Source organism: Lotus japonicus, chromosome 4 (genome assembly GCF_012489685.1).
Source record: "Lotus japonicus ecotype B-129 chromosome 4, LjGifu_v1.2".
In the NCBI taxonomy this organism is placed as follows: Eukaryota; Viridiplantae; Streptophyta; class Magnoliopsida; order Fabales; family Fabaceae; genus Lotus; species Lotus japonicus.
The window spans coordinates 31141453-31213541 of NC_080044.1; the positions used below are offsets into that span (position 1 = coordinate 31141453).

At 38.3% G+C, this 72089-nt stretch overlaps 4 protein-coding genes and 1 long non-coding RNA gene across 5 annotated transcripts; 2 read left to right on the forward strand and 3 right to left on the reverse strand.

Moving 5' to 3' along the window:
* The first annotated feature begins 6057 nt into the window (after nt 1-6057).
* On the forward strand, nt 6058-9591 carry LOC130712609 (F-box/kelch-repeat protein At3g23880-like). Its single transcript, XM_057562435.1, has 3 exons — nt 6058-6147; nt 7288-7536; nt 8485-9591. Exons 1-3 carry the CDS (start codon nt 6058-6060, stop codon nt 9589-9591), a joined length of 1446 nt encoding a protein of 481 aa, XP_057418418.1.
* A 5754-nt stretch (nt 9592-15345) lies between these two features.
* Nucleotides 15346-17819, reverse strand: LOC130712125 (probable xyloglucan endotransglucosylase/hydrolase protein 33). Its single transcript, XM_057561964.1, has 4 exons — nt 17559-17819; nt 17363-17463; nt 16197-16405; nt 15346-16095 (listed from the first exon to the last, which is right to left on the reverse strand). The coding sequence occupies exons 1-4, from the start codon at nt 17782-17784 to the stop codon at nt 15702-15704; spliced, it is 930 nt and encodes a 309-aa protein (XP_057417947.1). The 5' UTR covers nt 17785-17819; the 3' UTR covers nt 15346-15701.
* An 18649-nt stretch (nt 17820-36468) lies between these two features.
* Nucleotides 36469-41875, forward strand: LOC130713725 (uncharacterized). The gene is made up of 3 exons (XR_009011003.1): nt 36469-36803; nt 37114-37394; nt 41287-41875. It is a non-coding gene; the product is annotated as an uncharacterized LOC130713725 (long non-coding RNA).
* On the reverse strand, nt 38635-41379 carry LOC130713724 (probable serine/threonine-protein kinase PBL1). Its single transcript, XM_057563521.1, has 6 exons — nt 41238-41379; nt 41041-41139; nt 40501-40719; nt 39602-39717; nt 39246-39506; nt 38635-39161 (listed from the first exon to the last, which is right to left on the reverse strand). The coding sequence occupies exons 1-6, from the start codon at nt 41356-41358 to the stop codon at nt 38952-38954; spliced, it is 1026 nt and encodes a 341-aa protein (XP_057419504.1). The 5' UTR covers nt 41359-41379; the 3' UTR covers nt 38635-38951.
* A 27457-nt stretch (nt 41876-69332) lies between the features above and the next one.
* On the reverse strand, nt 69333-70896 carry LOC130712610 (pentatricopeptide repeat-containing protein At5g18390, mitochondrial-like). The gene is made up of 2 exons (XM_057562436.1): nt 70672-70896; nt 69333-70553 (listed from the first exon to the last, which is right to left on the reverse strand). The coding sequence occupies exons 1-2, from the start codon at nt 70894-70896 to the stop codon at nt 69336-69338; spliced, it is 1443 nt and encodes a 480-aa protein (XP_057418419.1). The 3' UTR covers nt 69333-69335.
* Between the last annotated feature and the right edge of the window lie 1193 nt (nt 70897-72089).

Genomic DNA, 72089 nt, shown 5'->3' on the forward strand with positions numbered 1-72089 from the left:
CAATGTGAAAAGAAAAGAAATAAATATGAGGATTAAATATATTTTTAATTCCCTTAAATATTTAGAAATTGAAAAATATTTAGAATTTAGAATCTTTGGAATTTTTTTTTAATTTTAATTATTTGAAAATTATCATTTTTCATAGAGGGCTAACTAGCATTTTTCATGACCAATATTCTCCATTTGTATTTGATGAAAAAAGTGTGACAATGAGTACAGGTGGTGAAAAAAAAAATATTCAAGTGACTTTTCGCAAAAGTCAACGTTGGTGAATGCAAATCTCAAATCTCATATCTCATCTTTTCGCACTTATAAATGCAAATCTCAAAATCATGTATGGTTCTCTATGGTGCGGGATATGTTAAGTCAGAAAACACTCTATAAATGAAAGCACATTACGGTTCGCACCTGTAAGTGCAAACTTCAATATGGCAAAATATGTTAAGTCGGAAAACACTATAAATGAAACACTTTCATGTTCGCAGAACCTAGTGCGAAGCTAAGTACAGTTGGTGAAAAAAAAACTCATAAGTTTTGTCGCAGGACATAGTGCAACAATGAGTACAGGAGGTAAAAAAAAAAAGAAAAATATTCAAGTCATTTTTCGCACTTATAAATGAAATCAATAAACTTGCATCGCTCTCTGTGGTGCGAAATACGTGAAATCTCAAGACATTAATCACTCTAAGATCCGCACTTTCATGTGCGAACCTTTGTGCGAGTATTAGTACCGTTGGTGAAAACTGATATGTTGTTTCGCAGGACGTAATGCGAAGTCCTGAGGGCCAGAAAGCACTCTAATCTTCGCAGGATTTAGTACAACAATGTGTACAAGTGGTGAAAAAAAGAAAAATATTCAAGTCACTTTTCGCACTTATAAATAAAAATATTCAAGTTTCGCCGTCCATGGTGCGAATTACTAAAAGCCAGAAAAAACATTAACGTTCGCACCTGTGAGTGCAAACTTCAGCATGAAAACTAATATCTAGTTTCGTTGTACATAGTGCGAATTACTTAAAGCCAGGAGAATTGGGTGGGACTGAAAAATGAAAAATGAACACAACAATAAAGGATATTTTCAATGGAGCCAAATTCTCTGATTTTTTTTTTTACTTTTAACTCATTTCCACATCATAATTTTTTTTTTCATTTTACAATAAAAAATAATAATTAACATGAAAATCATTATTTAAGAAAAATATCCAAAATAAAACCGGAGAATTGGGTACCCTTGAAAAATTAAATATAATATTTTTGACACATGATTCTCTCATGCGAATGGGGTCACTGGAAAAATAGCCAAGCTTAACTCTGCAGATACACATACCCTAATCCGGAGAATTTGTAATGAGATGTATTTAGCTATAATCTCTCTATCTCATCTTTTCGCATTTACTTCGCATTTATAAATGCAAATCTCAAAATCATGTATGGCTCTCTATGGTTCGAGATATGTTAAGTCAGAAAACACTCTATAAACAACTATGTTGCTTTGTTTATTACACCCCATGCATTATAAAACACTCATAAGTGTTTTCGCAAGGCGTAGTGCGACAATGAGTACAGGAGGTAAAAAAAAGAAAAATATTCAAGTCACTTTTCGCACTTATAAATGAAATCAATAAACATGTATCGCTCTCTGTGGTGCGAAATACGTGAAATCTCAAGACATGTATCACTCTAAGCTCCGCACTTGAATGTGTGAACCTTTGTGCGAGTATTAGTACCGTTGGTGAAAACTTATATGTTGTTTCGCAGGACGTAATGCGAAGTCCTGAGAGCCAGAAAGCAGTCTAATGTTCGCAGGATATAGTGCGACAATGTGTACAGTTGGTGAAAAAAAAAAGAAAAATATTCAAGTTCTGTCGTTCATTGTGCGAATTATTAAAAGCTAGAAATAACATTAACGTTCGCACCTGTGAGTGCAAAATTCAACATGAAAACTAATATCTAGTTTCGTTGTCCATAGTGCGAATTACATAAAGCCATGAGAATTGGGGTCACTGAAAAATGATCTCCTTTTGGAATATGGATATATCCAAACCCCACATCATTGATGAGCTCCACTTAATTTGGGGTCAAAGAGGTCCTGTTTTAGAGGTTATTGTTTCCAGGATGAGACATATAACTAGTCAGGTTGAGAACAAAATTCGTAGTGGTTTTGCAAACCTCACTTGCAAATGCAAAGGATCTGGGGAATGGGTTGGAGCTACCTCTCATGGCCTTTTCACTTTCTCCCCTAGTGTTCGTCCTTTGCCTTTGGATATGCACATTCAGGGTATAGATATTGCAAATTTTGAGGCTAGGATGCCTAGGCAGTGACAAAACCAACTTACACTGCAATTATTCAACATGCGAAGAATGAGAAACATACTCTAGTTTTTGTACCTACAAGTAGGGGTGTCAAAGTGGGCAGGCCGCCCCGTCTCGCCTTGCCCAGCACTCAGCCTGCTTTACAGCGGGGCAAGGCAGGCCTGACCAGCATTAGATGTGGGATGGAAAAGTTCAGCCCGCTCCGCATATGGTGGTTTGCGGGCGCGACTCACACAAAATAAAATTAAAACTATTTTATTTGTAAAATTATCTTCTATCCTTTAAATCAAGAGTATGAAGTTGTTGTTATGTGATAGAGCTAGAAATTTTGTTGTTATCTTCTTGTTATCTTAAGATGATTTTAAAATTTGTTATCTTGTCTTGAGATTGGAATTTAAAATTGAATATCTTATCTTGATTTTGAATTCGAGTTTTGGTTGTTTTGTTTTTGGAGCTAACCCTTAATGTTTGCTACTTGTCTATGTGGACGCTTAACGCTTGATGAGTCGTTAAGTGGTGAAGTTCGAATTTTCTTGACGACAAGTAATTGATGGCGAGACTTGCGGTTAGGAGACAAGAAGCTTGGAGGACTTGCAAAAGTGGAACATTATTTGATAGACTTAGTTTTATTTACCGTTGGATTTTGTTTACGCTAGCAGTTTTATTTAGTTATTCAGTTTTACTATTATTATTATTATTATTATTGCGATAATGGACGATTTATTTGAATAATAGTACTCAACCAAGTTTTGAAAATCAAATGATAAGTTGAATCAAGTTTTTGGAAAAGCGGATTAAAATGGATTAATCAAATTGATTTTGAACTTAAAAGGGTAATTGAATCGTTTTGAAAATGTTATCAAAAACCTCATTTGAGTTCAAGTAAAAACTCGGGTTGTTCTGTTTAAGGAAAGAAGGGTTTTCAATGACGCATTGTGCCCGACCAGCTTACCTGGGAACTTCTCGGGTCATTGCTTGGGTGATGATGGGCCTTTTGGGTTTCAAAATTTATCACCTCTTTTGAAAAGTAAAAAACAAACCGAGTTAGTCCCTATATTTGTTTGGGTTACTAATTTGATCCCTGATTTAGAAATTGGGGCGTTGCACTTGAGATCTCTTTATATAGCCTTGGACCCCTCTCATTTTTCACTATTCTAAGCAATGTCGGACTTCTCCAAGATACATTCCTTGATATTTTTTCTCCTTCATTAGCAATGTGGGATTTACATTGCAATCGACCCCAACAATCTCCAGCTTGAATGTAATGGTCTTCAGTCTTCATTTTCTACACCAACAATCATTGTCTTCACCGACAAACATAATTCTCATTGTCTACATACCGACAAATTAAATTATCGTACTCCACCATAAAGACTACACGACACTCGGAACTAAACCATCCCAAGAATTTTCTTCACTTGGAACTAAACCATTCCAAGAATTTCCACATGTCGAAACCTTGCTAAAAATTTATGGTGCAACTTCCATGTTGGCTTTCTCTGGAAGTTCATCAGCCATCGACATAACCACATACCTTGCATCAACGCCAACCAATGCCCGCACGCTATCACCACACACCTTGCATCTATATTAACCAATGCTCGTGTGCTACCTGGACAATTTCATGCTCGGAACACCTTATGTAATCATGATTGCATCAACTCATCCATCACAGTATCATCGCAGTTGCAAACCATACTTCTTCAGCACCTTCGCAATACCACATGAAGTGATATCCATCGAACCGGAAGCTTTGATACCACTGTTAGGAAATAACACAGCTGAATAAGTAAAATAAACCAGGAGCACAATCAACAACACAATAATATAACGTGGAAACTCCAAAACCGGAGAAAAACCACGGCCGTTGTCAAAACCGACAACTAGAGAATAAACACTGTAAAAATTGTAACCACCCCATGACCACAGTACACCCACACTCTTCAAAATGAATATTTGAACTACATCTCACAATACTCGAAAACAGGAGCATAAGAGAAAAAGAAAACACAAATATAAACCTAACGTGTTTTCAGGTGCTACTGCTTGGTGTTTTGGTGTGTTGAAACAAGGAGCTTGAGATCCCTTTATATAGCCTTAGACCCCTCATTCTTCACTATTCTAAGCAATGTGAGACTTCTCCAAGATATATTCCTTGATCATTTTTCTCCTTCATTAGCAATGTGAGACTTACATTGCAATCAACCCCAACACTCTTATCTCTTTACATGCCGCTTTTTGTTTTTCCAGTGGTTCTTGATGGTGGTCTCTTACCTCCAAGGTAGCCTCTCTGCAATTTTCGCTCACTTGTTCCCAACTTCCCTGTGAGCCTCAATAAGTACTTTTTCTTCATCTTCGTTCCATAAGCCCTTATGCATTTGTACAAAACAATGTTTCAATATGTGTGTATAAATGTATGAAATCAAATATACTAGATATAATACCCGTGCGTTGCACATATTTATTTACAATGTTTTTAACATTATATACAAAATTATTATACTTTAAAGGAATATTAAAAATAATTTTTAATTATAAGTATTATAAAATTAAAAATAATTATCTTGAAACAATTTAGAGTTTTCTTTGTGTACAAAAATACATCCTCAAATTTAAAAAATTATTTCCATAATTATCATTGAATTAGCTTTAATAATTTAACCATTCATTTACTTTTTTTATATGAAAAATAATTATTTAAGTTTGAAATATCTTATATTAAATAATAATTTTTTAATATCATCAAATAAGTTATAATAATAATATAATTTGTGTGCTTTATCAAAAAAAAAGTAATTTTAAATTTTAAATTTTAAAATTATAATAAATTATAACTTTAATATCTCTTTCAAAATTGTAATTATTTTCCTCCTTCTCAAGTCATTTTCACTAATGTATAATAGATCAAAAAATATATAAGTTTTTTTTTTCAAATAATACACAAATACCTTATTGTAAAATTTTAAATTTTAAAATTATTTTGTCTAAATTATTTATTAATAATTTATATTTTATTATTTATTAATTTTAATTCTTGATGTTTGTTCATATATGAATACATTACCTAGTTTCATTTTATGAGTGTCTAATTTGTTTATATAGGTAAATTTGATTTTTTATCATGAAGGATAGTGAGTAAGTAATATGAAAAATGAAAAGTCATGAGTTTAATTTTTTTTTCAAGGAGATAAATAAGAGTTTTCATTTCTTCTATTTTATTTAATGTTATGGTTCAAGTCTCCTTCATACATAATGTCTCATGTAACTATATAAATTTAATATGCACCAGCAAAAAATTGTGTAACATTGCACAACCACCTTTTGACTCCCCAATATAGGTTATCTCCAGGTAAAATATTTTTATGTTTATTTTTATTACTAATTATAAAAACAATGATATGAATAACATTTAGGGCTCGTTTTGTATAATGTATAATATAAGGCCTGATAGTATAAGGTCTGATAGTATTAGACCTGATAAAATTTTAATACTATACAACGTTTGTCATACACAGTATAAGTTATCATTTCGTTTAAATTAATATAAACCTATGTTTCGTGAAATATTGAATAATGATAGGTATTATAAAAATGAAGATGGTGTTAGTGGGTGATAGGATGGAAGTGGCTGGCGAGTTGGCTGCCACAATGGCGGTGGCGGTGATGGAGGGTGGTGGTTGTAGAGGTGGCAATGGTGATGTTGAGTGGTGACGATGGTGGAGGGAGGTGGTTGTGGTGGTAGCGATGACGATGGAGGTAGAGGGTGGTGGAGGCGGTGATCATGGTGTTGGTGGAGCTATTGTGGTGATGCTAGTGTCGTGGAGCAGTGGTGGAGTTAGAAGGTGATGGTGCTAGAGGTGGATGTGATGGAGGTAGAGGGAGGTGGTTGTGGCGGTAGTGGTGGTGGTGGGGCGTGGCGGTAGTAGTGGTGATGGTGCTATATTGAATATTTTAATTTCACTCAAGTTATTTATCATCTTTAAAATATAATATTAATTTTTACTTATTTAATTTTCTATATTTTTATTAAGTTAAATAGAATAAAACAAATAATTTGTAATTTATAATATAAAATTATTTATTTTATTTCAAAGTAGTAATTATTTGTGTGCGGGAACAGTGTACATATGAGTCAAGTGTGATACCTGATAAGTAAATAGGTTAAGTAAAAGACATATAAGGCTAAATGTGGAATTTTAATAAAATAATAAGGATAAAAATGAGAATATATTTAATAAGCTATAAGCTTTAAGCTTTAAGCTACCTGAGATAGCTTATAGCTTAAAGCTTAAAGCTACTGAAATAAGTTCTTTCACCAAACACTTTTATAGAGCTTTTAAACTAGTCAAATAAGCTTAAAACTAGTCAAATAAGTTATAAGCTAGTTGAAATGTCATACCAAACATAGCCTATGTCGTCAAAGTTTGGCTAACTTCTCCAAAATCAATCAAAGCAATAATCCTTTCCTAGCCAGCGTCTTTCTATATGAGCATGGGCAAACATCTCTTTGAGACCTTGCTTCTTGGACATATCCATTAATTTATATTTGTTTTAAGTTTTCAAATTACAGTTTTTCTTTTTTAACTTTGTAAAACATCTCATTCAAAAAATTTGTATATATCATTTTTTATTTCTTTTAAAAATTATTTTATATAAGAAAATTAAATCAAAACTTAAAGTGGTAAGAGCTTAGGGACATGTGAATTGGGTGGGGAGATTCAGGGATCAATATCTGTATGGTGCAATTTATTTTTTCGATGTATTAAAAAAATTCTCGCAAATAAAATTTTCGATATATATATATATATATATATATATATATATATATATATATATATATATATATTCCCAGAAATTCCTGATTAATATAATTAATAATCATATTTATTTAATCACTAAAAACGAATCTATACATCAAGCACCAAAATCAAAATATTTATACATCAATTTTTATTCAATTCATTTAAATTCTAGAATATAATTTCTCCTTCTCACCGTAAGTGGGGTCGGCCGAAAAAGGTTATTGGTCGTGGTAGGAATAAGAAAGTCCTTGGATTCACTAGACATCGTTGGAAGAAGAAAGTGTTTGAGGATATAATTACTGAGGATCTGCAGTTGCCGGTGTTTTCGGATGCCACACCTAGTTTTGAGGAGAGGAGGGGTGCGCTTATTATGGGTTGTGATGATTCTGTGCGCACGCGAGCTACTAATGTCTGGAGATTGGTAAATCCTGTGCCTTGGTTTTTTCAGGCACGGACGAGGAGGCTATTGAGGCATGTGTAACACATCTTAAGGCGTCTCATCCCGAGAGATATGGTGGGGGGTAGGGTTTTATCTCTGCTGGTCGGGTTTTGGTTTCGCAGTGAGGGCTCGTTTTTTCTAATAATTTGGTTGTTGTTGGCTTGTCGTAGTTGCTTTCGTTTTTCGTTGTCGTTTTGTTCGTTTGCTTTCGTCTTTTCTTCGTGCTTTCATTGTATTGCCCATTGTCAAGAGGGCTTGTTTCCTGACTTTGATTAGTATATCATCTCTTTTGCTTTCAAAAAAAAAAATTATAATGTATAACTAATTTGTAGATATTATAAAGATTTTCATACTCTCAACCAATCAAATTTTGATCGTTGATTGTATAAAGATTTTTAATACTATGAAGTATCAAACAATGAAATCTCAAATTATTTTATAAATATTATTATCAACACATGCATGATATATGCATTGTATATATTATTCTGTTAATATTTTATCAGTTTTTTAAAAGCAAAAGTTATATAATCGTTTATGTTATTAGGGTTTATTATTATTTTTTTGTTGTTGAAATAATTAGGGTTTATTATTGAACCTTCAGGTATGTAACAAAAAAATATATTATTGAACCTTCAGGACAGTTTCAAAAAAAAAGAACCTTCAGGTTAAGCTTGTGGAGAAAAGACTCTGGTACCGATTGGGATCTGTTGGGATTGAGGCTCTATCGGGTTGCTGTTTGTTTTCTGGTAGCAGCAGCGTTGAATCCCCTTTTGGAATTGCTCTTGGTTTTGTTCCTGTCCTGTTTCTTGGTCCCGTTTTCTTTTCTCTCTGGTTGTGCTTGGCCTTCCAAAAAAAAATTGAACCTTAAAAAAATTGAACCTTCTCGTTTTCGCTGTGCTCATGATGAACCTCCTTATTCCACTTAAGCTCCCGCAATACCTCCCTCAAGAACTTATTGTGGAAGTCCTATCATGGCTTTCGGTGAAAGACCTCATACGATTTAGGTGCGTTTGCAAGTCTTGGAACTACCTCATCATCTCTGATGCTACCTTCATCAAGTTGCACCTTCGAAGATCGGCATCACGGAATCCTCACCTCTTGTTACAGAACCGCAATGGCAAGGTCGTACCCTTCTCGATAAGTCGTTTAGTGGAGAATTCATTGACCACACTTCCTGATGATCCTCTCTACGCGTTGGAGAATGATCGGTTGATCTGCCAGAGCAAGGTTGTCGGTTCATGCAACAGACTGATATGCTTTCATGGTTATTCAATAAGTCCTGAAGAGTACTGGCTTTGTTTCCGGAACCCGGCCACCAGGTTAATAACCGAAAAACTAGGATCTTTTCATCCAAAGGGCTCCATTATCAATACCAACTTTGGTTATGATAACTCAACCAATACTTTCAAAGTTGTGGTCTTTGAGAAGGATTATTCAAAAGAAAGGAGACTTCAGACGAGAGTTTTCACCTTAGGTTGTAATCTTTGGAGGGACGCTCAAAATTTACCTACGGGAGTTCTGTACTGTAGGGATCAGAAACCAAATGACGAAGTGAATTTGAGGGGCACTCTTAACTGGTTGGCACATCAAAGTAAGGCTATTGCCGTTGAGCAATTTGTAATTCTCTCATTTGATCTCGGTAGTGAGATGTTCACCCAATTTCCGCTGCCTCTGGGTTTTGATGAAACATACCCGCCATTTATTGGGACTTTGAACGACTATATGTGCTTATCTCATGTTTGGAAGAAAACCCATTATGTTATATGGCAGATGAAGGAGTTTGGGGTTGAAAAGTCTTGGACTCAACGGTTCAAGATTAGATTTGAGGATCCTTTTAGCGATGGCTTCAAATATCAATTGTTTCCATTGTGCTTTTACAAGGGTGACACACTCATATTGTCAAGCTTTGAGCACAATCAAGAAGCAATACTTTGTAATAGTAGAGATAATAGAACTGAGATAATTAAAATGACAAATGTTTGGTGGTCGTTTGCCGGTTACGTTGAAAGCTTGATTTCACCTTATGGAAAGTAGTTAAGTTCTTATACAACAATTTACTCATCTTAGTTTATGTTAAATTTTGTTTTTTTTTCGAAATCATTGTCATTTCATATACAAGAATCAAATGATGACATATCCTTAAACTGTGTTATTATTTCTTAAGATGGTTTAATGATATTGTTGAATGATTATTTATCAGGTTGTTCGCTGTTAGTGGTTGGACAACCTTTAATTTGAATTGAATGAATTTGCTTTGATTTTATACTTATGGTAAAATTCTAAACGTTTTAAAGGGGCATATAAGCTGATGTTTTGGCTTCTATGCCCCGTTCTATTTAATATATTATTCAATTTATTTCAACAACAAAAAAGAATCATAAAGGGAGGTGTAAGACCCAGGATTTTAGAATTAAATAAATAATTAATTTCCAACTCACGCATAGGATTTTGTGTAAGCGCGAGGGGAACTTGACTTGTGTTTGATGTTTGGATTAGTATTATGAAGAAGAAAATTCAGGAAATGACTAAGAATGGTACTATAGTCGCTATAGTTTATAGCACGAGTTTTATTCACTTCCGCCTTAGGGCGAAAACGTTAGTTAAAGGCTAATCTGCTCTTAAAGCACTATAGAAGCATAATTCAAAAATATTCAGAGGAATATAAGAACTTCTCTTATTCCCTTCCATGACGAGTGTTTCGATAAGAAACCCTGGACTGTACGAACGATCGATTTCGATTCTCGGAAGTTTGCCGAAACCGAGTTCCTGGTAACTCAAGAACCTTAAAACGAACTGTAGATGAAGACTTTTTCTATTCGGAGCTTCAAATGAAGATTCCACACGCGTACACCCATTTCTTTCGATGTTTCCAATCTTTCTTCAGAAGGAAGTTTCTGCATCCGACATTCGCTGCAAAAAGTAGTTTTTCGGGTTGAATTATTTCATACCGCTTTTTGGATCGTTCCATTTATTCCAAAACCTTGATTCAAGTTCTCGAAATTTGACATCGGAAACCCGCTTAGAATTCACGGAGGATTGCACAGGAAAAATCAGAATCGGAAAATATTCGTTTTGCCGCGATTTCACCAATCTATAAATAGTTGAATTTCAAAATTTCTTCATCCTCTGCACCCATTTGGCCGTCGCTTTGAGGGAGAAGGAGAGGAGGAGAGGAAAATTCCATTTCTTGCCCGATCGTCGTGCTGTTCGTTGCTACGCGTAGACCTCGAGGTACTGATGCTATTCCTTACCTCTGATCGTAAATTCTGTCGCTTTTCTCTATGTCTTTATGTGCTCAAAGTTTTGAGCTTTTTGTAAAAGTATCCAAATAACTTGATTTCTCTGTCTAAACTTATTCCCTACGTGCCCAAGAGCATGAATATCCAGTTGCTTTTCGCTGAATCTCGCCGAATCGTCGCAGAGGTCCAATTTTCTGAAAATACCCATTTTTGGGTAAAAGCTTCTTTTTTTGGATCAAAAACTCTCGACTGAGCTTAGCGTCAGTAGGATTAGTCGTCACAATCGTCGTTGGTATCGACCTCATCCAATTTATTTTTCAAAATTCTGATTTTGAGTTTCCGAGCTAAAAATCTTGACCAAAATACCCCTGTTCTAGTTTTCGATCCGATAATTTTTCTGAGAGTTTCCCTGGCCTAGATATCGCCTAAGAATACCTAGGAATTAAATTAGATCGAAGAAAAAGTTCGGAAACCCTATTTTTGAGAGTGGCCGAAACCTGTTTGTTAGGGTACCGTGTCCAAAAATAATTTTTGGGTCTGTATGACCTAAGCCATTGCGTAGCTCTTTCAATTATCGAAATTTTGGCGTTGGTTTCGTGTCATTCCGAGTTCTGTAGCTCGAGTTATGCGCATTTTAGCGAAAACATGTCTTATTGTCCATTCGTGCCTAAATGTCGAACTCTACAGCTTCGAAAGCTTCTTTTCGGGTTTTGATAGTTTTATTAGTTGTATTGTTTCATAGCGACTAAGCAATGATACTTTGCTTAAGGTTTGGAACGAGTTGAGCTGAGGAAAGAGACTTTGGAGCAATTGGTGAGGTTTCACAACTGAGGAGGACGCCCAGGGAACTTGCTGAGTTCGGGAGCTTTATTTTGGATTGGACTGAGATGTTGAGGTTGGATGGAGAAATTGGCTAAGGTAAGGGTAACTCAGTTTTAGAGTGTCCTTGAGTCTTGCATGTATTTATCGCACTGCCTGCGTTTGAGATGAAGATGTTTATATTGATTGACATTTGATTATGACTGTTGTGCTGAACTGGGAAAATGTTTTCTGGAGGCTTCGGCCGAGGGAACTTATTGAGACGTGTGTCTCCGTTTTCTGAGAGGCTTCGGCCGTTTACTGGTTTCTGTCATTGAACTGAGTTGGTATGCAATTGAATTGAGTTATGTTCGTTGATAATAGGAATAACATGTGGTTACTCCGAATAAATCATTGGTTTGGGCATTGTTGTTGATTGACTTGGCATATAGGGCTTGGTCTTTAAGTGGCGATGAGGTGGGGTGTGGTCCCACGTGATTGTCCCGTCTTTCGAGACGTTATAAAGTGGCGATGAGGTGGGGTGTGGTCCCGCGTGATTGTCCCGTCTTTCGAGACGTTATAAAGTGGCGATGAGGTGGGGTGTGGTCCCGCGTGATTGTCCCGTCTTTCGAGACGTTATACAGTGACGATGAGGTGGGGTGTGGTCCCGCGCGATTGTCCCGTCTTTCGAGACGTTATACAGTGGCAATGAGGTGGTGTGTGGTCCCGCGTGATTGTCCCGTCCTTCGAGACGTTATACAGTGGCGATGAGGTGGGGTGTGGTCCCGCGTGATTGTTCCGTCCTTCGAGGCGTTACTTAGTGACAGTGGAGTGGATATTTTCACAGGACTGTCCCGTCTTGCGAGACGTTATTGTTTGATTGATATTGTTGAGGATTATTGATATCTGATTTGTTGTTATATTTTTGAGGATTATTGATATCTGATTTGTTGTTATATTGTTGAGGATTATTGATATCTGATTTGACGTTATATTGTCAAGGTTGTTGACATCTGATTAGATGTTATAGATTGAGGTTGCTGTTATTTGATTTGATGTTATATTGTTGAGATTATTGTCATAAGATTTGATTCTATACTGTGGAGGTTGTGGATATCTGAGTTGTTATATGCTGTTGAGTTGATGTCTGAATAAATGTTACATGTTGTTAAGTTGTTGATATCTGAGTTAATATATAGGTTGTTAAGTTGCTGATATCTGAGTAGAAATATTGTTGAGGTTGTTGATAGTTGATTTAAATCTATATTGTTGAATATATGTCGTCATCTATCTTGAATTAGGTTGCTAGCGTATGTGCCATGTTATGCACTTATATCTGAATAACATGTTTTTCTCTTTCATATGTGGTAATGACATGGAGTTAACCCTTTCTATTTGCTACTTGTTGTTTGGGCGCTTAACGCTATTAGGCGATGGAGAATCTTCGATGGAGCTTGACCTTCGTACGAGTCGGAGAGGAGAACTTGAAGAACTGTAGAAGACTTGCAGAATATAGTCGGGTGTAGAGTTAGAGCCTTGAGTTAGAGAGCTAACCATTATTGGTTTAAGCTTGCATAACGGGTTTAGAAATTTATATTTGAGGTTTCGGGTACTCGCCTTGTTCAAGGCTTGATGTAAATCCCTTTGTAGTTGGGAGTATACATGACATGTTTTGGAAATACATTTGAAAAGAAAAAATATATACTCGTGTTTATAAATCATTTAGAAAATATTGCATATTTAATTTAATAGGTTACTAAGTGACACCCGAAAATCGGGGCGTTACAGGAGGGAATAGAATGTCGATTTAACTGATAATGACTGTAACACCCCGACTTTCAGGGTCATAGCATTCTAGCATTTCGTTGTAAGGTAAAATGCAACAGAATTTTCAGGTTTAGTTCAACAAAAACAAAAACTATGATAGCTAAATGAAACTAAGGAGAGGAAAATCTGGAAAATCATAAAAATGGAGATTAACTTGGGAAATTACGCAGGATTACGGTGGTCGTGATCATCGTCGAAAGAGTCATGGAAATCGTCGACTTCTTCGACCTGCAACTCCTCGAGATCGAGCTCGCGAATCTGCTCGATTTGGTACCGCTCCCTCTCGAGGATTCTTCTGTCGTCCTCTTCCATTTTCCAGTGCTAGTGCTAGGGTATGGTTGTGTCCGAAGCGAGAGGAACGAATGAATGAAAAATGTAGCAACGAACCAAACGTATCATAGAGCCTTTGTGTTTCGATTTATATAGTTATATTCTATGTTTTCATGTCGATTGCAATATGCTATCAGAACTGCTATTTGGCACGACTGGCCACCAACAAACAGAATATCAATATGCTACCAGTGGCTTCACTACATTTTGCACTAATCAATTATTTGGTGTTGATCCAGTAGGATAGCTCAAATGTTTAAAAAATTGTTGGTTATTTCAAGAGGGTGAGTTAAAGAATATAATTTTATTTGTATTGGATTGTTTACGCGAATCTGTGATATGTACTCTACAATATACATATTTTTTGGTTCATTTAACATGGGTGAGATAGAAAGGGCGAGGCTAAGGGCGTTCGAGACGTCATGATTCGTCATAGAGAGGAAATTAAACATGATGATTATATATTTTGGAAAAACTAATTATTATTTTGCAGTTGAGACAAGTAAAAGACAGGTAACAGGTCATACTAAGCGAGGCTATGAGTGAAGACTAGTGGCAATCTGCTTTAGAAATGCGAGCATGACTTTAGGTGAGCATGACTTGATGGGCGAGCTTCATGGAGAGTCGTGAAGGGTAGCATGCAACAATGGAGATTCGAGATATTTAAGACACTTTGCCTTCATGCTTCAGACACAGTGTCTTGTGAACTTGTGGGCTAGTTAGATACTTCTCAGATATAGGACCGCCTAGGATGTCCTCAAGAGAGGCGATTTCCCTCAAGATGACCTGCTTATGGACATGGTGAGGTGAGTGGGGAATCCCTCACGGGTGAGTCACTTAGCTTGGTCAAGCCCTTAGACACGATTTCATCATTCGGCAGACGATTTCTTCAGGTGTGGGCGGTTCAACGTCACTGATGTTTATTAGTCACCCTTGTTGGCGAGCTGTATGTTTATTCCGCCATTGTTGGCACTTATGTTTATTAGTCGCCCTTTTCTGCGAGTCGTATGTTTATTGCGCCGTTGTTGGCACTTATGTTTATTAATCGCCCCTATAGTGGGTTGTATTTTTAGTACGCCATGTTGGCGACCTATATGCTTTATAGAGTATAAGCTCTCTTGTGAAAGTCGAGATTAGAGCGGTGCTGTCCGAAAGTGGCAAGAGATGCTTAGTCTTTTTTTTTAAGGTTAAGAGCTGCTTAGTCATGACAAGAGAAATGACTGGATTATTCAAACAAACATCTATGCCAATGGAAGTGTCAGCACAAAATGAGAAGAGAAATTATCCCTGGTTGGCTCGTTCGACCCAACACAGCAGCATCATTATTACAACATCTTATGGAACAGTTATCACACAGTCAAAGACAAATTGAGGTTTCCTTTTCAGCTTTTAAAGATAGCAAAATGGAATGACTCTTGTTAATTAATAAAAGATACAAATTTATTTAATTTGGTTGGTTCTTAGTGGATAATATTCCAGTGAGGAATTCATACACAGAAACACATACCCTTTAATTTACCCCTCAAAGCCAAAGTCAGTGTATGACACAATTTACTAAGTAATCACATCATAGATTGCAACCATAGACTGGGCAAGAAGGAAACTGAGCTGAATATTACTCATTATTATTGCTCATTATTATTATTAAAATTTATACAGAAGCACAATGAAACTATAGTATATTTTCACTGTCATTTTTCTGTTCAAATAATTTCTAACTCTCTCATGCAACTTTTAAGCCAAAGAACTTACAGCAATATCATTACTCCTGAAGCAGGTTAAAAAAATTATAATTTTATTGGAAAAATTAGGGGAAAAGAATTCCTGGAAATTATTTATCATCAAGGGATAAAATGTGATGAAATTTATAAAATGTATTTACTATATATGTCATTGATAATTTGTAAATAATTTCAGGAATTTTTCTTTTCGTAATTTTTCTCAATTTGTTTAGTGACATTCTGGTGGTAAGACTTTGAATCTAGGCTTGTCATTGCAGTAGGAGTAAAACATGAGTTTCCTTCTTGCCCAGTCCATGGCTGCTATCTGCTGTTGTGATAGCTTAGTAAACTCTGCTCCATTTGGGTCTAGGCCAGAAGGATTGGCCTTAGAACATAAAGAAACTGATGTCGCCGGATCAGATATACAACCACTTTGTTCCATTTCTGCAAATGAAACAACAAATGGTGCATTCTTATAATTCACTGGGTACTTTCCACCTTTAGTAGCCCATTCTGAAGCATCCCATATTGTGGCATAAACTGACATTGGCTTTGATGGGTAAATAGAAGGGTAAGTGCTGCTGTGTATGAATTCCCTCACTGGAATATTATCCACTAAGAACCTACAAAATTCAAATAAGCAGTTTCTTCTATTATTAATCAAAGTAATTCCATTTTACTGTCTTTATACATAGACTGAAAATGGAACCATGACTTTTCTTACACTGTATGATAGCTGTTCCATAAGATGCTATAATAATGATGCTGTTGTGTTGGGTCGAACCAGGGATAAAATTTCTCTTCTCTTCCTGTGCCGACACTTCCATTGGCATAGATGTTTGTTTGAATAACCCAATCATTTCTCTTGTCATGACCAAGCAGTTCAATATCTATCTCATCATGGTGGTGAGGAAATTTATCTGCATTTGACAACTGATATTTTCTCTAATTAATTAAAATCTTTAGAAAAGTACTCAAAGATAGTTTGTATTCAAATGATTTCTAAGCAAAAGGAACAGTGAATCACTACCATATTCTTTAGTCTTCACACTATTAAACAATCTTGTTAATAAAACAAGATTTTGTGGGTTATTGTTAACAAGTCTCACATTGACAATAGATATGACTATATAAGTCCTTATATAGGGTAGAGTAACATTAATCTCTAGGCTAGATTTTGAGTTAAAGTGAGGTCTAACCCCAATTGTAATACATATATATGAAGGGATGGGATCCATTAACACCAAGATGTCAAAACAATTTATGGCACCAAATCCTTTGTTTCTTCCAATTTGTAGATATAGGCTGGAGGAAAGAACTATATAGTACTGTAGTATTCTCCTAGGTGTTTAGCAGTTTTTGAAGGGAGGAATTCTCATTTGTAAAAAGTTTTCTGTTAATAACAAGCATAAATTTTACATGACTTTCGAATTGACACAAAACTTTCAAACTAGCATTACTTCTTTATTTTTTGGATTATTGTATCATCAAAGCACAAGAAATTGTTAATATGTACTCATACACAGACATGGGTCCTCAGTAAAAAACTTTAAGCATTTTGTAGTAGAATTTTTGGGTTAGAATTTTATGAAATTTTGTAGAACTCAACAGAGCATTACAGTTTTGTTACTGGTTGGGTCCAAGAATCAAATTTTAAGGTAAATGTAATTTTGTCTTCTAGTAACAAAAGTATGATGCCCAAAAAATATTTGCAGGGGTCATGATGAAAGCAGAAAACTTCTATCAAATAAGAAGTAAAATTTGAACAAGCAAAAATTAGACTCAGACATACTATTTTGCCACGCGCCACAAAGTGTTGTTGGAAGTTAAAATCTGTGGCAAAGTAATATGTTTGAAGAATGTCTGAGAGAAAAGAAATAGGTAGCTTACATAAAAGGCAACTACAACTCCAGATGACAAACCAGCTGGTAATTTGATTGCAGCACTGAAGAATCCGTAGGAGTATCTACTTTGCGAGACCAAGCCAGAGCCTGAGTAACAAACAAACAATAGATATTTATAGATAACTGAATAATTTCTAAGGTTTTATTTTCATCGTTAATTGAAGAGAGTCATATAAAGTAACCTGAGATTTTATCAAGAGCCAGAGTAGCCATGGACCCATTACTGAGAAATTGAACATTTGAGGCTCCAAAACCCTTAGAAAAAGCACGATCAATTGAGACTTGAGGAAAAGAATCGGTCAAGCGTGTGACACTTGGAGGTGTGTAAGGCCTAATGCGTGAAGAAAACACATTTGTAAAGCAAAGTATTAGTAGACAACATGAGACCTTATGTTGCCAAATTGCCATGGTTACTTGGACGTGTGAGTAGAAAAATGTCAGATTAATTGGGTATATATAAGGGTTGGTTTAACGGGTTCATATTTCATAATCAGAAACCCAAATGGTGGCGTAGTAGTTAGCTTACTTCGTCTCTTAATCATCAGGTTGAGGGTTTGATTCTCACTCATAGGTGCATATTTCGTAATGAAGCGCATATTGTGGCTAGCTGTTTATGGCTTAGTACAAGCACCAGCGGTGAGGGATTGGTCATTATTGTTCGTTGTAGATAAAAAAAAATTTCATAATCAGTGCTTAGTTGTTTACTAGCTGGCTTGTTTGCCTAACTAACTTTCTCTCTCTGCTTTTCGTAGTTTCTTTTTTGGTAGGGTGTCTTGGATCTTAATGGCAATGTTCCAAAGAGTCATGTGGGCATGATTTCTTGTTTTGGCAGGGCTTGTGCTAGTGGGGTTGTCCTAGAAAGTTAGGGGCATGGAATCAGAGAGATTTTGAGTTATTGTTTGATGGGCAGTCTCAGTCTCTTATCTCCCCTGCGTGGCTGGTACATCAGTTACATGTCTCCTTCATTCTAATAATAGCTGTGATCCCATTGGGAGCAACTCACTCATTTACAAACGCGTAAATTGGCATCAAATTTCGTTTTCACAATATTTGGGTGATCATGGCAAATAGGTTTGACAACTTTTTAATTGGTATTAGTATTAGAATTTAAGTTACAAAATCATCATAAAACCTTAATTAAGATAGTTAAGATAAAGATGAGCGAGTTCATTTAACTTTATATACTACTGTGCATTTGCTTATTATTATTATTTTTTTGTTGGATGCTTATTTTTTTAATCACAAGTTACTCTAATACTTTTCCTACAAGTGAAACTCCATTTTTTTTCGTCTTCTTACTTGGACTAGTACTCTTCATTTGAGTTTTGGCGGCCTTACAACTTGCTTTTTTACACTAGGCTTGTATGTCAGCAGAACATCTGAGATCAACGGACTTATACTCCTTTGTCTGAGTCTTAGTGGCCTTACAACTTGTTTTTTTTTTCCAGACTGCACTTAAGAAGAACCCTCAGATGCCACTGTACTTGTGTTCTTGATCATCTTAATTTGAGTAAGCTAAAAGTCCTATATGACTTGCGTCTTAATCCTTCTTACTTTTTTAGATTTATTTTGGACTTATATTTGGGAATTCTTTTACTGACACTTATTACTCTCATGCTATACTTAATGGTTTTAAGGCTAATTAAGTACTTACTCCAATTTACAACACACTTTAAAATGTGGATGCTATTAGGAGGAAATAAAACGAAGTTTAAGGGAGAGAGTAAAGTGTAAATATGCCATATATTGTGTCAAAAAAATTGGTTCGTTGATAGGTAAAGCAGAGGTATATAGATTAATCAAGAGAATCAATGAGGGATTCATAAGATTTGATTAAGTATATAATTAATATAATAAGCCTAATTATGGATGCATGGTGGTAGACAAGGAAATGTCCAAGTATCTTTCTGCGTGAAAGTGATCAAATCTGACAGAAGTGAGTTAGCTGGCATGCAGAGGAATCTGATGCGGTTGAAAAACTAGAGAGGACATATTAGATGATCATGCAAGTTGGTTTTGTAACTTTGTTTTGGTATCTAGTTGCAAAAGAAAGGCTGCATTCATCATGGCATTAAGGAAAAGGACGTGACGGTGGGGATCATGGGGTGTGGTCACAAGCATATTTATGGCTGGGAATTTCTTTCCCTTACAGCAACTAAATGGCTTACTCAATCTTAGTTGAAAGAAAACAAGGTAGAGATAGAGATAGTAGTAATTGTCAAATAAGCAAGTAGGGGGCCATGTTGGGCGTACATGGAAAAGGCCAAAAGGGATATAAACCCAAGTTGAGTGGCTTTCCATCACCTGGTATTCCTCTATTGGAATTTATGCTTTGTTTGATTTAGGAGAGAAAGAGAGTTAGAAGAGAAAGGATAAATAGAAAAATGAATGAGAAATATAATAGATTTTGTAGATTGTTTGATAGACAATCTCTCCTCGTTTAGTTGAATAGAAAATGATGATAGAAAAGTTTTTTTTTTTATTTGATGCGTATTTCTCATCGATTTGAGAGTTTACCAAAAAGTGATGGACCTCACTTCTTAGCACTCTCCTTCTCATCTCTCTTTGAACCAAATGAGGGTGAGTTCTAATCTCCACCTATCTATATGTAAATTCTCTCAATCCAAGGCTATCTCAAACAAACAACGTTGAGTGATATTATGTTCGAGCATACATTTGAGCATCTATTTGTTATTCAGTTAGGTTTTTCATTAAGCGTGTTTTAGTTTCAATTCTTATTTCATTGTGTTGTTTGGGGTCCAAAAAGTATGTTATCCCTCTAAACAAGTTAATAAATAGTGATAAATTTTTACTTCATTATTTCCGTTACGCATTGTTTTTTTTTTGATAAACCATAAGAATTATATTGATAAAAGTACAAGGGGTACTTTGATTCCAATACAAAGGAGGGGGAGAGAGAAAGAGAAAGAACAGAGAAAAAACAAGAAAAATCAAGAGGAGCGAATGGCACTAGAGCCAGCAACAGAAACCAGCATTAAGGTCCAATTTTCGAGGGTCACAATAACAACCTTACCCTACATAAATATGCAATAATTTTCATAAGCAGTCCTTGAAAGCGTTTTTTTTTCTTTTTCTAAGCGAAAGAGATTTTCAAACATGCTATGCATAAAGACCATAAGTACATACTAACCCACCTCATTTAGTACATATGTGTTTACAATGCTCGAAAGAAATAGTTAGCCCGAAATGGACTTCAGACTAGACACCTACGTCCGACTACTCCATGTGCATCCCTCATATGAGAACCACACCATAAGCATATATGTCAGGGACCTACCCTGTCCGAAAATACAAACACGTGCTGAACAAACCCTACAAGTATTGCACTAACACGGCGACACTCTACCCGTGAAGTCATGTCTACCATGCTCCTTGTGTAACACCCCGATTTCGGTGGCGTCACTTTAGTAACCAAAAGGAAAATAAAGCGGAAAAACGTGAATATTTTTTTTTCGATTTGATTTCTTTAGATAATAAATTTAAAGACTCGTCGACACAAAATTCTACAACGAAAGATAAACATAACTAATGTACAATATATTTACAGCCCCCGCTGTAAGTAGAGAACCACGTCACGAGTAACCTCCAGTGACGGGAAGTAGCCGAAAGTAGTGCCCGTGGGCAATATGTACAAACCAAGTGAAAGGTCAAGTGTTCGCAATACAGTCCTCCAAAATGAAAGTAGGTCAGCCCAAAACGACTTGAATAAGACCTCCTAGTCCAACCAACTCTCTGTGATTTCCATAAAGAAAACCACACAAAAAGCTAACGGTCGGGAACCTACCCTGCCCCAAAATACGAGCATGAAGACCAGAGCTATACCTCTACTCCTACCCTAATATTGTCCAGAGGAGTACACCCCAGCACTCACAACTACATGCTAGCGTGATCATCGTCCGAATCAGAATCCAGGACGACTAGGTCAATGTCTGTGATCATCCCTCCTCTCGCTACTGCAACATGCTCCTGTGCTGGTCTCACGGGTCAAGGACTCGAAACAAGGTCGGCAGCAACGGCAACAGTAGGTGAGCTAGAGTCCAATGAAGTCCCTCCCACAGGCTCCTCCTCCGAGGGGTCCTCATCGTCAGAAGACGACGGTGGTGGTGGTGCTCCTACTCCGGGTCCGCAGTGCACGCCGGGTGGCAGGTTGAAGCTGACAGTGTAAGGCCTCATAACTCCCTCCGTCAAGTGTCCCAGACTGTCGACACGATCTTCCATTATTCTCCCCAAGTAGATCGCTCTAAGGCCAGCGGGGTCGACCACCCATGAGCCGGGGATCTCCTGATCTAGCATCTCAAACCTAGTCCCCCCCCCGAAGGGTGGACCATCGTGAACCAATCCGCCATGGACATCTGACAAAGGCGTAGTCCGCCCAAACACACACAGAAGGCGCGAGGGTCAACTCCAAAGAATTACATAAGTAATACACCCAGTAGGTAAAGTTTAAGGGATAGCTACTTAGGCTTAGAAGTTTGTGATAGCATTATAAATTGTATAACTTCCAAAGAATATAAATGACAAATAATGACAATTAACATATATCAAGTAAGATTAACAAGTATCAATCACACTCGGCAACTAAGTCAGTATGCATGGTGCATGAATGAGATGACGAGGAACAAGATGCAATCCGGAAGGATGGGCACCATCGAGTCAATCCTAGCACCGGCCAAAGTGGGACCATTTCCGCTCGGGTGTCTCTTATACCAAACAAAATGTAGTCAGATCAGCAGTATACCCGCAGGCCTGCAATTTCCGTCTGCTACTAAGAATCACCGCAGTGTTCTTATGTGGAAATCCGGGTCTTATGACCATTTTGGAATCCACCGAGGTCCGGCATCCCACCGTGTATGAACCCCAGAAATGTGTGTATGAATGCAAAGTGATTAGCCAAACAACGTCTCCGACCTCACTCGTCACGTCGTCACGTGTTCTAGCTAACTTATTGTCTCTAAAAAGAATACCCTAAGGTAAATGTCGATTCTGCGACAAAAGACAATTAATTATAAAAAGTGTATTATCTCATGATGACTTCTCGAATCATCCGACTCATCTCCATCCGATGGTCAAAAACTGCTCAGCGAGCAAAGAGTATCGACATACTCGGAAACTATTCGTTTCCCGGCTTATCTTATAGATAGCCGAACAACAAAACTGCTCCTCGAGCAAAAGAGTATTAACATACTCAGAAACTTATTAACTTCCCGGCTTATCTTTTAGATAGCCAAACAACAAAACTGCTCCTCGAGCAAAAGAGTATTAACATACTCAGAAACTTATTAGTTTCCCCAAAACTTGGATTCGACGACACTTCTCATTTTCCAAAACTAATATCTAAACCCTAAGCTTTCATCTGAGATTGTTATCATTATTTAAAGGTTCAGAGGTTGTTTAGTGTCTTATGAATTTTCCTTGTAAAACAGTTTCCATTTAGTTTCATCTCTAATCTTATGAGTTTAAAAGATCCCATAATCCCAAGTAACTCCCAGAGAAGGTCTCGATCCACTAAAATATGAATAAGGGCCCGAATCTCCGTTCGTCCCATCAAACTTTCCCAAAAACTCATGATGAGTGTGGCATAACTGCCCGTTATCCTCACTCTGACGTACAACAGATATATGTGTAATTGCATTATCAAAGTACACAATCCAACAGTCATGGCACATATATCAACACATCCTAGATTAACCATTTAGCACATAGCATGTAGATCAATACCAACACATCCTAGATTAACCATTTAGCACATAACATGTGAATCAATATCAAAAACAATTCCAGGGATAAATGATTATCATTGTCAGCCGTAGCCTCAGAAAACATTTTCCCAGTCAATCACAATCAAGTGCATAAACAATAAATCAAGTCGAATTCGTCGACACCTAAAGCATTAGCTAGTATCCAGTGAGTAGCCCTCACCTGTAGCTCCTCCAGTGTGATCCTGAAGCGTTCCTTCACAATCTCCTCCTTCCGCTCCTTGGAAATCCTCAAACGAACCTTAGAGCGAAAACCACAGAATTCAATCACAATCAGTCAAAAACTCAGCAGACAACAATTACCAAAGTTACACGAAGCATCATAAACTCCGAAGTACGATAATCTAACGCGTTAAGACAAGTTTTCGAAAAACGAATTTTTCCTCCCCCCTTGGAGGTGCTCTCGGCCACACACACTAATTGTGTGTGCCGATTTTTCTTCGATCAAACTTGGTTCCTAGGTTATCATTAGTCGTAACTAAGGCGAATTAAAGCTCGGAAAAATTATCGGATCGAAAACTGTCGCAGGGGTATTTTGGTCAGTGTTTTTAGCTCGGAATTTCAAAATTGGAATTTTGAAAAACAAGTTTGATGGGGACGTCACCAGCGACGTTTATGACAACTAATCCTACTGGCGCTAAGCTCAGTCGAGAGTTTTAAGTCTAAAGGACGAAACTTTGGCTAAAAATGGGTTTTTCAAGCAGAATTGAAACTCGGCGGCAATTCGGCGACATTCGGCAAAATGTAATCCGCTAAACATGCTCTTGGGCATGCAGGGATTAAGTTTAGACAGAGAAATCGAGTTATTTGGACAGTTTTACAAAAAGCTCAAAACTTTGAGCACATAAAGACATAGAGAAAAACGACAGAATTGACGATCAGAAGTGAGAGATAGCATCTATACCTCGATGTCTTCGAGTAGCAACGAACGGTGCAGCGATCATGCAAGAAACGGAGAAAATCTTTTTCTTCCTTCTCCTACTCCAAGCTCGCGGGTTTGATGGCTATGGTGTTGGAAAATTTTTGATTTTTTTCAAGCTATTTATAGTTTATGGAAAATGCGGAAAAATGAAAATTTCGCGATTTCGATTTTTCCTGTGCCTTCCTCTGTGATTTCTAAGATAGGTTCTGGCGACAGAATTCCAAAACTCAAAATAGGTTTCTTGGAATTAAGACAAACGATCCAAAGTCGGTGTATATCGATTTTACCCGAAAAACTACTTTTTGCATTTGATGTCGGATGAGAAAACTTCTTTCTGAAGAAAGATTAGAAACCTCGAAAGAAATAGGTGTTCGCGTGTGGAATCTTCGTTTGAAGCTCCGAATAGAAAAAGTCTTCATCGACCGTTTATTTTAAGTTTCTTGAGTTATCAGGGATTTAGTTTCGGCAAACCTCCGAGAATTAGAATCGGACGTTCGTACATTTCAGGGTTTCGTATCGAAATGCTCGCCATGGAAAGATTAAGGGAAGTTCTAACATTTCTCTGAAGATTTTTGGAATTAGTTTCCATCGTGTCTTTAAGTGTAAATTAATCGTTTACTATCGCTCTCGTCCAAGGTATAAGCGAATACTACTTACGCTATAACTTATATCGACTTTAATACTATTCTTAGCCTTTTCCTGAACTTTCTCCTTCATAAATTTATTCCATTTGATAAACACTTGTTCAGGTTTTCCTTCACGTTACATCGAAACTAATCGTGAATAGGAATTTTATTCGGTTTATTCTAAGCTTAAAAACTTGGGTCTCACATTACTACCCTCCAAAAAGAAAGTTTCGACCTCGAAACTTAAGGTTCAGCAAAAAGTTCCGGATACTGTTCCTTGATCTTTTCCTTCAGCTCCCATGTCGCATCACCAGTGTCCTTGTTCCAAATGACTTTCACCAATACAATCTCTTTTCCCCTCAACTGTTTTATCCTTGTGTCACCGATGCTAATTGGCGGCGTCTCGAGTGACAGGTCATCCTTCAACTCGATGTCATCAAGTTCGATAACATGCGTCGGATCCGCAATATACTTCCTCAGTTGTGACACATGAAACACATCGTGAATGTTTGATAAAAATGGTGCTAGTGCTATCTGATAAGCAACTGGTCCTACTCGACGGGTAATTTGATAAGGTCCAATGAACTTTGGCGTAAGCTTCCCTGACTTAATCGCTCGTCCAACTCCCGTAGTCTGTGTAACTCGCAAAAATACATGGTCTCCTTCTTCAAATTCTAGAGTTCTGCGCCTTTGATCGGCATAACTTTTTTGTCTACTTTGAGAAGTCTTCATTTTCTCTCTGATCTGTTTGATTTTCTCAGTTGTTTGTTGTAGAAGTTCTGGCCCAACTAACAAATTCTCTCCATCTTGATACCAACACAAAGGTGTTCTACACTTGCGACCATACAAAGCTTCATACGGTGCCATACCTATGCTCGTATGAAAACTGTTGTTGTAAGTGAACTCAATCAATGGCAGTAGATCATCCCAACTGCCCTTGTTGTCTAATACGCAAGCTCGTAGTAAGTCTTCCAATGATTGGATAGTTCTCTCAGTCTGTCCATCAGTCTGTGGGTGATAAGCAGAACTTAATCTCAGCCTTGTTCCCAATGCCTCCTGAAGAGCTCCCCAAAAATGTGAAGTAAACATTGGGTCTCGATCGGAAACATTACTAGTCGGTACCCCATGCAGGCGTACAATCTCAGCTATGTAAATCTCCGACAATTTCTCCACGTTGTAGGTAGTCCTCACAGGTATAAAGTGAGCCGACTTGGTCAATCGATCCACTATTACCCAAATTGAATCATATCCCTTCTGAGTTCTTGGCAAAGCCACGACAAAATCCATCGATATGCTATCCCATTTCCATTCTGGTACATCCAAACTTTGTAGCATACCCGAAGGTTTCTGATGTTCCACCTTAGCTTTCTGACATGTTAAACACGCAGCTACATACTCAGCCACTTGTCTTTTCATTCCTGGCCACCAAAAATTCATCTTCAAGTCTTGGTACATCTTTTTCATTCCAGGATGAATGCTCAACTTGCTCTTGTGACCTTCGTCCATAATCAACCTCCTCAAGTCAGGGTTGTTAGGTACGCAAACTCTATCCTTACACCGCAGGATATTGTCACTTCCTACCTTGAATTCTGGGTCCTTACCCTGAATTACCAAATTCCTTTTCCCGAGTAGAAATTCATCTTGTAACTATTGGTCTCGGATTTCTTCCATCAATCCATTGGCGATTCTGATCATACCGAACTTCAGTTCTCCCTCGGACGATCTCACATCTAAGCACAAATCTCGAAATTGTTCCAGTAGTTGCAGCTCTTTAACCATCATCGATGAGATATGCATCTTCCTGCTTAAGGCATCAGCAACAACATTAGCCTTTCCAGGATGATAATGCAGAGTAAATTCATAATCCTTGATAAATTCCATCCATCGTCGTTGTCTCATGTTCAGTTCCTTCTGCTCAAACAAGTACTTCAGACTCTTATGATCACTGAATATGGTAAAGGTGCATCCATATAAGTAATGTCTCCAGATTTTCAGTGAAAATACTATAGCAGCTAGCTCTAAGTCATGAGTTGGATAATTCTTCTCGTGAACCTTCAGTTGTCGTGAAGCATAAGCCACTACTTTCCGATGTTGCATCAGCACACATCCCAAACCTTGATGCGAAGCATCACAGTAAACCTAGTACGGTTCCTCTGGTTGTGGCAGAACGAGTACAGGTGACGTCGTCAAACGTTCCTTCATCGTCTGGAAACTAGTTTCGCACGCTTCGGTCCATGCAAAAGGTTGATCCTTCCTCGTAAGTTGAGTCAAAGGTCCAACAATCTTGGCGAAATTCTCGATGAAACGACGATAGTATCCCGCCAAATCGACAAAACTTCTGATTTCAGTCAGTGTCCTTGGCTGTTCCCATTTCAACACGGTCTCTACCTTTGCTGGGTCCACAGCTATACCCTCTTTAGAGATCACGTGGCCTAAAAATTTGACTTCTTCAAGCCAAAATTCGCACTTGGAAGGGTTGGCGTACAACTCCTTTTCCCCCTCAGCACTTGTAAAACCTGACGCAGGTGCTCCTCATGATCCTTAGCATCCTTTGAGTAAATTAGAATGTCGTCAATAAATACCACGGCGAATCGATCTAAGAAAGTATGAATAGTCTTGTTCATGTAGTCCATGAATATAGCAAGTGCGTTTGTCACCCCAAATGGCATCACTAAATATTCATAGTGTCCGTAACGAGTTCGGAATGCCGTCTTCTAGATATCCTCTGTCTTTACTCTAATCTGATGGAAACCCGACTTCAGGTCTATTTTTGAGAATACCGCAACTCCTCGAAGTTGATCCATCAAATCATCAATTCTAGGTAACAGATACCTATTCTTGACGGTTGCTTTGTTAAGTTGTCGGTAGTCGACACACAATCTCGACCTTCCATCCTTCTTTTTTACCAATAAAACTGGCGCTCCCCAAAGCGAAACGCTTGGACGAATAAATCCTTTCGACAGAAGATTCGCTATCTGAGACTTCAATTCCACTAGCTCTGCAGGTGCCATACGATATGGTGCAATCGAAATCGGCCCTGTTCCCGGTACGATGTCAATAGCAAACTCGACGTCGTGTACAGGCGGCAATCCAGGTACATCGTCAGGAAAAACATCAGTGAAGTCTCTCACAACTGGAATATTGTTCACTTCCGGGTTCCCTGTACTCTCTAAGTTTAGCAATACAGAGTCCTCTTGAGATCCTTCGTTCAAAGAGACACTAATGTGGTTGGCAGATAGATACTCGAAAAGATCCGAGTCAGGAAATACCACTTTCTTTCGGTTGCAGTCCAAAAGACAATGATAATGAGATAACCAATCCATTCCTAGGATAACATCTAAGTTCTTGAGAGTTGTGCATACTAGGTTAGCATGAAAGACTCTATCTCTATATGTCACCGAACAGTACATGCAAGCAGCATTAGCAAGTAGGGTTTTAGCAGGTGTGGTAACAATAAGATCAAAGTTCAAAGCAGTAACAGGAAGTTTCAATCTGGTCACACATTCCCTGGAGATAAACGAATGCGTTGCACCGGAATCGAAAAGTATAGTTAGGAGATTACCGTCAATCTCGCAATTTTCTCTGATCAGACCGTCGACTCCTTCAGCCTCTTCACCATCCATGGTGTAAACTCTTGCTTTGGCAGCAGGGCGCTTTCCTCGAGCAGTGTTAACAGTCGGTTCAGTCTTGGGTGCCTTGCACTGACTGGCAGTGTGTCCCAATCTATTGCAATTAAAGCACTAAGGTCTCGTATCTGGACAAGTATTAGCATAGTGCCCCAGCTTTCCACATTTGAAGCAAGTCACCTCCCTGTTCGAAGTCTGACTTCCAGAACCACCAACAGTACCAGTCATGGGTTTATAAGATCCTGAGGTAAATCCCCTCCCAGTAGGACGTTGATACGGCTTCCTATTCTAAAATTTTCCTCTACCTTGATAGTTTTGAGAACCTGACCTCACTGGTCCTCCAGTCCCAACACGATTCAACCTCTTATTCTTCATCAGTTCCACCTCTGTGGCTTTCTCAACTAGTGACTGAAAGCGCATGATTCCTAATGGCCTCACAGAGTCCTCGATATCAGGCCTCAGTCCATTGACAAAACGCTTACACATGTAGCGCTCATCAACATGATCATTGAAGAATTGAAAGTGTTTCGCCAGAGACTCCAACTTAGAAGCAAATTCAGGTACAGACATACTCCCTTGACGGAGTGTCAGAAATTGTGCCTCCCGCTCGTCCCGAGCACTAGTTGGAAAATACTTTTCCAGGAATGCAGTTCGAAAAGAGTTCCGGTTGATCTCCTCATTATTGGCTTCCATAATTCCCCTGGTGCCCCTCCACCAGTACTCAGCATCACCAAGTAGCAGATAAGTTGCCATGCCTACCTTGGCACCTTCAATAGTCTGCAGCACACCAAAAATCTTCTCAATCTCTTGGATCCAAAGATCCGCTTTGTCCGGGTCAGTACCACCCAAGAACTTTGGTGGATCTTGTCTCCTGAAATCATTCAGTCCCTTGTTCTGATCCAAAGTCACTTCTCTCTGACGCTGATGTTGGTCACGTGCTTCCTCAGCCGCACGTCTCATCGCATTATCATTAGCCTGTGCAGTCACAGCTTGGGCCATAGTGGCCATCATCTCAGCTAGTTGGTTAGAGTTCACCACATTCTGTTAAGGCAAACAAACAGTTAGTACTCATCACAAGATAGTATCTGGCATAACTATACAATATGATTCAGCAATAACTTCAATCAATTCTAAGCGAAAAATCGCTTGCAGACAATCAATTTTCACTCTTTGCAGAGTCACACAACCTAGCACAGAAGACCTATTCCCCAAAGACTCCCGAAAGACTCGACAAGCTCTGATACCACAATGTAACACCCCGATTTCGGTGGCGTCACTTTAGTAACCAAAAGGAAAATAAAGCGGAAAAACGTGAATATTTTTTTTTCGATTTGATTTGTTTAGATAATAAATTTAAAGACTCGTCGACACAAAATTCTACAACAAAAGATAAACATAACTAATGTACAATATATTTATAGCCCCCGCTGTAAGTAGAGAACCACGTCACGAGTAACCTCCAGTGACGGGAAGTAGCCGAAAGTAGTGCCCGTGGGCAATATGTACAAACCAAGTGAAAGGTCAAGTGTTCGCAATACAGTCCTCCAAAATGAAAGTAGGTCAGCCCAAAACGACCTGAATAAGACCTCCTAGTCCAACCAACTCTCTGTGATTTCCATAAAGAAAACCACACAAAAAGCTAACGGTCGGGAACCTACCCTGCCCCAAAATACGAGCATGAAGACCAGATCTATAACTCTACTCCTACCCTAATCCTGTCCAGAGGAGTACACCCCAGCACTCACAACTACATGCTAGCGTGATCATCGTCCGAATCAGAATCCAGGACGACTTGGTCAATGTCTGTGATCATCCCTCCTCTCGCTACTGCAACATGCTCCTGTGCTGGTCTCACGGGTCCAGGACTCGAAACAAGGTCGGCAACAACGGCAACAGTAGGTGAGCTAGATTCCAATGAAGTCCCTCCCACAGGCTCCTCCTCCGAGGGGTCCTCATCGTCAGAAGACGACGGTGGTGGTGGTGCTCCTACTCCGGGTTCGCAGTGCACGCCGGGTGGCAGGTTGAAGCTGACAGTGTAATGCCTCAGAACTCCCTCCGTCAAGTGTCCCAGACTGTCGACACGATCTTCCATTAATCTCCCCGAGTAGATCGCTCTGTGGCCAGCGAGGTCGACCACCCATGAGTCGGGGATCTCCTGATCTAGCATCTCAAACCTAGTCCCCCCCGAAGGGTGGACCATCGTGAACCAATCTGCCATGGACATCTGACAAAGTCGTAGTCCGCCCAAACACACACAGAAGGCGCGAGGGTCAACCCCAAAGAATTACATAAGTAATACACCTAGTAGGTAAAGTTTAAGGGATAGCTACTTAGGCTTAGAAGTTTCTGATAGCATTATAAATTGTATAACTTCCAAAGAATATAAATGACAAATAATGACAATTAAAATATATCAAGTAAGATTAAGAAGTATCAATCACACTCGCCAACTAAGTCAGTATGCATGGTGCATGAATGAGATGACGAGGAACAAGATGCAATCCGGAAGGATGGGCACCATCGAGTCAATCCTAGCACCGGCCAAAGTGGGACCATTTCCGCTCGGGTGTCTCTTATACCAAACAAAATGTAGTCAGATCAGCAGTATACCCGCAGGCCTGCAATTTCCGTCTGCTACTAAGAATCACCGCAGTGTTCTTATGTGGAAATCCGGGTCTTATGACCATTTTGGAATCCACCGAGGTCCGGCATCCCACCGTGTATGAACCCCAGAAATGTGTGCATGAATGCAAAGTGATTAGCCAAACAACGTCTCCGACCTCACTCGTCACGTCGTCACGTGTTCTAGCTAACTTATTGTCTCTAAAAAGAATACCCTAAGGTAAATGTCGATTCTGCGACAAAAGACAATTAATTATAAAAAGTGTATTATCTCATGATGACTTCTCGAATCATCCGACTCATCTCCATCCGATGGTCAAAAACTGCTCAGCGAGCAAAGAGTATCGACATACTCGGAAACTATTCGTTTCCCGGCTTATCTTATAGATAGCCGAACAACAAAACTGCTCCTCGAGCAAAAGAGTATTAACATACTCAGAAACTTATTAACTTCCCGGCTTATCTTTTAGATAGCCAAACAACAAAACTGCTCCTCGAGCAAAAGAGTATTAACATACTCAGAAACTTATTAGTTTCCCCAAAACTTGGATTCGACGACACTTCTCATTTTCCAAAACTAATATCCAAACCCTAAGTTTTCATCTGAGATTGTTATCATTATTTAAAGGTTCAGAGGTTGTTTAGTGTCTTATGAATTTTCCTTGTAAAACAGTTTCCATTTAGTTTCATCTCTAATCTTATGAGTTTAAAAGATCCCATAATCCCAAGTAACTCCCAGAGAAGGTCTCGATCCACTAAAATATGAATAAGGGCCCGAATCTCCGTTCGTCCCATCAAACTTTCCCAAAAACTCATGATGAGTGTAACATAACTGCCCGTTATCCTCACTCTGACGTACAACAGATATATGTGTAATTGCATTATCAAAGTACACAATCCAACAGTCATGGCACATATATCAACACATCCTAGATTAACCATTTAGCACATAGCATGTAGATCAATATCAACACATCCTAGATTAACCATTTAGCACATAACATGTGAATCAATATCAAAAACAATTCCAGCGATAAATGATTATCATTGTCAGCCGTAGCCTCAGAAAACATTTTCCCAGTCAATCACAATCAAGTGCATAAACAATAAATCAAGTCGAATTCGTCGACACCTAAAGAATTAGCTAGTATTCAGTGAGTAGCCCTAACCTGTAGCTCCTCCAGTGTGATCCTGAAGCGTTCCTTCACAATCTCCTCCTTCCGCTCCTTGGAAATCCTCAAACGAACCTTAGAGCGAAAACCACATAATTCAATCACAATCAGTCAAAAACTCAGCAGACAACAATTACCAAAGTTACACGAAGCATCATAAACTCCGAAGTACGATAATCTAACGCGTTAAGACAAGTTTTCGAAAAACGAATTTTTCCTCCCCCCTTGGAGGTGCTCTCGGCCACACACACTAATTGTGTGTGCCGATTTTTCTTCGATCAAACTTGGTTCCTAGGTTATCATTAGTCGTAACTAATGCGAATTAAAGCTCGGAAAAATTATCGGATCGAAAACTGTCGCAGGGGTATTTTGGTCAGTGTTTTTAGCTCGGAATTTCAAAATTGGAATTTTGAAAAACAAGTTTGATGGGGACGTCACCAGCGACGTTTATGACAACTAATCCTACTGGCGCTAAGCTCAGTCGAGAGTTTTAAGTCTAAAGGACGAAACTTTGGCTAAAAATGGGTTTTTCAAGCAGAATTGAAACTCGGCGGCAATTCGGCGACATTCGGCAAAATGTAATCCGCTAAACATGCTCTTGGGCATGCAGGGATTAAGTTTAGACAGAGAAATCGAGTTATTTGGACAGTTTTACAAAAAGCTCAAAACTTTGAGCACATAAAGACATAGAGAAAAACGACAGAATTGACGATCAGAAGTGAGAGATAGCATCTATACCTCGATGTCTTCGAGTAGCAACGAACGGTGCAGCGATCATGCAAGAAACGGAGAAAATCTTTTTCTTCCTTCTCCTACTCCAAGCTCGCGGGTTTGATGGCTATGGTGTTGGAAAATTTTTGATTTTTTTCAAGCTATTTATAGTTTATGGAAAATGCGGAAAAATGAAAATTTCGCGATTTCGATTTTTCCTGTGCCTTCCTCTGTGATTTCTAAGATAGGTTCTGGCGACAGAATTCCAAAACTCAAAATAGGTTTCTTGGAATTAAGACAAACGATCCAAAGTCGGTGTATATCGATTTTACCCGAAAAACTACTTTTTGCATTTGATGTCGGATGAGAAAACTTCTTTCTGAAGAAAGATTAGAAACCTCGAAAGAAATAGGTGTTCGCGTGTGGAATCTTCGTTTGAAGCTCCGAATAGAAAAAGTCTTCATCGACCGTTTATTTTAAGTTTCTTGAGTTATCAGGGATTTAGTTTCGGCAAACCTCCGAGAATTAGAATCGGACGTTCGTACATTTCAGGGTTTCGTATCGAAATGCTCGCCATGGAAAGATTAAGGGAAGTTCTAACATTTCTCTGAAGATTTTTGGAATTAGTTTCCATCGTGTCTTTAAGTGTAAATTAATCGTTTACTATCGCTCTCGTCCAAGGTATAAGCGAATACTACTTACGCTATAACTTATATCGACTTTAATACTATTCTTAGCCTTTTCCTGAACTTTCTCCTTCATAAATTTATTCCATTTGATAAACACTTGTTCAGGTTTTCCTTCACGTTACATCGAAACTAATCGTGAATAGGAATTTTATTCGGTTTATTCTAAGCTTAAAAACTTGGGTCTCACATTACTACCCTCCAAAAAGAAAGTTTCGACCTCGAAACTTAAGGTTCAGCAAAAAGTTCCGGATACTGTTCCTTGATCTTTTCCTTCAGCTCCCATGTCGCATCACCAGTGTCCTTGTTCCAAATGACTTTCACCAATACAATCTCTTACAAACAATGGCGTGCGAGAGTCGACTTCCAAATAATAGTATTTAATATAGCACAATGATGTATACATCATAACCACAACAGATAATATTGCTAAACACAAGCAACACAATGCATATAATCATATTACGTTACTCAATCAAGTCGTATTATCATTCCACACAATCAAAGGATAGGCATAATAACACATCAAGTTAGTTGCACATTTATGCTTGTCCAATCATGTTTGAAAGATGATTCCAGACAAAACAGCTAATCACAAGGTAGACGGGGCAAGACAACGGAATTGCCACTTAGTAGGTCGAACACCTCGCAGTCAGTCCAACATATAGTTGACCATACAGACCCGAGTGTCACTTACCACCTAGGAATCATCAAGTCGATTAAGCTCACTCTAGTTGACCATATAGACTTACGTGTGCCAAAAGACGACATCGCCAAGTCGATTCAACCCACTCTAGTTTAACATATTGACTCAAGTATGCTAAAAGTTAGTACCCTATGGTTAGGCTTCCATTGAAGGCCCGATCTGTGATTGTCCCAACCTTCATGAGGCCCGACCTTTTGATCGTCTCGACCCTTATTAGATATACATACATGAATGCATCATAGTTTGCCACACAACAAAACGTCCTCACAAGGGTTCGCGTCTCTAGCTAATAGTTATTGTCTCCACAATACTCTTAAACAACAGCGGTTTCCTGAACAATTTGCTTAACAAGTAAGGAGTGCCCACCCTGGTGGCTTCTCTTCTCGCACCACAACTTTTCATTCTCTTGATGACAAAAATTAAAGGGTTAATCGTCTACTTGGTCCCTGTCTTTGTCTCGCCGTCTGAAATTAGTCCCTCCCCGGAAAATTTGAAAATCTAAGTCCTCGCGTTTGTAAAGTGTGTGGAGCAGGTCCTCGCCGGAGTTGGGAGCTCCGGCGAATGATGAATTGGCTAGCTGACTGGGATAAAAATGCTGACGTGGATTTAAAATAAAATAAAATAAATAACACATCAAAATTTTAATTGAATTAATAAAATAAAATAAACAAAAAACCTTCTTAATGATTAAGTAAACAAACTCTTCATTCCAAATCAATTCCAGAAACATGCCCATCTAAAAAACTAAAAACCAAAATACAAGATGAATTCATACTTTTCCAGTAGAACAAGTAACGCATGAAACAACAACCTGGTATCATCAAGCTTGCCAGCACAATAACAGAATCCAACATCTCCTTCATCTTCTTCCCACTTAAAAAACAACCCAAACCCAAATCTAATTTCAAAACATCTTCATCTTCCTCTTTTAACACTTCACCGATTCAAGGGAGTATTTCAAGCCCTCAATTTCGTTCCTTGCAACACCAATTGGACAAGGTTTGGAGTGCTCTCTGATGCATTCGTTTCTCTTCCTCATCACCTCACTGCAACATCACACACAGAGGAAAGAAACACCCCCACCCAGAAACCCATTCCAGATACCCATCTCCACCTTCTCCTGCAACCCAACCCCACTCATAACCCACCCCTAATTAACCCAAATTACCCTCTTCATCATCATCATCATCATCTTCTACCATGAACCCTAAACCCAGCCACCTGCAACCTCACCCTCTCCCCGAAACCCCAACCCGCTGTAACCTCACCCTCACCTACCCCCAAACCCCAACCCTGCATTTTACACTCCTCTGCCTCTCTTCCCGACCATTAAACCAACAACCTTGAAGCCACCTTCCCTCCTTCAAACCCAGCCACCACCACCCAAACCCGATCGCCCAGGGCACCTTCACCTGCAACCCAACCCCACTCGTTACCTACCCACCTTCACCTGCAACCCACCCGACCTTCACCCCTACTCGTAACCCACCCCACCCTCACCCGCAACCCACCCTTGAAACCCATCTTGACCCAGAAGAAAGGGAAGAAGGAGAACGCCTTCACGATCGACTATGTCGCCAACAGTGGCGGCTCCAAGCTCGCCGTCCTCAGCGATGCCACCGGCAGCGAGATCAAGGAAAAGTACGGTCTCGGCTGCGAGCTCGGGAGAGGAGAGTTCGGAATGACGTATCTCTGCACGGATAAGGAGACCGGTGAGGAGTACGCGTGCAAGTCGATTTCGAAGAAGAAGCTGAGAACCACCATCGACATTGAAGATGTGAGGAGCTCTGTGAGGGCAGAGCTGGGTTTGAGAGGATGAGAAGATGAGAAGAACTCAGAAGGTTCTGGGTTTGAGAGGAAGAAGCAATTGATTAATGGTTTTTTCTATTTTTATTATTTGGGGGAAATTGATTTTTTTAGTTAGATTAGGTTAGATTTGTTAATGAATTTAAAATTAGTTAATTTGATTAATAAATATGACTTGTTATTTAGTTTTTAGTTTTTAATTTTTAATTTTTTTTTAAAGCCACGTAAGCTTACTAGCACAGTCAGCATGCCATATCATCACTCGCCGGAGCCCTGGGCTCCGGCGAGGACCTGCTCTACACACTTTTCAAACGCGAGGACTTAGATTTTCAAATTTTCCGGGGAGGGACTAATTTCAGACGGCGAGACAAAGACAAGGACCAAGTAGACGATTAACCCAAAATTAAAAGGTAGTTCTAAAGAAAAAGCAGCTGTTCTAACTTCTAACTTCTAAGGGTAAAATGGCAGTTTGAACCACCTAATTGTGTGCGCTCCACCTAGACTTCGAAAATTCTACCCGCGCTACCCTTCTCTCGAAATTTCTCAACCAACATTCACAACTAGTCGATTTTTCACTTCCCTTTCTCCCTGCATCTTTCTCTTTTGTGTTAGGGTTTTTATCTCTCTTCGCGTTTCGTTTCTTTGTTCGGGTTTGGTTGTTGAGAGATTGTCGAGGGTTTGCGTCTCTGGTACGTTGAGATAGGGTTGTGGAACTCGCCGAAACGTTGGCGATTTTGAGCACAACATTGTGTATGCCATCGAGCTTGTTTCAGGTTTGTTGCTACGATATTCGTTGGTTAAACTTTAGCTTTTGCAGGAAATTGCGTTTCCTTTATGGTGATTTTGTGTTTTGTCCTGATTTTGTGAAGAATTGAGATCGTTTCTGTTTTCCAGTTCATGAATCCTCACTGATTTTCTGTTGTGTTATGAAAATCTTCATTGAGGTACCTCTGTGTTTAGTCCTATTGCAATCAAGCATTAGAACTTACACAATGATTAGGGAAATTGCATTATGTTTCCATTGAAATACTTTTTTGTGCATCTCAATTATTTATTCAAATTGTCTTTTATTTATTCATTCAGGCCACACTACTTTCAAGGAAATTATAAGAAGTTCTTCTATGCACACCAACCATACTAGCACCATGTATCTGTCTGCACATTGAAATGGTGGCCGGTGGTTAGTCGAGAGTGTGATTGCTGATTCCTGTTCGAAGATTTGGAGACGGAGGCATTTTCATTTGGAATTTGAGGAGATCAATCGATGAGGTCATTCCCAAGCTGGAGAAGAAGCTCTCAGATGCAGCGGTGGTGAGGTTGTGGTGTGGTTCATGGAAGAAAAAACAAATGACATTACCAAACAGGTATTTTACAATCAATTTCGGATCTGGCTTTGCTATGTTATACAGTACATTACAACTTATATGATTGCTTTTCTTTATATAATTTCATCTGATTGGTGCCTGGATATGCAGTCTACCGAACATATGAATGATTGAATTCTTGGTTTTAAGTCAGCTTTGGGCATTCCATCTTTTAGTTAATAGCTTGATTCATGCACTCATGTCATGTCACATGCCCTGTTCCTTTATTATTTTTACTACTATTACTACTACTGTTATTTAGTATTAGTATTTTGGCTTTATCTGTTCTTTTTTTCTTCATATAATGCTTTAATTAAATGTTGTAAAGATGCTTTTGCTAGAATGGCCATTACTAAAGTAATATAGGAGTGATGAATAGTTATGAGTCCCTCCTCTGTTTATTGCTAGTGCATGTTTGACTTCATTAGTGCTTGCTGTTACTGCATTTGTGGCTGATGAAAGCTTCTATGGGGCGACAATTCATTGTGAGTGGTGCATATAGTACCTTCTGCAGAAGCTCTACTCTTTCCTATTTAATGAAAATGCTTTTTCTTTGGTCAGAAACAGAACCAAAGGAGCTACACTTTGATTAATTGTTAAGTGAATAATGTTTGCCAAGCTCAAGACCACAACTGTATGAAATGATCAATAAATGCATGCTATGAAATGTATCACCAAATCCTCAGTCTGCATCTTCCAAAAACCAAAGTGTGTACTATCAAACCTTTCGATTTTCACCTTACCTTCATTTGCGACCATCCCTCTGCCTCAAACATTACTTCTCACGATCGATTCTCAAATATTTCTCGCAAAAAAATGCAAAATTCCAAACCAGCTCTGATACCAGTTGTTGAGAAGAATTATGCAGTATTTTTCTATAATGTCATATTTGTGTAAGTGAAGCATAAATGTGAAATAATTTGATACACCAAATTGATAACGCAGTTCGGCTAATAATGTCTACATATTCGGACTGCTGCAAATCATTTTTTGAAAAAGAAAGTATATAAGTTTACGAAACACTCAAAACCACTCACAACCCAATTACACCCAGAAGCTAAGCTATTTTCTCTGTAATATTTCTCTCTGATTTTCTCTCTCTTTTTTTTTTTTTTTGCGCTTCTCGTGACCTGGTTGTATTGTGTTTTAAGTTGCTTTGTTTTTGCATCATTTTATAGGAGAATTGTTAGGCATAACTTCCGTAACTTGTTGTGTCATTTTCCCCAATGCATGCATTACATTTCCTAACAAATTGCTCCTTCAATTTTTTTGTGTGGTGTTTCAAGTATTAAAAAAGTGGTCATCCATTTCTTTGACGTTGTAAATAGAAGGCAACCATAAATTGTTACATGCAGGCAATGTAGTGTGGGCGAAGACACTCTGAAATGAATTGCCTCAAATTTGATTATCTTCAATGTCGCCGGCCAGGCCAGGCCATCTACCCATAGTTAATGGTCTGATCCCGTGACAGCTCATATCATAGCAGCATGCCTTGCAATTCAGAAACATATATGATTTTATTCCCCCTTCAACAATTTGCAGCCCTTATTATACTCTTCAGGACTTAAAAGGTTTCGCGTATAATGAGATATCAAGTGCCCTTACTAGGCTATATAACACATGTTCTATGGAGGGCCTTTGCTTCTTAAGCCCTATGCTAGACAAAGCTAGCTTTAGTGTGATCTCAAATGCTTCTACAGAGTACTCCCCTTTGAGTTTAGGATCAGCGAATTCTGAAATATCACCGCGTCTTGCAAAATCTCTGGCCTATAAAAGCAAAGTAATTAATGGTGTTCATCAATCAAGTTTGAGAAGTATATAGATTTAAGAACTTAGGATCTCTTTTCTCACCATTTTACTTAGGGACCCTGGTCTCTGAAAATCGATGTTCAGGACCCTCTGTCCTGATAGAAGTTGTAATAACACTATTCCAAAGCTGTAGACATCTCCTGATGCATTTACATGGTGATTGCTCCGATATTCAGGGTCAATATAGCCAAATGTTCCTCTCACTTCAGAGCTCACATAGGATTGACCAGGGTCCATAGCTCTGGACAACCCAAAGTCTGAAAGCTTTGCTTTGAAGTTGGAATCAATGAGAATGTTTGACGGCTAAAAATACCATATATAATGAGGGATTAATGAAGCAACCTGAACAATGAGTAATAATAGAGAATGTATAAAATACCATGTGCCATTGTGTATACCTTTATATCACGATGAACAATGCAGCCACCTAGGTAGGTATGGAGAAACTCAAGACCTCTTGCACTATCAACAGCAATCTCTAGTCTTTGAATCCATGAAAGAACTTTATCATTTCCTGTGGAAGTAATTTTAGTATTCAAGAACTTCTATTTAAAGGATCTTAGGGAATTTTGTTGGTAGTGTGCCTATAATAGTTGCATTACTGTGGGATATTTAGTTTTAGGAGCTTGTTTTCTTTAAGGATATGTTGCATTTACTTTTAAGTTGATGTTAGTAAATCCTAAACTCAAAGTTACGTTTGAATTTGAATGTGTTTGAGTTATTTAGTTGAAACTTGATTTTAAGACTCAGTTTTCATATCACCTTGTTAGTAGATTTATGATGGGAACCAATGAAACAGAGAAAGGAACAGGGAATAATGGCAGATAATTGCTAATGGAATTATGTGAAAAGGAGAAACAAACACAGTAGTATCACTACTACTCCAGAGCTAAGCTCCTATAGAGAAAGCATTTCTCTATTCACTCTTACAATAACAATACTCTCAGATACCTCTCCCCTACTAACAGAATTCCCTTTATACACAAATTCCCCTAATCCCCGTAACTAACTCTTCCTAACACCCTTTCTCACACTGCCAGCTCACTCTTCTTCTGGATGCTTCCTTCCTTTCCCCTCCTCACATACCTGTGCCATACCTTGGGCCTTGGATTAATTGTCTCAGCCCATTCTCTATTTGGGGGCCTATCAATTTATTGTGTTTTTCTGCTATGTATTTGCTCTATATATATATAGCATTCAATGATTAATAAAATTATCTTCTTCCAATTACAATTTTTTTTCTATATTTCTTGATACAATAACAAGTTTAAATGAAAAGGGGAAAGAAAAGAAATACCAAATAGCCACTCTGAGAGGTTTCCATTGTGGCACAGTTCATACACCAGGAAGCATTCAACTTTATTTTCACAGTATCCGAGTAGAGCTACTAGGTTTGGATGTTTGACATGGGAAAGACTCCTCACTTCTCTAACAAATGTCTCCATGGCTCCTTCATTGATTATATGCTTAACTGCAACATATTGACCGTTGGAGAGTACACCTTTGTAAACTTTTCCTGTAATGATCATAATAGAAAAAAGGAATTCCTTTTTCAGTTCACAGGTTTTCCTTTGTGAATGTACTAGTCATTTAGTTATCTCATTTTCAATGTTCTCATCCTTCTATGAAGACACTATCATCTACAAAAAATAGGAACTCAAAATTAAACTTTCGAGTTGATTTTGTATCAATTCAAATGTCACCTTTAAATCTTTCCTCTACAAATTCTCCCCCTTTGCCTTAGTTTAGTATTGCTTGGAGACATCGGAGGTCATTCAATTGTAATTATAATGAATAAGAAATACATTTTTCATAAGAAAATAAGCCATATTCTTACCTGCTATTCCTTGGCCAATGAAATTTGAAGCGCTGAGATTCCTAGCGGCTACAGAAACATCCTCCAAAGTTATCTTAAGTGATGTTGAATCCTCTAGCTCTGAATAGTTAGATGGTGTCAAGTAAGTCAAACAAATAGATGCCTAGATGGTTCAGGATCATAAAATAATTCACAAAAGCTCTGTTTTTCTCAATTACCATGTTCTATTGTTGGAGCAGTTCTAATTCTTTTGACAAACATTGCAAGGGCGGCAAGAAGCACTACTAGTGTAACTCCAATGAAGCCAATGGCTAGAATCCAGAGACGTGTTGGCATCATATTCCACAAAAGCTATTGGAAGATCCTCCCTAGTTGTGAGCAATTCTCAATTTGAACCATTCAAGGCTGAAGAAAACTGAATATCAAGGACACAATCATAAACACGAGTTTGAAGAGTGCTCAACAGCAGAAGCAAACAGCAAAGGAGTTTTCCCCCAGAAACTTGGTTACATTAGAACAAGAGAAATTTAAGTATTTAACACGAAGATCCAAATTTGAAGATTCTACGCAATTTTAATACAATTGGAAACAAGATCAGGGGCATAAGATTTAAGCAAATGGCATTAGCGTGGTTGTTCCACAAGTTCTCTGAATGAGCTTTCAGCCGCTTGGAATGAATTGCCGTACTTTTGGAATATATGTATAATATTCTTACAAAAAGTGCCGGTGGATGCAAGTGTTGACTGTCTTTTTTCAATATTGTTAAAAAAATTATTTACCAAAATATTGTATTTTTAAGTATTTATCAATGGTCTATTCAAAAAAAAAAAGTATTTATCAATGGTTATTTTGGCCATGCAGGATGTCTAGATGACCACCTTTGGAAAAACTTCTCATGTGGGCCCACCTTTTTGTGAAAGTGACCCCTGCGGCCAAGAGTTTTCGTTAGTCATTAATTTCATCATTATGTTGACTGATTGTTGGGGTAGTTGGGGTTCTGAGAAAGTCTCTTCACATGAGGAGTTCATAAATAAAAAAATTACACAAGCAATGAGGGTTTAAATTGTGTTTTGAAAAACAATTTTAAACTATTTCAAGAAAATATAAGTTCTTAAAGCTTTCCACAAAAGAGAAAGGGTGTAGCGGATAGATAAGAATGATAGCGATAGATAACTTAAAAGCAAATAACAACCATACAAGAAATTTTTATCTTGATTCACCCTAAATCGATGAGCTACGTCCAGACCATGGTATCTACTAAGATTTTGCACTAAACAAGTATGCAGGACTTCTCCTGCAGCAAGTATGAAGGACTTCTCCTCAACAAGTATTTGACATAACTTCTTCCAAACAATTATTTAACAAGACTTCTCCCATATCTGAAAAAGGATTTTGCTTCTACTTAGATCTATTCGCAAAGAGTGATGTAGAAAGATTAAGATCAACTTACTCTTTTTCAAGTGTGTACAAGATATGACACTAAAAATTATCAAGAGTACTCCAGAGAAAGATTTGACTTGTATGTGTTTAGATGATGATGGACAAAGAAGTTCTCAAGACTTTTTTGCTTGTTGTTCAAATGCTGAAAGAATGAAGGGTTAATGGTAAAATTAGTCTCTGTCTTTGTAGTGAGTTTTGATTTTAGTCTCTCTCCGGGAAATACTAAGCAATATCTCTCTAACATTTCATGCGTTTTGATATTAGTTGTAACACCCCATTTTTAATTAAAATAATATTGGTATTTTATTTTAATTAAGATTATATCGTATGGTGGTTTATTAGGCGATATATTAATACTTTAATGAAATAAAATATTTTCTGTGATGCTGGGTGTGTTGTATGAAATGGAAGAGAGTGAGGGGGTGAAAGTTAGGATTAAAAACGGAGACAAGGACTAGGAGAGATTTTGGGGTTTTTAGTTTATCCCTTGAGGAATTAGGTTTAGATGGTTAATTAAGGATGGGGGCGGCAGCTAAAGAAAAAAAGATAAGAAAAGAAAGAAGAGATGAAGCTGCTCGCGTGAAAGAAGAAGAAGAAGAAGGGAAGAGGAAGCTGCGGTTCGCGTGAAAGAAGAAGAAGAAGAAGGGAGGAGAGTCGCTGTCGCGTGGAGGAAATAAGGAGAAGAAGGGGAGAGGCGTTGTGGTGATCGTGGAGAGGCCGAGAATCAAGAAGAAAAGGGTCTAGGAGGCTTTGTACCGGTGTCATAGAAGGTAAGGGTCTGAATTTACCTTGTATAATTGTAGTATAACAGAGGTTGAGTTTAACATGAAGGAAACCCCAACTTCTTTGAAAATTCAGAACTGAGATACTGTGTTGAGTGTTAACATGTGGTGAGCAAAATTGATTTTGAGCGAAATTGAGGTTCTGGGGGGAAATTGGGTTATGTTTCTGCCCAAAGATACCCTAACAACCTGTGCTGTAGAGAGCATAACTCTCTTTACATAATTCCAAATTGAGTGAAATCAATTTTGTATGAAAGCTAACTCATAGGGTTATGTTGAATAATATTTTCATAATTTTTGGATTGCTGGTTCAGTACCAGAATTATCTGCAAGTTCACTCTGTTTATACCCGCAGACACCCTAACAGCCTGTTCTGTAGAGAGCATAACTCTCTCTACAGAATTCCAAATTGAGTGAAACCAATTTTGTATGAAAGTTAACTCATAGGGTTATGTTGGGTAATATTTTCATAATTTTTGGACTGCTCGTTTAGTACCAGAATTATCTGCAAGTATGCTATGTTTCTATTTATTTCTGGAATTGATTCTGGAACTGGTTCTAGTAATTAATGTGAGACATTTGGTGATTTTGTGTTGCTAGATTGTTGGTGAAATAGTGAATGACTTGATAATTATATTGAAGTGTTATTTTGTGTAATTTTGGTGTGATTTTCATTATGGAATTTGGTGAGAAAATATGTTATATATTTGGGGCTGGAGTGGTCTCAAATTTGCATGTTTTAATTTATGAGTTTTTGCACGAAATACACTTCATTTAGTCAAGAGGCAACGTGTCGGTTTTCCTCGGAAAACTGGGGCTTGTCCCAAAACTGGAGTGGTTCTGGAAGTCTGGAGTGGACTTCATTGGTGGTTAACTGTCTGGAGTGGACGCGGTGATACCGCTAAGGTTAACAATTGGTACCACATGCATGCATTGGAGTCTCACACACTAAGTTTCACTTTTTTCAGTGGCTTTATGTGTTTGGTGAATTGTTGGTGAATTGTTTTGTTGTTGTGGTGAAGTCGTGAAGTTGAATTATTATTCTTCTTAAAGCTTATAATTTTCCGAAGCAATAATAAGAATTGTGAAACTGTCTTGAGAGCAAATATTATAATTACTCAGATTTTAAAGAAAAGGTGAAGAGTTTATAAAGCAGAATCTGAATTGATTACTTGCTCTTTGTTATGCTATATTTTATACAATGTAAGTTCTTACCCTTCTGTTGGAATGATGTTCTATGCGACATCGTACAGGTACTGGAGGTAGAGATGTTGCTCATGAGTGTAAGACCAAGATTTGGTCATGTAGTACAACTCTATGTTTTGATGATTACAAGTTAATTATTGTTTATGAACAATTATGGTACTCTAACGTTGTTCTCTGAGTGTTTAATTGACAGGCTCTGACTCTGGTCTAAAAACACACTTATTAGAAGCACAAAGCAAAAAGAGTAGCCCACCTAATGCTTTCGCTCTCACTATATTCTGATTGAAAAGTAGTATATGCTTCAGAAGTTCTGAAGATTATAAGCTCTGATGTGGATTCAGATCACTTCAAGTTCTGAAGACCAGAAGCTTTGAAGGTCCAGAAGCTAAGAAGTGAAGACTCTAAAGTCCAAGAGTAAGCTGGCTCTGAAGACCAAGTACTTCCAACTCTGATGACTAGAAGTTCTGATGAATAGGCCAGAAGCAGAAGCTACGAAGGTCAGAGGATCCAAGCTTCCCTCTGACTCTGATCTCATGAGCTGCACGCGTCCCAACACGAAGCGTCACCCGATCAGAAGTCAGCTAGGATTAACTACCATCTACAAACATCTATACAACAACACATAACTAAAAAAATACTTCAAGTCTTTAAATATGACAAGTAATTACAAATAAATTATTCTCCAAGTCTCCAAAAAATAGTAGAAGGACTTCAAGTCTCCATAAATTATATACCCTACTAGTAGGTTAGGTAAAAGTTAAAATTATTAAAAATATATATTAAATAATATATTATTATTATATGATTGGATTTCGAGTTGGGTTGGATGGATTATTATGGAATCCGATATCCGATCCAAAGATGATTGAATCGTAATAAAATCAATCCAATTGATCTGTTTGCCCAATCTAACACGTATTTTTATCATTGGATCAAATTGGGTCGAATGATTTCATTGGGTTGACCCGGCTCATGTGCACCCCTAATTTTTTAGACTTGTTGGTAGTCATATTCAAGCTGGTTGTGCTGTTGCATATCACTTTCAGCTTGTGGGGAGTCGGGGAGATGTTGAGATAGAAAGTTAGTTCTAGCAGTTAATTTGTTATTTTCATTACGTTACACACGTGCTTAGTTAATTAGGATAACAGAAATAGTTTATGTTAGTTCACTATTGAATTACTTAGTCTATAAATAAGCGATGTAGCTTGTACTTCAATTTTTAATTCAATGAAATCCAAATCAAATTCATTCTACTAGATGTTTCTCTCTACTTTTATGATAATAGATGATGATTGCTCTTGGGTTATGGATGATCGGTGGAAAAGTTATATTAACCTAATACATGTGAGATAAGAGTGCCAAGTGAGGCATTATGTCAATGTGAGCATGATGAACGGTAATAGAAGATGAACTGTGAAGACAGGATCAGAATACTCTCAATTGTAAATTCTCTTTACTTTCTTCAAGTTTGAATTTGTATATGTCTCTCTTCATATGTATATGAGAACTCTTTGAATATTTATAAAGAGATGAATAAACACAAATGTTCAAATTGAACATTGTAAACACACTAAGCAGTAGGAAGCTGACCAGTATTTTTTTTTCCATTCACATAGAGAGTTGGGAGTTAAGTTGGGAATCGAACCTTTATCCAAAATCCTAACCCCGTCATCATCTTTAATATCAATTAATAAAACAAAATATTAACAATACAACTTCAGAACTACAGTGAACTAAAATGAAAATAAAAATACTCCTTTATCGAGAAAAGAACAGTATGATTTTTTAAAACAGAAAAGAACAGTATAATTTAGAAATTTCTCAAGGAAAGAAAACCATAATTCACTTCTAAGAAAACTACAACAAAATAACAGAAGAGATAATGAGGTCCCCTAGTGAACAATAACTCATTTTACAATTCATTCAATCTTGCGATGCAACCCCCAAACCCTGCGCTTGCTCTTATCACAAACTAAAAATCACTGCATATGGGCAAAGATATTTCTATCTCCATTGATGAATTTATTAATTAATAACATAATCAATAATAGATAGTAAATAATAATAATACTAACCTTTCAGCTTTTACCTTAGTTTAGCTGGGTTAGTTAGGATTGGTTACTCAAGTTGGTTAGGTTAGTTAGCTGGTTAGTTAGCTAACTTTACTCTTTCACCCTCTGTATATAATCCTTATCCATTGTACATTGTATTCATTCAGTCATTCAGTGAATTGAATCAAGCACCGTTTCTGTTATCTCTCTCTTACCTTTCTCTGCAACTTCTCTGCAATTTCTTGTTATGGTATCAGAGCTCTCTTAGAGAGAGCTCTGCTTCCGCTTCGCATCCATGGCGGCTGAACTCACCGCTTATCCCTTCACTGTGCAAGATGCACAAACTCCTTCTCATACCTTCTACATACATCCAAACGAAAGCCCCTCCACCGTTCTTGTTTCGCCACCGCTATCGGAGGGGAACTATCACAATTGGGCGAGAGCTATGAAGATGAGTCTTCTCACCAAGAACAAGCTAGGGTTCGTGGATGGGTCGATTGCAGAACCGCCTCAAGATCATCCTGTTTCTCCCTTCTGGCAACGTTGCAACATGCTTGTTCTTAGCTGGCTAATCAAGTCCATGAGCGTTGAGATCGCTCAGTCAATTTTGTGGCGTGATAAAGCTATCGACGTCTGGAAAGAACTTCGTGAAAGATTTTCTCAAGCAGACTTGTTCAGAATCTCAGAGCTTCAGGAGGAAATCTTCAGTTTGAAACAAGGTGATAATTCTGTCTCAAAATTCTATACGAGTATGAAGATTCTTTGGGATGAATTAGATGTTCTTAATCCACTGCCTGTGTGTACTTGCAATCCTCGATGTTCTTGTGGAGCAATCAAGAACATTGAGGATGAAAGAAACAAAAATCAAGTAGTAAGATTTCTTAGAGGTCTGAATGATCAGTATTCAGGAGTTAGATCACAGTTGATGCTGTTAGATACCCTTCCTAATGTCAATCGAGTATTTGCTCTTATTGCTCAGCAAGAAAGACAATTTGCTGCTGAGAATGTTTCTGGATCAAGAGCATTAATGGCTTCAAGAGAGAATTCTAATGATAATAGAGGTTCTAGTTCAGATCACAGTAGAAATTATCATTCCAATTCTGGAAATTCTGGAGGTTGTTCTTCTTCTAGTTCAGGGAACAATAGATACACCACCAAGAAGTGCTCATATTGTGGGAAGATGGGACATACCATAGATGATTGCTACAAGAAACATGGTTTTCCTCCTGGATTCAAGTTCAAGAATCCAAAGTATGCTGGCAAGTCAGCCAATTTAGCTCACACTACTGATGAGGATCAGGAATCTACCAGCCAAGAGAATGCTTCAGGGCAAGAAGCAACTCGTTTTGGTTTCACTGCTGATCAGTACCATCATCTACTTGCATTACTTCCAGCACCAGAGACAAAGAGTTCAACATCTCAGCATGGAGCTAGTGTAAATTCTTGTGCTCAAGTGCTTCCTACAAAGAATGGTAATAACAGTACTAAATTTCTTTCATCTAGAGATAATGATCCTCTCAATACAATTTGGATCCTTGACACTGGTGCCACAGATCACATATGTAACAATCTTAGTTACTTTAGTACCTATAAGCATGTAGCACCCATTCCTATGTCTCTACCTAATGGGATTGTTGAGATAGCTAAAATCAAAGGCACAATTTGCATTACACCCTCCTTCACACTGACCAATGTGTTATATCTGCCAAATTTTGAGTCTAATTTGATTTCAGTTCATAAGCTGGTGAAAAGTTTGCATTATAGACTAACATTCCATGATGATCTTTGTCTAATTCAGGATATCAGTGCTTGGAGGATGATTGGCACAGTTAGGGCAGTCAAGGGTCTCTACATCTTCAACAGGAACTCAGTTACAGCTAGTAATTCTGTCCCAGCCTCTGTAAATTCATCCTCTACTCAAAGTCTAGTTAGTAGTTTTGAGTCAAATGCACACAATTTGTGGCATTATAGGTTAGGTCATCCCTCACTTGTTAAGGGTCATTCAATAAATGAGCTATTTCCATATGTACATTGTAGTAAAGCTCATGTTTGTGATGTTTGTCCTGTAGCTAAGCAAAAACGATTGAGTTTTCCACTCAGTACCACTGTATCTACCACTATTTTCCAATTAATACATGTTGATATTTGGGGCCCAGTTTCTGTTATGTCTTTGCATGGCTTTTCTTATTTTTTGACTATAGTAGATGACTATTCAAGATACACTTGGGTTTATTTACTAAAGTCAAAAGCAGAAGTTAAAACCCTTGTTCAGGATTTCTGTGCTATGGTAGTTAATCAATTTGAAACCACTGTGAAAGTCATTAGAAGTGACAATGGGAAAGAATTTGCATTGAGTCACTTTTATGCTGAGAAAGGTATAATTCATCAAACCTCTTGTGTTGAAACCCCTCAACAAAATTCAATTGTTGAGAGGAAACATCAACACATTCTCAATGTGGCTCGTGCACTGTTATTTCAAGCCCACCTTCCTAAAATCTTCTGGGCTCATGCTATTGCCCATGCTATTTTCCTCATAAATAGATTACCTACACCTGTGTTAGATAATAAATGTCCTTTTCAGCTACTCTATAAAGTGTTACCAGATTTGTCTCATTTAAAGGTCTTTGGATCCCTTTGTTTTGCTTCAACCCTTGCTAGCCACAGAACAAAGTTTGACCCTCGAGCCCACAAATGTGTTTTCCTCGGGTTCAAGTCAGGAACCAAAGGATACTTAGTATATGATCTCCAAACTCACAACATTTCCATCTCCAGAAATGTAGTATTTCATGAGAACATATTTCCTTATTATGCAAAGTCTCCTATTGACAATACATCTCAGTCCCATGACTTTCCTCAGCCAACATTTTCAGCAAATGATATTTTTGATTACATACTCCCTGCTCCACCTGAACCAAATATGCCATCACCAGCTCCTATCTCAGGATTCTCTGCAGATCCTTCTCAAGCTATTACCCAAAGGGTTTCTCATAGAGTAAGAAAACCACCCTCTTACTTACAGGATTATCACTGTACTCTGACTGCCTCTACAGCTGTGCCATCCATGCCATCAAGCAAAGGTACATCCTATCCCCTGTCCAAAGTCTTATCCTATAATAACCTGACTCCTTCTTACCATAGTTTTGTCATGAACATCACTACTGCTATTGAGCCTACAAGATACACAGAAGCAGTAAAGCATGAATGTTGGAGGAAGGCTATGGATCAAGAAATTGAGGCATTAGAGAGAAATCAGACTTGGATTCTTGTGGATAAACCTCCTGATAAAACACCAATTGGGTGTAAATGGGTTTACAGAATCAAGTATAAGCAAGATGGTACTATTGATAGATACAAGGCACGGTTAGTTGTGAAAGGCTATACCCAAATAGAAGGCATTGATTTCTTTGACACCTTCTCTCCTGTGGCCAAGATGACCACTCTTCGGGTCTTACTAGCTCTTGCATCATCCAACAACTGGTTTCTTCATCAGCTGGATGTAGATAATGCATTTTTACATGCCAGGCTAGATGAAGAAATATATATGTGCTTACCTCAAGGAATGCATACTGACAAATCAAATCAAGTTTGTCTTCTTCAGAAATCTCTTTATGGCCTCAAGCAAGCCAGTAGGCAGTGGTATACTACCCTATGTCAGGCTCTCCAAACACTGGCATTTACACAGAGCTCAGCTGATCATACACTATATATTAAGAAGACTGATGCAGGTTCATTCACAGCTCTATTGCTCTATGTTGATGATGTTTTATTAGCAGGCAATGATCTCAGTGAAATCCAGTTAGTCAAGCAATCTTTACACTCTCAATTTCGTATCAAGGATTTGGGTGAGGCTAAATTCTTCCTGGGCCTTGAAATTGCAAGATCAAAGGCTGGAATTGTTTTGAATCAGAGAAAATATGCTCTTGAATTGTTATCAGACTCAGGATTGCTAGGAAGCAAGCCTACTACTACTCCTATGGATAGCTCCCAGAAGCTAGGCACTGCATCAGGGACTCCTCTTACAGATATTGGCTCTTATAGAAGGCTTATTGGTAGATTGCTCTACCTTACAACTACCAGGCCTGATATTGCTTATGTGGTCAATCAATTGAGCCAATTCTTATCAGCTCCAACTGATGTTCATGAAGCTGCTGCTCAGCGGGTTCTTCGTTACATCAAACTTAATCCTGGCTGTGGTCTTTTTTACCCTGCTGATTCCTCCACTACTCTCACAGCATTTAGTGATTCTGACTGGGCAGGGTGTGTGGACACTCGCAAGTCTATCACAGGCTATTGTATGTTTCTGGGTTCTTCCTTGGTGTCATGGCGATCCAAGAAGCAAACTACCACTTCCCGATCATCCTGTGAAGCAGAATACCGGGCCATGGCAGCCACGGTTTGTGAGGTTCAATGGCTCAGTTACTTGTTGCCTGATTTACAAGCTCAACCAACAGCACCTGTCTCCATGTTTTGTGATAATCAGTCTGCTATTCATATAGCACACAACCCAAGCTTTCATGAAAGAACAAAGCACATCGAGCTAGATTGTCACATAGTTCGCGAGAAGCTCAAACAAGGCCTTGTGCATCTTCTTCCGGTTGCTTCTTCCTTTCAGCTTGCGGATATCTTCACAAAACCATTGAGTCCAGCTCCTTTTCGTCACATTTTCTCCAAACTGGGATTGTTTAACATACACTCTCCAGTTTGCGGGGGGCTAATAGATAGTAAATAATAATAATACTAACCTTTCAGCTTTTACCTTAGTTTAGCTGGGTTAGTTAGGATTGGTTACTCAAGTTGGTTAGGTTAGTTAGCTGGTTAGTTAGCTAACTTTACTCTTTCACCCTCTGTATATAATCCTTATCCATTTACATTGTATTCATTCAGTCATTCAGTGAATTGAATCAAGCACCGTTTCTGTTATCTCTCTCTTACCTTTCTCTGCAACTTCTCTGCAATTTCTTGTTAATCAAACAACCCTAGGAAGAAGGGAATTTCCATTCAAACAAACAGCAACATGTGTTATGGAAGCCAAATGACAGTGTTGGTGTGACTACCAACGATTGCCTGCCCAAGTTACCGATTCTTTGCCAGCCGTTTTCTCCGCATCCTTTTCTCTTCCTCCTCGATTAACCTAAGTTGCTCCTCATCCTCTCTTCTCGCAATTTTTGCACTGAATAAAAGTATTACAGAAAATCTTCAACAACCCAAAAAAGTACTTGTTGAAAAGAAACGCCAGACAGAAGGCATTTGTAGTGCAATCATGAAATGAAAGGGAAACCAAAGTCTACGACACATGCACATTGCACATAATTTTATAGAAAGAAAAAAGAGCAAGAGCCAGGGATAAGCATCAATAATTACCAGAAGTTTCTTATAAGGCCAACTTTAAAATATACACAGGAAAAGAAAAGGCTCATGCATTAGGTCTTGAGTTCAACTTAATCAACAAGCAAAAGCAAGATTCAATACATATTGCATACTACCTCTATTTCTATTATTACAAAATTAATTATTATTTTCTCAATTATACCCATATATCCACATAATAATTCTCAAGTGCAATAACGTGTCCATCCATGGTTGAGTAGTCCAAAAGTCAGAATAATATAGGAAGTTTAAAAATATTCCGACAAATTAATTGTAATTATTGGTCTGTGTTCTCTTCTTTCTCTATAAATATAAATATCACTTATCCAGAGAGACAAACAATTTAAGCTTATTTTTATGTCCGTGTAATAGTAGTTTAAAATGACATTAAAAATCATTTCTCAATTATACCCTCATATCCACCTAGTAATTCACAAGTACAATAAACTATTTACCATTGAGTAGTCTAAAGGTTGAAGGGCTTCAACAGGAATTTTATAAAATAATTTCAAGGAAATAATTGATTTTTGATCTGTCTGTTTTTTCCTCTCTCTAGATAGATAAATAGGAATGGATGTGGTGTTAATTAACATCGTTAAATTTTAATAAGAAAGAAACAAACCTCCTCCTTTCTTCCCTCATGATTTCCTCAAAGCCTGCCTCCATATTATCATCATCATCGTCATCAGCACAGTTCTCAGGGTTGTAACTGCAGATAATCCAACAGAAGACCATAAACAGTTATAAATTGTCTGTAATGGAAGAAATCAAGACACAAGCAGTACTTAGTGAAACAAAGTTTCATTGAAAATTATCCTTCCCCAGCCCCCCAAATCCCCTCTTCTGTCCAGCTTGCACCATAAGATAAACAAGAGACAGGAATCACAACCATCAAGCTGAATTCAAACACACATATTATGTAGTTTGAGGATGAGGTCCTATGTCAGCAATTTAATCATGTATTTATTAAAAAAATCCCCCTTCCCCCCTACCAATTCCCATAAGAGAAATCAAGACACAAGTAGCATAGCAATCAAGGTGAATTCAAACATATCTCTGCAGTCAAGTGGATGAATTCCAACATCAGCATTTTCATTTACAAGCTAGATCTACGGGGTAAAGCTAGAGGTAAAGGTTATTTTTTGTCCAGTTGTAGGAATGAGGTCATGTACAATGAAGAAGAATTTTCTTTTTTGGACCTAAAAACAAAACTAAAGAACACATTGTATATAAATCAAGATTCTCTGCATATCAATTGAAAACATAAAATTCTTACTGATACATTGATCTGATCATGCGACGGTAATCCATTTCAGGCTCAACATCATCAAGGTGTTGTCTCGGAACCTTATTCTTGGGGCGGTGATTTTGCGAAGCAGAATGCATTGGAATTTGTTTAAGTGGCTTACTTATCTGTAAAGCAAAGTAACATATAGCTTTAACAAAAAAAAATAGATATATTTTGGAACAAGCTACTTGAATGAAATATTCTGATTGATTATTCCATGAAGCTGAGTACATATATATATACAAGAGTTTAGGGATAGCTAAATAAGGAAAAGATCTATCCTAATAAAAGATAAAATATACTAAATATATTTATTCCCTATTTATTTTATCTACATATCTCAACACTCCCCCTCAAGTTGGAGCATATAAATCGTATGCATCCAGTTTGTCACATATATATTTTATCCGGGGACCTCGTAAAGACTTGGTAAAAATATCAGCCAGCTGATCTTGAGAGCAAACAGAAGAAGTCTTGATAGTACCACAAAGAATCTTCTCCCTAATAAAATGACAATCAACTTCTATATGTTTTGTTCGTTCATGAAAAACCGGATTAGAAGAAAGATGTAAAGCTGACTGATTGTCACATACTAAGTTCATAGGAGTAATCGCACAAAACTTCAACTCCTGAAGTAAGTGCTTCAACCACAAGAGCTCACACGTAGTATGAGCCATAGCACGATACTCAGCTTCGGTGCTTGATCTAGCAACAACACTTTGTTTCTTACTCTTCCAAGAGATGAGATTTCCACCAATAAAAACACAATAACCAGAGGTGGATCTCCTATCACCTGCATCACCTGCCCAATCCGCATCTGAATATCCAGTAATACTAGTATGACCTCTATCAGTATAAACAAGACCTTTTCCAGGCGACCCTTTTATGTATTGAAGTATCCGAATAACAGCCTGCCAATGACTCTTACAAGGAGAGTTTAAAAACTGACTGACAACACTAACAGAGAATGATATATCAGGCCTGGTCATTGTGAGATAATTCAACTTTCCTACTAACCTCCTATATCTTCCTGGATCAGAATAAGGCTCCCCCTGGTTAGGCAGAAGCTTCACATTAGGGTCCATAGGAGTATCCGCAGGCTTGCAGTTAAGAAGGCCTGTTTCTTCCAAAATATCAAGCGCATACTTTCTTTGACAAATAGCAATGCCAGACTTTGACTGAGCTACCTCAATCCCAAGAAAGTAATGCAAAGATCCAAGATCCTTAGTCTGAAAATGCTGAAACAGGTGCTGCTTAAGAGCTTGTATGCCCTCTTGGTCATCACCGGCGATTACAATATCATCCACATAGACAACAAGATAAATGAACGTCTTTGAGGATGAACACCTAAAGAAGACTGAGTGATCCGCTTCACAACGAACTAACCCAAACTGCTGAATAACATTGCTGAAACGGCCAAACCAAGCTCGGGGTGATTGTTTCAGACCATACAGAGACTTTTGCAATTTACAAACTAGTCCTGACTCCCCCTGAGCAATAAACCCCGGTGGTTGCTCCATATAGATCTCTTCTTCCAAATCACCATGTAAGAAAGCATTTTTAATATCCAGCTGAAACAAGGGCCAATGTCGCATAGCAGCCATGGCCAAAAATAAACGGACAGATGCCATCTTTGCAACTGGTGAAAAAGTATCACTATAATCCAAGCCATAAACCTGAGTGTACCCTTTGGCAACAAGACGAGCCTTCAATCGATCAATATGTCCATCAGGGCCTACTTTAACATTAAAGACCCAACGACACCCAACAATAGATTTCCCTGCAGGAAGAGGAACAAGCTCCCATGTATTATTAGACTCTAAAGCTGTCATCTCGTCAATCATCGCTTGACGCCAACCTTTGTGAGATAGGGCCTCCTGTATAGTCTTAGGTACAATAATGGAAGATATGGTAGAAACAAAAGCGTAGTATGCAGGGGACAAGCGATGATATGAGAGAAAATTATAAATAGGATGGGGATTACGAGTAGAACGACTACCTTTCCGAAGGGCAATGGGCAAGTCAACAGGATCCGAAGCAGGAGAGGAGGCTGGATGAGGAACCAAATCACATGTCTCATTTCCTGCAGAAACTGAGTCGTGGGGCTCATCCGTTACAGTACGTCGTGGGCGACGCTCATAAGTAATGCGATAACGAGACATATCAGGAGCTGGCGCTGATGGAGTGGAAGTGTCTGCTTGAGGAGTAACGACCGAAGATGGTGACATAGACACTTGAGGAACAGGTAAAACCACAGGAAAGATATCTAGATCAGATTGTTGACCAGTTGTAACAAAGTAAGGTGTATCTTCAAAGAACGTGACATCTGCAGAAGTGTAGAACTTATGTGTGGATGGAGAGTAACACTTATACCCTTTTTGAACACGAGAGTAACCTAAAAAGACACATTTGACAGCCCGAGCAGACATCTTATCACGACCTGGTGAAAGATCATGAACAAAGCAAGTACAACCAAAGACACGAGGCAGAACACAAAATGAAGATTCCCTAGGATACAACATGGAATGAGGAATCTGATTACCCAAAACAGATGATGGCATCCGATTTATCAAATATCCTGCAGTCAAAACAGCTTCACCCCAAAACTTTAAAGGTGCATTAGCATTGATCAATAAAGTACGAGCCGTATCCACAATATGTCTATGTTTTCTCTCAGCTACCCCATTTTGTTGGGGTGTATGTGGACAACTAGACTGATGTATAATGCCATGAGACTTCATAAAAGAGTTAAAGGAATCAGAAAAATACTCTTTAGCATTATCACTTCGCAGAACACGAATTTTCTTATCAAATTGAGTTTCAATTTCATGACAAAAATTTTGAAAGATACTAAACAACTCAGATCTATCTTTCATTAAAAATATCCAAGTACACCTGGAGAAATCATCAATAAAACTGACATAATACCTATATCCTAAGATAGAAGAAACACGACTTGGACCCCAAACATCAGAATGAATGACATCAAATGGATGTAGGGCCCTTTTATTGACACTACTAGGAAAAGACGACCTAACATGCTTCCCAAGCTGACATGACTCGCATTCCAAAGACTCTAACTGCGACAAGTAAGGCACCATCTTCTTTAATTTGTCCAAACTCGGATGTCCCAGACGACGATGAAGTAAACTCGGAGACTCAGCAGCAGCCGCACAAATTGCAGAAGATGGTTGTTGTAGATAATAGAGACCATGTGATTCAGATCCTGCTCCAATCATCCGTCCCGTACTCCGGTCCTGTATAAAGAAGGAATCAGAGGTAAAAGTTATGGCACAACCTAATGATTTGGTTAATTTACTGATAGAAATAAGATTAAAAGCACATCCCGGAACTAATAGAACAGAACTCAAAGGTAGTGTAGGAAGAGGAGATGTCTGCCCAACACCGGTGGCTTGTACTTTCGAGCCATTTGCAAGGGTAACATGGTGTGTAGTTTTGGGTGAAGATAAGTTAGAGAAAAAGGAAGGATTACCAGTGAGATGATCTGAGGCACCGGAATCCAAAACCCAGGATCCAACAGGTGTAGAATGAGAGTAACAAACTGTAGAATTACCGGTTTGAGCAACAGTTGCTGACGAAGATGATCGTTGAGCGCCCTTCAGCTGGAGATATTCCTTGTACTCATCAGCTGAGAATGAGTGGTTCTTTGCACCATCAGATTCAACCTTGGACTCCATAGACTGTGCGACATTAGCAGTTTTGTCTGGAAACCCAACTAGAGAGTAACAACGATCCTGTGTGTGTCCATCCCTCTTACAGTAAGAACAATGGAGATTTCCTCTACCTCCTCTTCCACGTCCACCACCTTTACGACCACGACCTCGACCCCCTGACTCAAAAGAATTTGATATGAGAGCAGAGGAATCAGAGGCTGTATGAGATTCAAGTCTAGCTGAAGTGGCAGATGAAGGAACACGAAGTAAACGATTAATAAGCTCCTCCGCTGTAGGAATATTGGGATTAGTAAGGGTCTGGTTTCGAACAGATTCCAGATCCTTATGGAGACCATGCAAAACAAACACCATGAACATATTGTCAAGTTTCTCCAGCACCTTCTTCAAATCGTCATTAACCAGCATTGACTTCAGCTCCACAATGGTAGATTGTGCCTTATTCAGGTAAGACGGCAAATTAAGATCAGTCATCTGGAGATTTGCCAAATTACGTACTGAATCATACAACCGCTGAATATCATTAGCATAGATGTCCTGTGCCTTTTTCCACACATCATAACATGTTTTGTAGGGACGAAAGTGAACAATCAGTCTAGGTTCAATTGCCTGGTATAATAAAGAAACAAGTTGATAATCAGCCTTCTCCCATTCCTTCTTCTCAGAAGCATCAATATCAGCACACTTTTTAGTAAGGTGCTCGGACAAACCTTGACCCAAAAACCAGATCTCAACAGCATTGGACCAATCTAGATAATTTGCCTCATTCAACTTCTCAGAAGTGATAACAGGAGTCCCAGAAAAAGCAAATGAGATGAGACTCTTCTTCTCACCCTTGGGAGACTTATCCTTCAGCAAATCCTCCATGAAGAAAAAGAACAAACAGAGACAGGGAAAACAACCGCAACCAAACAAATCCAAACACACTTCAAACGAAAGGCTCACTGACTGGAACAGGCCAAAAAACAGAAACAAGAGACCTCAAACACAGAAACGAACCACAGAAGAGGAATCCTGGAATAAAAACAAGCAAACCCAGAAAAATTGTCAGCGGCGACCGGCGGCGACGGCAGCGGCTGGCGGTGGCGGCTGATCACGACACAGTGGTGGCAGCAGCGGACTATGGTAGCAGCAGCCAACAGCAGTGGTGGCGGCCGGTGGTTGCTTCCGGAATTCTAACTGGTAAAAATAAGGGTTAGCCTACGATGGCTGAAACCCTAAACTAAACTAGTAAACCAGAGGGAGACTTGAATCAGAAAGCTCTGGTACCAACTTGAATGAAATATTCTGATTGATTATTCCATGAAGCTGAGTACATATATATATACAAGAGTTTAGGGATAGCTAAATAAGGAAAAGATCTATCCTAATAAAAGATAAAATATACTAAATATATTTATTCCCTATTTATTTTATCTACATATCTCAACAAAGCTCAAAGAACATAACATAGCATTACACCTGTGATTTTGATGAGGCCACTGGTTGTTTTGGTATCATTTTAGGCTTATTTGGTTCTCGTGTGTCTCTTCTTTGTTCCACACTCTGCTTTGGAATGGATGAGTGGGCCTTTGAAGGGACCACACTCTTCTTTGGAATAGATGAATGGGCCTTTGAAGGGACTGATTTATGCACACCATTCACAGGGTTTTTAATACCAGGTGTTGAAGACTTGTTCCCTGTGTTTCTGACAGGTATCTTTGGAGGCAAGCCTTTTGGCCCAACTGGCCGGCCTGGTCCATTCCCACTGTTATTACCAAGCTGCTTTCTAGAATCAGCTGATGTTGTACCAGGCTTACTGGTAGAACTTGGCCTATAAGTGGATCCTGATTTATGAGGCAAATGACCAGCCACCGAACCCTGTTTCCTGTCCTCGTGACTGACATGAAACAGCCTGCCACCATTGCTCGAAGGTTGTTTACTCCTCAGTGGAACTTGAGCTGGTCGTCCCTCTTCAAGATCAGCAAAAATCCTGTATAAGTTTCCTCAATTACAATAATATGTTGTATCCCCTGATTGAACACCATATAAACACATAGCCAAAAGCAACATACCAGAATTTTGTATGGACATATCCCGAGGTGGGGGAGCTTTAGAGGGAGCTGGAAGCTCCGCATCGTCAGACAAAAGAAAAGAGTAATCTCTCGTGTCCTTGAGTTTCTGGGATTTACCTTTCACCTTTAAAAACATGAAAATAATTATTTAGAGCAAAGGCTAACTTACAAAGTTGCATGGAAAATTTTACACAGATAGCCACAATACCTCGCTGACTTTGGGAGGCGGATTATGTGATGAAGACTTTGATCCTCCATTAGATACTTTATTCTGGTTCTTCTTCTGCAGACAAGATCATTATGAGAAAGCTGCATCCACAAAAATACTACTAGAGACAAAAATGTATTAAATAACACATAACTTGATTAACTTCATCATATTCCCAGGACTAACGCATTGTGTAATGTTAAAAATTATAGATTTAGAGTTACGGTAGAACGAAAGGGATATTGGCGGGATGTAATGTGCTACAATATCCTAACCTGATACTCCTCTTCATAATAATAAACTAGTAATTAGGTTAGTTACTAACTTACTAGTATAACTAGTACAAGCCCAAATCCAATATCAACAAGATTGATAATATAACGAACCACATGGCCTATACAAAGACTTATTCGTTATAGATATGGAGGGATTGGGTGTTTTGCTATATTGATGTCTATTGTTCTTTGACGTTTACCTCTATCTCTCATGGAAGATTTTTTAGCTTCCCCTTCGTCATATTCTTCTATAAATCTTATAATAAATCTCTTATCTCTTATTTAATGCAAAAAAAAGGAATTGTAGGTTTTAAGGTCAGGGTAGAAGGAAAAGAGAGAAAGATGACTAAATAGAACTGGATACATTAATTCGTGCTAATAATTAAGTCATGTTCTAACACTATACAAGCCCAAGTCGACTGACAATAAGACTAATAACCTAATTAAATAATAAACTAAATCAGGAAATATAATAAAGTAATAAAACAACTCCTAGGATTGCTACTTACTTATATGACTAATTGATTTGAAGTTTTGAACCTATATTCTAAATATATTATAAGACAATTGAAAGATATTCTAAACATGTACACAGAACAACAGCTAATTACTACAACTCTGAATGTAAAGAGAAGTATTAACGACAACTTGGAAAGAAACTCAGGAGGGATGTAGACTAAGTTTTTCTACAGGGGAAAAGAGAAACAGTAAAAAGGAATGGATAAAGGTAAACTAATAAAGAAGAAAAATAACTAAATTATACAGCCAAAATTTATTGAGTTGTAATAAAAGAAAAGATACAAGTTTTGACAGTAAAGAATGAGCATGTCTGTGGAATATGTTAAATCTTTTAACAGTTCAACTTTAACACCAAGTTAATGATAGCGAGTGGAGCAGGACAGAAACAGAGTGGGCATCAGAAACCATCATAAACCAGATTTATCATGTTACATTATCACAGCCATGGTGGCTGCTACCATGGCTAAAATAGCAGAAGTGACCACCATTTTTCAGATAATGAAATCTCTGTTTTTCACATCACCTGTTTATATATTTTCAGATTTTTTTAATCCCTGTTCTCTTTCTTTATCACATGCAGGTACCATTTTAGGGTTAACACTTAGCAGCCTCTGTTTTTTTTTTTTCTAGAACGAACCCATTGCACACAGAGAACCATAGGGATTTAACATCCTTCTGTCAACATAAACACAGAGAGGTCATATATCCAACCATCTTGGGCAGATTTAGCTTGTAACCTACCCCTGTTTCAGCAAGTTCCCAGCAGGTTTCAGCTATGTTTTGGCCTCTGCAGCCTCTCCAACAACTGCTTCTCAGCCTGTTTTAGCCTTTTCCAGCCAAGCCCATCTCTTCACCAATTTTGAGCACTTTGAGCTTTGAGCATAGAGCATGTTTTTTCGGAATTCTATTGCATCGTGATAAAAAAGTAGGTATCTGAGTACAGAACATAGTTATCAATCACAGATCGTGGAGGGTTACGGCCACCTAAATCATCAAAGAGGTCGGGTGGTGGTCGTTCACGCTTCGCAAAGAAGATTAAGTCTCGTTTCTCAGGTAGGGGAGTCAGAGGTGTGTGATCTCTGCATTTCATTTAAGGTTCCGTTCATGTGGAAATTCCCGAAAGCTCCTAAACGTACCCTCTTAACGTTAAGTCAAGAGCATTTTCATGACTATCCCCTTCCCTGTCGCGCCCAGAATGCACTCGAACAGCTGCAAAATAACGGAAAACTGAGACTTGATGAGCCATGCCGTCACAAAGGGTAGTTGCAGCGCATGCCACAAAGAGCCATGCCGTCGCAGAGGGTAGGCGCGCACAACACGATCCTGGTGCCATTGACAAGTGGGAAATGGCAATAAAACCCAAATAAAACGGTAAGATCGCTGCAGAATCCAACTCTTACTCACTTGATTGAGCAATACTAACTAACCAGAAACCAAGGTAGTCCTCTAATGATAAGATGGATGGAAAAGTGTAAAAGGGATCATATAATAATAATAATAATAATAATAATAATAATAATAATAATAATAATAATAATAATAACAAATATATTTAAATTTTAAATAGGTCAATTTTCATATGCATCGTTCCAATTTTTTAAATTAATTGAATTTATTTTTTTGTCACATTGCTTAGTGGGAAATAGGTGCCGATGTTGAAAAGACTAATAGACAATTGATGTGGCCTGAGATCACTTAAAAAAATATGATAGCTCAAAATGAAGATCAATAATAGTATACATAACTTCATACGAAAAATCAAAAAGGAAAGCCAAGACAAAGATTGTGATTACATACTGTGTGAAGCGGGTTAGATATCCGAGATGCCAAATGCTGGTTTTCTGACAATGATTTCTTCTCCTGGAGTACTCTCTGTGCAATAACTGGTTGAGAAGGGCCAAAAAAGGACCCATAACTGCAACAAAGGATGGAGCAATACTTTAGCTCTGTGTTAGAAAATCCAACTTACCGATGCATCATGCCATGCGAATACAAACTATCTCAATGAAGAGTATAAGCAAGCACAATAACTATCACCAACACAAGCAAAACGGGGAGAGAATAACAAAATCTCTAGCCCCAGAATCACAAATTGCACAGAGGAAATAACAGCATCTTAAAATTAAAAGCCAAATTAAATAAAGCAAGATTAACCTTAAAGCTGTTCCACAAAGAAAAGATGACACACAATCAAAATGAAAATGAAGAACTTCAGTTAAAAGAGCAACAAATAGAGGAAAAATAAGGCAATGAAAAGACATCAAGGCAGAGACTGGGAGTCTGGGACAACCCGAGGAGATTGTTAAGACTTTAATAATACCAACCAACAGCTAGCCTCCTAACAGGGAAAACAAATGCATTCAAGATGTGGCAAACCAGATAAAGAAAAATAAAAATAATTAGAGTGTAAAGTTGGGTCAGCAGTTATGTAGTAACTGATTCTGTTATTTGTTAACTAGTTAGTATCTTTTGTTAGTTAGTTAGTTCTTAACTAATAACAACTCTTAGCTACTAGGATGCACGAGTACAGGTACGGTACCGGGTACGGGTGCAGCATTTTTCAAAAAATCCTAGGTACGTGTAAGTTAGTATATATATATTTATAAATTATATTTTCAACATATTAAGAGAAAATCTGTCCAATAAAATCTTAAAATTCACATTGTTATCAAAACTAACAAAGCAAATAGAAGAAATTGAGATTTGTACATGATGCAAGAAAGCAAACTTCAATTGACTAATAGATTGATGCAAATTGAAGATATTAGTAGGGTATATAGGATTTTATGTGTGATAGAAGCAGAGATACAAAAAACAAGTAGAAAAAAAGTACCCAAGTGATACCAAAAAACTACACAAGTATTACCCAAATTTCGGTATGTATTTTTAAGTACCCATGACGTACCCAAGAGCACCGGTACCAGATACGTACGGGTACGACGGCGAAACTAGAGTACCCATGCATCACAGCTTAGCTATCTTCTCTGACTCTATATAAGTCAGATATTGTACTCAACATACAATCAACAAAATCTATTCTATTTAGTCTAAATGTCTTTTATTACTATTCTGTAGTATGGTATCAAGACTCAAGACTAAAGCGCTCTGATCCTAGGGCCACTGATTCTTTCTCTCAGCCTTCAGTCTCTACACCTGTTCAACCAGAATCTACTCCCGCAACCCAAAATCCAGTATCTCTTCTTTCCTCTTTCTCTCATGCAACAAGAAAGAAACTTACAGATCGTGGGCATAAGTGCCTAATGGTCAAATTTACATCTCAAAAGATGTATCTTTCAATGAAAATAGTTTTCCCTATCCTACTCTTTTTAAATCTTCCGTACCCTACACAGTCATCAAATATCCCAATCTGTTCTCAAATTCTCATACAGTCTAGGTCTCTAACCCTCCCTTACCCTCTCAATCTGTCTCGACTACTACTACTACTCCATGACACCCCCTCACAAGTCACAACACCAGATTTTAATTATCCTCACCTAAATGTGTCTCATTCTTAGTCACCTACAAAAAAGTATGGTCATAACAGTAAAGTTTCCTCTCATTCAGAACCGTTACTTCCGCCCCCTAATATTCATCCCATGCTTACTCGTTCTAAAAATGGTATATCTAAACCTAGACTATATCCCACGACTCAACATACAATCAGTGAAATCGATTCTATTCAGTCTAAATCTCCTACTACTATTCTGTAATAAAAAAACATCAAATAAGATAATGAGCTTATATCCCTTAAGCAACCCACTTGATGCAACTCTTTTAAAGGGCAATGGCAGAGAAAGAAAGAAAGAACAATGGAACTTACAAAAAGGAAAAAATGAACTCTTGAAACCAAAGCAAGCCCCAATCATAACTCACTTATCATTAGGAAGCTTAGACTTCACTCTATCATCTGAACCAGACCGTGAAGTGCCACCACTCTCCATCTTCATCTCTTTTCTTTTTTGTTCCTTCAACTTCTCCCTATACTCAAGGTACTCCATTTCTTCCTTTGTGGGCTTACGACGCTCCTCCGCTTCCTCCTCCTCCTCCTCCTCTTCTTCTCCATACTCATCCTCGCCCTCATCCTCGTAATAATCCTCCTGTAATTCCCCTTAACCATGATCAAGTCAAAAGCACTACACAACAATTCAAAAAAAGATCAATCCAATCAATGCTTACATATTCCATGCCATCATCATCGTAGTCCCGCATTGCAGTTCACAGAACCAAATCACCAATTACAGTAAAAAAAAATTCCCCTGTGGGTGGAAATAACACAAATTAATCCAATAACGAAATTAGGGTTACACAAGAAGAAGAAGAAACTATGCTGATTGAAATTTCAACCTGTGAATGAAACTGCGTGCGTGCGTGATTGTTTGATTGAAGTAGAATAGGATGATATATATAAGCATGGAATTGAATTGATGAGAGAGAGAGAGAGAGAGAGATTACCGGGAATGATTGATTGATTTGGAAACAGCGCGAATCGTTGATTGGGGAAGAAGAAACCAGAAGAAATAGATCGGGAAATTCAACACTATTAACTCTTGTTTCCTTTTCCTGATAAGATCGGATTGCAGAAACAGTTATATTATATTATTATATTCTATTTGTAGTAACAATTTTTCAAAAATATACTGCAACGACGTAGTTTGCTCTTTTTCTTTTAAAAAAAATAGGGACTTCTATTGCTGTGCACCGCCGTCGCGATTACCTGCCACGAGCTCGCCCAGTCCGCTCTCAGTTCGCGGTGCCTCCGACGAACAACCAAGAACGACGTCTCTGTCTCCAGCCGTCTGCCACTACCTTCCTCCTGTTCTCGCCACCGGCCGCCGCGTACGACGTCTCGGTCTCCTCTGTTTTCGCCGCCGAGGTAAACCCTGTATCCCTCACTCCCTCCGTTAACTGAACATTTGAGTTCTGCATCTTGCCTCAAGTGGGTGTTGATTGATTCTGATTCAGTATTATCATGTAAGGTTAATTTATGGGCATAAGAGATTGAAGAGCTAGTGATTTATGGGAAACCCTATCAAAAAAACCCAAATGTTTCACACCATATACAATCCAAATGCTTGTTTTCTTTAATTCAAGACTTTGTGCTACTGAAGACTCCTAAAATACAAACAATGATCTTCCAACTAATCATCAAGAATTAGGGAACCTAGGAGACTAGGACACACTTACATCGCTGAAAAACAAATTCTATCAGTGCAAGTCTATACTGTTACAACTATTGAACCATCCTAGGAGTTAAGGAAATTTTGACTTCTAACATCAAAGGTGATTAATTGGTGTAAATTAGGATGCTGATTATGACGTGATTTCATTCAACTATACAACTGTGTAATCTTCCCTCTAGTACATATGCCTGCCTCTGAATATTCATTTTCCATTATATTGTCCTCTCCCTTTCTATTTTTTATCTATGAAATTAACTATTTCTATTAAAGAAACCACATAACTGCAACAAATCAACATTTGTGACCATACAACAACCAAGCCTTTTTGAAATATTCAAATCAATTCTTTATTCAAGTTTGATGAGAAAGGTGGATAAATTTTCGTCATTAGGATCCCCTTTCCCAAGTTTTGGACTTGTTTGGTTTAGCAAACATGATTTTTCTTTTGCATCAGGATTCCAATGTGTAAATGGTGGTTTTGCCTAGTAGTCGAGGTGCGAGAAACCAAGAAATATACAAATGAATAAAATGAGCAATACCTGTTTGCATCTTGTGCCATATCAACATCATCACCCATTTGACCACTTGCATTGGTATCATTATGTCTTGGTTCAGCACTTTTAGCCAAACGGTATAGACTGTCCCTTATACATAGTTTGGTTTTGATGTCCAACTGCAATCAAGTAAAATCAATTTTAACAAAAGAAGAGTATAATAAACTGAACTTGATTTTCAGGAATGAGGATACGCTGCTAAGAACTTTCTTAACATGCAACATGGACATTGTTTTCTCGAAAATGAGAAGTGCAATTTAGAATAAAGAAGTGTGTAGCTACAATGATTGATTGGAAAGTTAATAGAGTAGATTTTAACAGTTTCATATACATACATATGTATATATATATATATATATATATATATATATATATATATATTATGCATGCATGTATTTTATCACAATCACAAATGTTGATTATCTTATAATCCTATACTTTTCCCTTTCGGTATACTCCTCACTTGGGGAAGCCAAATACCACAACGGAGCTTTTTTTTTTAAAGAACGGGCTTTATTCTGGACCACCCTTAATAAAATCCTCCTTAAACCATAATTTTGGTTGATAGTAGGACTTGACCACCATATTTACAACATTTATATGACCAAGCAGGATTAGAGAAGTAATATTAACATAATCAAGAAAAGAAAATCTATCATGAAGAAACTGAAATTAGTTAGATGTATGACATGTTACTTTGACTTCATAGTCCAAGAGACACCAATACCTGATCCATGATCTGTTGCAGCTGGCAAAAGCTGTTTGTTTGATGTGAAACTTTATCCAGTGCAGGGCTCATAGATGAATTTTCCTGCACATTTGATGACTCTATTTCTTGTGAAAACCCTATGCTAGTTCCTCCAACTTCACTATGGCCTTCATTCTCATCTTCAAACCGGTGACCTACCTTCTGAGCTGGACCTGGACTTTTGAATGGCGTAGAACTTTGAATATTTTCACTTTTGAAACCCCCACTTAGCAGTTCTGTATCATGGAAGAGACACGGATTTCTGCTGTTATCATTTGTTTTCAAGGCAGCAGCCTCCAAAGGATGACCATGAGAAATGTCCATGTTTGATGCATATGATGGATCTTTGAAAGAAGGAGATGGATGTCCATCATGTTCAGACCTAGATACAGAAAAAGGTGGAAGGAGGGAAGTATATTTTGAAGTATGAGTATGACTATACTCTGCGTTCATTAGGGGAGTTTGTATCTGTATACATCCTAAAGATTCAGAATCAGTGTTTGGTCTGCGCTTGTGGATGCTATCCTGAGAAGTAACTCCACTGGAAGAGTCTCCAAAGGATTGCTTCAGATTTGCATATTGCTCTACATGAGTAGAGGGGTGATCAGAATCACCATTATTTAGGTAGCCGTTTTTTCTCTTTCCTGTTGATGGCTTTGACAGCTTCCTTTCAATCTATCAATAAAGCGACATACAAATTAAGAGACAATTCATTTCAGTTTATAAGTTCACCTGAATTAAATAGACCAGGCAGTCAAATTAGTTCACCTTCAGTATAAAGCATTAGCCAGATGAATGCAACAAAACACCCAAAAGGTAAAACAGCCGTAATTGAGTACAGCAAAAAAGGTCAAGCCCAAGCATGGATGGACATGTTAAAAAATTACTGCGCGCATATTTGGGCTGTACGCACATGAATTTTTTTACTACGCACCTATATGGAAAACATTTCACATATTTGTGTTGTATCTCAAAGTAATTTAGAATATCTTCAATTATATTTAGGATAGGTTTCCATATTTCTTTATATTTCATGATTTGTTTCTTTATTTAATTAGGATTAAAAGTATAATATATTAGTATATGTAAAGGTCAGTACTTTGTCTCATGTAATGACATCCAACATATCATTAACAGCAATTTCAATTTATTATTCTGTGTATTTCTTTCCCCCCAATACCTAAAAGACTTGACCGTATAACTTCTAATTGGTATCACAACCTACAACATAACTTATTGCTATTTTACCCACGAGTTTCCAAAAATCTAGACTTTTTAGCCTTGTCTAGACTATTTCGTCACATCTTTAGAGAATGTGGGATCTTAACATTTTCAAAATATCAACTGAATTGAATTCTAAAACATATAAATTTTGACAATATAGCATTGAAATGTCAAACACAATCAGGTCTAGTGCATAAATCATAGCATACACATGTAATACCATGCTTCAATAATTTAATTCAATGGCATTAAGAATTAACAAGGTTTGAGGCAAACTCAAATTTATTGTGTCATATGCCTTTGGGAGGTTCATTTTGTGAATGAATATATGTCTCGACCCGTGTGGTTTGGTTAAATAATCCACACAGAATTGTAGCTATATAATCTGAAATTGAGAAACTAGGAATCCAAGTTGTAAAATGAGTCTTTTTTGACAATAAAAAAAGGAAAAGAAACGGTTCCAACCTTTGGTTTATGCACCAAGCCATCTTCAACACCGGACATCATGTCTGATTCACTGAACATTGATAACGAATCAGGAACAGCATCATGGTCGACATTCATCTGAGACTTCAGATTTTTATTAATAGGAGATGCCTTTCTGCTGCAATCATGAATTGTCAGACCTTCAATATTTTCATTTGGGTTGATATTATTATCTGATATACTTTTGAATGGACTTGCTTCAGCAGATGAAAACTTGAAGTCAGATTTCAGTGCATCATCAGATCCCTCAGTTCCATGTGAAGATGAGAGCCAGCAGAACTCCTCTTCATTATTGAGGCTCCCCATTCCAAAAGTTAAGTCACAATTTCTGCAATTTTCAAAGTAATATATGCAGATATTTATGAAAATCATGATCATGATGAATTGAATGGCATTCATACAAAGCAAAAGGCAAATAAACTTTTGTCACACAGGAGAATTTCTTACAGCATCGTCCTATCAATATCTTCAAAGTTTCCAAAATCAAGCCACCCATCATTATCAAGGAAGCTAAGTTCATTATCAGGTTGAGATATGTGACTGATTGAATATTGAGACACAGTATCATCCTCCATCAAACACTTGTCTCCTAAGATAGTATCATCCGCACAAAGTTCACCACCAGTAGAATCTAAATTGCTGCTCTTGAAATAATGATCAGACATACTTCTATTATCTGATGTTTCCCTTTTCTGTTCTTTGCATGAATCACCAACACATGGACAAAATATCGATTTTTTTTAACATGGAAAAAATAATGTCTTCATCTGCAATTCAGCCTCTCTCCATTTACATGTGGATTGACTTTGTGAGAAAAACACAGAAATTCCAAAAAGCCTAACCTCCTTGTGAGCTAAAAATTAGGATCTTAGATGGATACATATGAATGATCTTCCAGCGAGAAATGATTTCCTCCCCTCATGAACTAGATAACGGTTCTACAAGTTTTCATTTCTCACCAGCTCACTCACTTTTCTCTTCCAAAGATGATTAAACAATCTCTACCATGAAGATGCTGTTGAACTTCACTTCAATTAAGTGTAAAGTTTTCTAATAAGCACAATGCCATCATCAGAACACAGAACTGCAACAGCCCATCTCATCAGAGCTTGACAGAGAAAAATTGATTCTGCATCTGAGAGAAAGAATGGCTTTCTCTGTTCACAATCAATTGCTATTTGAAAGGCATGGTAGGAAATTCACCTAGTGTACGAACGCAATTGATAATTGAATAAAAAATTCTCAAACACCACGGATAGACACTTCAAGTTGCTGCACTCTGTGAGCCAAATCATGCTTCCCAGCATTCTTCAACCCATCAGTAACCATGTCAAAGCAGCGCGAAATGGGGACAAACCCAATCTCTGTCATTTCAAAGAGGTAGTTAGCAGCATCAATAAACCTCCCAGCGCGTCCACACATGGTTATCAACATGGTATACACCGGACGATTAGGAGGATGACCCTTCGCCTTCATATCGCCGAAGAAGCAAAAAGCATCATCAAACTGACCCCTCCTGCACAGAGCCTTGATCACAGGAGCATACAAGCTCGGAAACGGCCGGTGACCATCCTCGACCGAACAATTCAACAACCTAAACGCCTCATCCATCATCCCAACCTTGGAAACCGCAGGTACAAGGATCTTGTAAGTGTTAACATCAGGAACCAACCCCAATTTACACACCTCATGAAACAGACCAGCACAAAACTCAACCTCATTGTCACCACATTTGCAAACAGTTTCCACCAAAGCATTGAAGGTTCCCACGTCAGGGACTGACCCTTCCTTCACCATCTTCCTCACCATTGCTTTCGCCGATTCGACGAACCCGGCATTGAGAAGCCCTTCCACGAGAAGGTCGCGGCCTCTGACAGGAGGAGTGAACCCTTTCTCACTCATTTCCCTGAGAAACTGCTGCGCCTCTCTGGTTTTCCCGGCGGAGCACCACGCGTTGACGAGGAGGGCGTAGGTGCGCTTATCGGGGGCGATACCCTTCCGGAGCATGCGGCGGATGAGGGCGTAGGCGGCGTGGAAGAGCTTGGATTCACAGAGGGCGAAGAGGAGGGAGTTGTAGAGGTTGAGATCCTGAGGACAGTTAAAGACGGAAGGGGATTTGTTGAAAACCTCGACGGCTTGATCGATATGGCGGTGGCGGCCGTAGGATTCGATGACGGAGGAGACGGCGGCGGGGGAGAGTGAGAGGATGCGGTGGTGGCGGGTGACGGTGTGGCTGAGTGACCACATGGATTGGTAGAGGTTGGCGCGGGCGAGGGAGTTGATGATTTCTTCGAATTCGATGGAGGTGGGAGTGTAGTTGGGGTGGTGGGTGCGAGCCCAGTTGAAAAAGCGGAGGGACTCGGTGGGGGAAGTGTTGCAGGCGCGGAGGACGCGGAAGACGAGCTCCGGTGTGACGGCGATGCGGAGCTTGTTGAGGGTGCGTTCCAGGTAGAAGTAAAATCACTACACCAGCAGTAAAATTCAAATCACTACACTCCATTAATGATTGACACACCAGCAGTAAAATTCAACATCTCACGAAATCCAAATTGATAGTGACGTCAGATTGGTTCCTTACCTTCTTTTTGGGGACAGCCATGAGCTCCATAGAATCACCAAAAGAGAAACTCGGGGAAGTAAACTCAGGCAAAACCGGTTGCGATGAAGGAACTCCAATGTCAATGCTTCCAGCTAAAGGAGGAGCTTGAGGCACCGAATGAAACAACCTATTGAACCCTAAAAGGCTCCTCCCATTGCCCCTAAGAATCACGAATTTCGTTGCCATTCCTGCGGTTATGCCCATTGACGATGCTGAAGGTTCTTACCGGAGCGGAAGCACAAATCTACTACTGCGAATTTTCCAAATGCAGATAATCGGCGAACAGATTAGAAGAAATGGAAGTGAATGCTGCGGAATTGAATCAAGAGAAAACTCGTGATTCTTACATGCGTGGCGGTTTCAGGGAGCAGATGGGCGGTGAAGAATCAGGCACGGTGGTTGTCCGCCGCTACGGGAGAGGGGCTCGCGGAGGCTGGGTCGATCTGCAGATAATTTATTGCTTAGGGCGAGGAAAATCAATCAACACCCACTTGAGGCAAGATGCAGAACTCAAATGTTCAGTTAACGGAGGGAGTGAGGGATACAGGGTTTACCTCGGCGGCGAAAACAGAGGAGACCGAGACGAACCGCACAGTTAGCGAGCGACAGGGAACGAACCAGAGAGGCGGAGGTGAAGGCGGCAACAGAGAGTGTGATATTAGGGTTTAATTTCTTATTGAATTTTTTTTGGTACCGGTAGTTAACCGTTTTCCTTTTTTTTATATGATATTTTTTGTTTTAGAGTTAACTAACTAGATTTTCCGATGAAAAAAAAAAGAGTTAACTAATTAAGCGGCAGGAGGATGAACACTGAGTTTATGGTAGGGCTAGACAATAAGTCACAATAGTGGAATTTAGACGGTCGATAAATCACTACGTTCGTCAACCCACTTTCTTATTATTTTATTTATAAATTATTGACTACAATTTTGTTTAGATCCAAGTGCAAGAATCTCAGTATGTTAAAACTTTTATGCAATCCTTGTCACCAGAAAATAAAGGCTTCTCATGGAGATGAAAGATAATTACCCATCAAGAGGATTTACCAACCCAGGGTAATGATCACCAAAACTTATTTTGTTGATTTTATGGCTTATCTGCATCACACACCATACTTAGAAAATTAATCAAGAGATTACAAGCAAAGGGAAAAACATTGGAAATTTATCACAGGTTTCACAGTATCAAAAATTCAAACAGGGAAATGATAGAAATCCAGTCATACATTATAATGATTATCCTGTAGAGCAAGCAGATCCGTCAGAAAGATAGCTGACTGAAGAAAGCTTTTCCCGGTAGCAAAATGAAAATTTCCAGCCACTTTATTAACTTCAAGAGATCCATGGATATTGCATCCTTCACCTTCTTCATCCTTTACCTTTTGTACGAACCCCTCT

Excerpts from the sequence above, each read along its gene's own strand:
- LOC130713724 (XM_057563521.1), bottom strand. The coding sequence starts at position 41,358 with ATGATGCCAACACGTCTCTGGATTCTAGCCATTGGCTTCATTGGAGTT. Across the intron at positions 40,720-41,040 it reads CATTGGCCAAGGAATAGCAG|GAAAAGTTTACAAAGGTGTA; the intron begins GTAAGAATATGG and ends TGATCATTACAG. Across the intron at positions 39,162-39,245 it reads CAGGGTCCCTAAGTAAAATG|GCCAGAGATTTTGCAAGACG; the intron begins GTGAGAAAAGAG and ends TTGCTTTTATAG.
- LOC130712125 (XM_057561964.1), bottom strand. The coding sequence starts at position 17,784 with ATGGCAATTTGGCAACATAAGGTCTCATGTTGTCTACTAATACTTTGC. Across the intron at positions 17,464-17,558 it reads GGCTCTTGATAAAATCTCAG|GCTCTGGCTTGGTCTCGCAA; the intron begins GTTACTTTATAT and ends TTTGTTACTCAG. Across the intron at positions 16,406-17,362 it reads GAGTTGTAGTTGCCTTTTAT|TTGTCAAATGCAGATAAATT; the intron begins GTAAGCTACCTA and ends AGAAAATATCAG.
- LOC130712610 (XM_057562436.1), bottom strand. The coding sequence starts at position 70,896 with ATGGGCATAACCGCAGGAATGGCAACGAAATTCGTGATTCTTAGGGGC. Across the intron at positions 70,554-70,671 it reads TGGCTGTCCCCAAAAAGAAG|TTTTACTTCTACCTGGAACG; the intron begins GTAAGGAACCAA and ends CTGGTGTAGTGA.
- LOC130712609 (XM_057562435.1), top strand. The coding sequence starts at position 6,058 with ATGACGATGGAGGTAGAGGGTGGTGGAGGCGGTGATCATGGTGTTGGT. Across the intron at positions 6,148-7,287 it reads TGTCGTGGAGCAGTGGTGGA|AATATAATTTCTCCTTCTCA; the intron begins GTTAGAAGGTGA and ends TTTAAATTCTAG. Across the intron at positions 7,537-8,484 it reads CTACTAATGTCTGGAGATTG|CTCCCGCAATACCTCCCTCA; the intron begins GTAAATCCTGTG and ends ATTCCACTTAAG.